This window comes from Mesocricetus auratus, unplaced genomic scaffold, assembly GCF_017639785.1.
Source record: "Mesocricetus auratus isolate SY011 unplaced genomic scaffold, BCM_Maur_2.0 Super-Scaffold_100013, whole genome shotgun sequence".
Taxonomy (NCBI): domain Eukaryota; kingdom Metazoa; phylum Chordata; class Mammalia; order Rodentia; family Cricetidae; genus Mesocricetus; species Mesocricetus auratus.
In genome coordinates this window covers 75,408,634-75,477,608 of record NW_024429196.1, presented here as the reverse complement: position 1 = coordinate 75,477,608, position 68,975 = coordinate 75,408,634, and the positions used below count along the sequence as shown (strand labels likewise).

Genomic DNA, 68,975 nt, shown 5'->3' with positions numbered 1-68,975 from the left:
TTCTCAATTAGCATTTTCAAAAGCCACAGATTTAATTAACATTTGTCTAACTTATGGATCTGATACCATTCTATTTACAGCTAAAGTCAATCTTTTTTGTTTGTTTGTTTTTTCGAGACAGGGTTTCTCTGTATTGTTTTGGAGGCTGTCCTGGAACTCACTCTGTAGACCAGGCTGGCCTCGAACTCACAGAGCTCTGCCTGCCTCTGCCTCCTGAGTGCTGGGATTAAAGGCATGCGCCACCATCACCCGGCTTTAAAGTCAATCTTTATAAAAAAAAAAGCAATCAGTGAAGGCTTCTTTTGGACCTTATATAATTTTAGTAAATTGTTCACTCCTCTTTCCTGATTCTTCAACTTGGTTCCAAGCACTGAAAGCTGTAGAATAGCATAGAGTCAAGGTATGATCGTCAAATGTAATCTGTCTTTCCAAATCTGAATAATGGCCCTCACCAAGAATTTGATGTTGGGAAATCTCATAACCTCTAGTCCTACCTCATTGTTCTATGACCCTAGCTTTCATATTCCACCATGGTCTCTGTTGGGGACTGCTAGAACCTTGAACAAAATGGAGTCTGTCAACCGTTTCTTGGCCTTCCGCCTACGTGACTGCGAGCACACATGCCCTTGAGACAAAGGAAAAGGCTAACCATTAAAGTTAAATTTACACAGGGCAGCCCACCCGCCTAGCCAGGGGAAATACCCTTACAGAGTAATTGTCTTTGTTAACAAAAGATTAAAGTGTTCCATTGAATACTCCCTACCGCTCCCTAATTCCTGCACCTGACTTACGCTGACAAGCATTTGTGGAATGTAACTAATGACTGATGGAAAATTACAGCTTTGTCTTTACCGTATTTGGTGTATATTTGAATTGAGACTTGATTGACATGCTTGTACCACCCCCTGAGGTCCTTCCTCTATAAATTCCAGCGCGCCCCAAAAAATAAAGGCTCTTGATCAGCGAACGTTGTCTTGAGCCTGATTTCATTAACCTCTTGAAGTTCACTTTCCAGATCGGATCTGCTCGTGAAGGCCCACTAAATTAGTAGCGACCCTCATCACCTCACCCCCGCAGGTCGGGGGTCCCTTCCCGGTGGTCGCAACTGGCGCCCAACGTGGGGCACGAGTTACAGACCACCGATCGGACGGCAGAGGCGCGACGAGTCCGGAGCCCACTCATAAGGCGTCAGGTAAGCCCCATCCGGGTGGCGCAGAGTAGGGTTAGTCTAATGACCTAGGTTAACACCGCCGTCCCATCCGTCCCTCGAAAATGGGGACTAGTATCAGCAAAGAAGCTAGATTTATTAAAGGAATTCAAGAAGAATTAAGAGATAGAAACATTGAGGTTAAGAAAAAAGATTTACTTAAGTTTTTGCTTTTTGTACATGAAGTTTGTCCCTGGTTTGTCATTACCTGCCCAAAAATAGTTTGCAGTACTTGGGAACGGGTCGGGGCTGAATTAACTAATTATTTCGAAACCAAAGGCTCTGAAAGTGATAAAAAGATTATGCAGCAGTATTGGGATCTCTTAAAAGGTATCATTGTTAACGCAAAGGAAAGCCCCCGAAATGAACAAATTCTTAAAGATGCCCAACAACATCTAGAGGTTGCTTCCCGAGGGTGCTCTCGTGCCAGCTCCAGAGCAAGTTCTGTCGCTGATCTTTCTAAAGATTGTTCCTCTTCCTCTGCTAACTCTGACTTTGATAAGCTTCCACCTTCTCCTCCTGATCAACCTACCTCATTTGCCCCTAAAGCTCGCTCTTCAGCCACCGGTGGCATCTACCCCTCCCTACGGGCTGTCGCCTCTGCTCCTACTGAGGAACCTCTCGATCCTGGGGATGCCCAGGAGCTAGAGGAAGAGGCTGCTGCCTACCTTCAGGCCTTCGGGCGCGAGGTCTCTCTGGCCAGGAGACCTCCTCCCTATGATCTTTCCTCGCTCCCTGATCCCCCTCGATCTGTTGCTCCCAAATACTCCTCCACTGTCGATTCTCTTGCTTCCTCTCTCGTTCAAGCTCTCAGCGACAAGTTTTCACAGCTCTTCTCTTCAGCATCACCTAAACTCCAGTTCCCTCTTTTTGGCCCTGAAGGGGAAGGAGCCGAACCGCCTCCCCCTACTAGACCTCTTCCTGCGGCACAGGGGCGACCACGCACTAGACAGGCAGTTCGAGCCGAAGAAGCGGCTCGCCAAAATCCCGACCCCGATGCCATTGAGCCAGACCCCACTCCTGATGAGGGAGGCACAGCGGGAGGATTAGACCTCCCTGACCGCCCTGTTCACGAACAGCTCTTAGAGTATAGGGTTATTAACAAAAAAGACCTACATGAGCTTTTCAAGGCAGTTAATACCTATGGCCTTATGGCCCCCTACACCTTGTCATGCCTTGAATCTGTGGGGGGGCGGCGGAGTTGTCATGCCTTTTGAATGGAGGGGTGTAGCGAAGACCGCACTGAAAAGGGAGGTATATTTATTATGGGAAGTTGATTTTTTTAAGCCGCTGCAAAGAATTAGCTGGAGGGGACAATGACTTATTCGCTCGTATCTCTGGTTCCGCTCCTTATGATAAACTTGCTGAGCAACGGAAGTTCCCCCGCAACCTCCTTGCCAATTCAGCCCTAGCTGCTATGGGAGCATGGAAGTCTCTACCCCGGGCAGGCACCTCCACGGCTCCTTTAGCCCAAATTGTTCAAGGCCCTGATGAATCCTATAGCAGTTTTATTTCCCGCCTCCTTGAAGCTGTAGAAAGAATTTTGGGTGTCCCCTCCACTGATACTGATAATACTTTAGTGAAACAGTTGGCTTTTGAAAATGCAAATGATACGTGCAAAAATATTCTTAGGGGAAATTTGAAAGGAAAAACTTTACATGATATGATCAGCCTATGTAGAGAGGCCGATCCCTTTGTTCACAAAATAACTAAGGCCCTTGTTGCTTTTCAAGGGCAGAACAAAGGAAAGACTTGCTTTCAGTGTGGTGCCCCTGGCCACTTTGCCCCCCGCTGTCCCCAGCGGCAGGCCCTAGCACCGCAGACAGGCAATTTGGCTCCCCGCCCTCCCCCTTGTCCTCGGTGCCGCCGCGGCCGCCATTGGGTCTCGGCTTGCCGCTCCACACATGACATTGAAGGCAACCCCTTGCCCCTTGTTCAGGGAAACGGGTTGCGGGACCAGCCCCGGGTCCCACAACTTACCAACTTTCAACCGGCCTCGGGGAACAGCCGGTCCCGCCACCAGTTTGGCCCTTACCAGCATTCACTACAAACCCCACCCCAGCCAGCACAGTTTGCAGCCCTGCAGCATGCACCAGCAAGCCAACCTTTGGTGCCTCGCAGTATGCTGCCCCCACAGCAACCTCCCTTGTCAGGGCCACCGCCGGCAGTGCAGGATTGGACCTCTGTGCCTCCTCCCCAAGGATATTAAAACCCGAGGATGGGGTACAAGTTATACCCACTGGAGTCTATGGACCCCCACCCTCCAATACTTTTTTTATGGTTATTGGCAGAGCCTCTGCAACCATCAAAGGCCTTATTGTCCAACCTTCTTTGGTGGATAATGATTACACAGGAGAAATCATGCTCCTTGCGGTGGCCCCCTATCACCCCGTACAAATTGTCCCTGGCCAACGCATTGCCCAGGCTCTCCCTCTACCCATGAATGCCCAATTCCCCGCCTTGTCACAAGATCGAGGTATCACCTCCCCTGGCTCCTCTGAGATTTTTTGGGTCCGCGCCATGTGCCGGGTCCGACCCCCGCTATCTATTAATATTGAGGGAAAAATCTTCTCTGGCCTATTAGATTCTGGGGCTGACACCACGTGCTTCTCCCCTACCCAGTGGCCCCCCGAATGGGCTACGGTTTCCTCTTTTGATACTGTTTCTGGGGTGGCGGGCTCTGTCAAAAAGGTCCTCATTAGTGCTAACAGGTTAGTCTGGCAGGATGAAGATGGAGACACAGGTCTTGTTCGCCCCTACATTATTCCTGACTTGCCTATTAATTTGTGGGGCCGGGATATTATGGAACAGATGGGAGTTTACATTATAAAATGTAAAAACCCAGCAGCAGTAAAACAAATGCTTGCACAGGGATACACCCCAACTAAAGGTCTTGGAAAGAATTTACAGGGCATATCACGACCTGTTAACCCTCCCATAAAATTAGATAGAGCAGGCCTTGGCTACAGCCCCCCTGCTCAAAATTTTCAGTAGCGGTCACTGCCTCCCCTGCGCCCCAGGCAGATAAAATCACCTGGATAAATGATGATCCTGTCTGGGTGGGGCAGTGGCCTCTAGCTAGAGAAAAACTAGAAGCGGCCCAGCAGCTTGTGCAGGAGCAATTCAATGCTGGCCATATAGAACTCTCCACATCCCCTTGGAATACCCCTATTTTCGTTATCAAAAAGAAAACAGGCAAGTGGAGACTTTTACATGATCTAAGAGAAATTAACAAAACCATGGTACCCATGGGAGCCACCCAACCTGGGCTCCCGTGCCCCTCTGCTATTCCCAAAGGAAGCTTTAAAATTGTTTTAGACCTAAAAGACTGCTTTTTTTCTATCCCTCTACACCCTGAGGACTGTAAGCGTTTTGCGTTCTCCGTGCCCTTAACAAATTGTATTGGCCCCAACCCTAGATACCAATGGAAGGTTTTACCTCAAGGCATGGCCAATAGCCCTACCCTTTGTCAAAAGTATGTTGCCTCCATTATAGATCCATTTAGAATTCTTTACCCTTCGATTTATCTCATTCATTATATGGATGACATTTTATTGGCCTGTAACGATAAGTTACTTGTCCAACAGGCTGCAAGAGATCTTATTAACACTTTACAACTTAGAGGATTTAATATTTCAGAAGATAAAATACAGGTCCACCCTCCGCAGCTTTTTCTTGGTTTTGAATTACTTCCTAATCAGGTTAAAACCCAAAAGGTCCAAATTCGCACACATCATCTTAAAACACTCAATGACTTTCAGCGCCTCTTAGGTGACATCACCTGGCTTAGGCCCTATTTACAGGTGTCTACCGGTGATTTAAAACCTCTATTTGACATCCTTAAAGGAGACTCCAACCCCAACAGCCCACGGCGGCTTACCGCCGAGGCAGCCAAAGCCCTGGCAATAGTTAATACTGCAATTCAAAATCAGTTTATCACTTACTATGATGCCGCCCAACCCCTCAACCTTATTGTTTGTCCCACTGCCATTGCGCCCACTGCGGTCTTATGGCAGCTAGCCCCTCTTTTTTGGATACATCTTCCCTCATCCCCTAACAAGGTGCTAGCCACGTATCCCCATTTAGTACTTCAGCTCCTTATACAAGGCTGTGAAGCCTCTGTTAAGCTTTTTGGTTGCCAACCCACTAAAGTTATTGTTCCTTACACCAAGCCAGAACTTCAATGGCTAATGGAAAACCATCAAGAATGGGTCGTTTTCGCTTCAGGGTTTTCAGGCACCATGGATAACCACTATCCCCCAAATAAATTGCTTCAGTTTTTGCGTTTGCACCCTGTTGTTTTTCCTAAGATTACCAAACTTCAGCCCATTCCTAATGCCTCCTTAGTTTTTACAGATGGCAGTTCTAACAGCATGGCTGCCTTTAAGGTGGACGGCATTATTCATCAAGTGCCCACACAGCACACCTCGGCACAGCTTGTCGAACTTGCTGCGATAGTTAAAGTTTTTGAGTTAGTTCCCCAGACTTTTAATTTGTATACAGATAGCTGCTACATTGCAGCGTCCCTTCCTCTTTTAGAAACAGTCCCTTATATTAAGCCCTCTACCCCTGCCTCTGCCCTTTTTGCCAAGATACAGGAACTCCTTTTACTTCGCACCAACCCATTTTTTGTTGCTCACATTAGAGCACACACTGATCTTCCTGGCCCTCTGGCTGAAGGAAATGATTCAGTTGATAAGGCTACACGACTTCTAGCTGTTCTTGATCAGTCTAACTCTTTACAGTTAGCACAACAAGCTCATAGATTACATCACCTTAATGCACAAACGCTTAGGCTACAATATTCCATCACTCGAGAACAGGCTCGAGAGATAGTTAAATCATGCAAAGCTTGCCTTTCCCTTTTGCCTGAGCCTCATACAGGAGTCAACCCCCGTGGTCTTGTGCCTGGTGAGCTTTGGCAAATGGATGTTACTCATTATTCTGCCTTTGGTAATCTTAAATATATTCATGTTACGGTGGATACCTTTAGTGGCTTTGTTTGTGCCTCTCTCCAAACAGGAGAGGCCACCAAAGACGTTATTGCCCATATTTTACATTGTTTTACTATTATTCCTGTCCCTATCGCCATTAAAACTGACAATGGCCCAGGGTACATTAGTTCTAAATTTAAGGATTTTTGTAAAAAATTTGGCATTACCCACAAAACAGGAATTCCCTTTAACCCTCAAGGACAGGGAGTTGTAGAGCGAGCTAATCAGACCTTAAAAAATATGCTCTTTAAGCTTTCTTCCGAAAGCGAAACCCTGTACGCTCGCAAAGGCAAGCATCGCCTACTTTTAAATCATGCACTTTTTGTGCTCAATTTTCTCTCTCTGGACAACAATGGCCGATCAGCTGCTGATCGGCTCTGGCACCCTTCCACCCGTGAAAACTTTCGACAGGTTCTCTGGAAGGATGTGCACACGGGCCAATGGCTCGGTCCTCACCCAGTCCTTATCTGGGGAAAAGGACATGCTTGCATTCATAATACCAGCAATGGAGAAACGCGCTGGCTTCCAGACAGGCTGGTCAAGCTTTATAACCCACCCAGGGAAAGCGCCCCTGAGGAATCTCTTGTTTCTCTTTCAGATGCTGTTGACAACAAAACTCCCAGTGAAGATGACACCGCATCGCCTGCCACTTCTCCCATTTCTCCTTTTGATTTTTAGTTTCCCTCCTTGCATCCCTGCCAATCCCTACCGAGTATACAACTATACTTGGATTATTACCAATGAGGCCGGGGACATAGCCAATGCTACCTCACAACTTGCCGGTTCTATCCCATGGCCTGATCTTTTTGTCGACCTGTGTGCACTCGCCATGGGCGCGGCTGGAAAAACTTGGGGCACACCTAATAACTTCATGCCCCAACCCAAACCCGTGAACACAAATAACCGCTATAGTAGTGTTCCTGGGTGTTATAACCCCATTGCACGTACCTATCTAACCATGGCACCCATTTACGTTTGCCCCGGCCCACATAGGGAGCGATCCCTAACAGGAAAGTGTGGGCAATCAGAAAGTTTTTATTGCGCACAATGGGGTTGTGAAACCACAGGTGACACCTATTGGAATCCCTCCTCTTCCTGGGACCTCATAACTGTAAGGCGATTTAATCCCCCTGCCAGACTGCTTACTTCTGGCCCACCACCACTTAATCCCCTTTGTTCACGCAGTTGGTGCAACCTCCTGCATATCCAGTTTACGGCTGCAGGAAAAAGGTTCCTCTGGGAAGGTTCCCGAGGAGCTTACTGGGGTCTACGCCTATATGTTTCTGGCACGGACCCAGGCCTCACCTTTTCCATTAGACTTTTGAAGGAAATCCCTTCCTTTCGCCCTATTGCTGTTGGCCCCAATCCTTTTTTATACCCCTCTGGTGGTGGCTCATTCCTACCCAAGGCTGCCGCCCTCGCCCTGGTCCTAATCTCCATTCTCCAGCTCCCGCTGCTGCCACCACTGTTTATCAACCCACCATGCCCGCCGGTCCAGTCTCCACCGCGGACCTCATCCTTCAGATGGTCAACGCCTCAGCCCAGGCACTCGCCAACACCACCTATGAGCGCTGCTGGATTTGCTATTCGCCCATCCCTCCATTCTACGAAGGAATTGCAGCCTTCGGCTCACCCATCTACACCAACGACACCAATCTGCTTCGCTGGGGCACGCAGCCACAACCACGTGGCATGACCTTAGGACAGGTCGTGGGATCTGGACTCTGCCTTTTGGGACCACGTATGCTTCCCCCACCCCGCTGTTAGAAGCATGTACTCAAACCATGCAAGTTGCTGCTCATGCTTCCTTTCTTATTGCCCCCAACCTCACCTTTTTTGCTTGCTCCACAGGGTTATCCCCGCATATTATTGTAGATGTTTTTCTTGCGCACAAGGACTACTGCGTCCTTGTTGTACTTGTGCCCAAATTGACTGTTCGCCCTGAATCTGATTTATTGCCCCAAAGTGATCCAACTGTAACTCTCTCTCGCCAAAAAAGAGAGCCGGTCACCGCCCTCACACTAGCCATATTGGTTGGTCTGGGTGCAACAGGTGCTGGCACAGGAATTTACTCCCTAATCCACACAAAGGACTCTATTAATGCTCTAACCCGCACTGTTATTAGAGACGTAGATGAGCTAAAAAGAGGTTTAGATTACTTAGAACAAACTGTTGGTTCCTTAGCTGAAGTGGTACAACAAAACCGCCGAGGTCTCGACCTCGCCTTTTTGCGGGAGGGAGGAGTTTGTGCCGCCCTTAAAGAGGAATGTTGCTTTTTCAAAGACAAATCAGGATTAGTTAGAGATAGTATCAGAAGAGTTGAACAGAGTCTGGAAGAAACAAAAAGAAATTTGGATCAAAGTGAATCTTGGTACAAAAATTGGTTTTCTACCTCTCCCTGGCTATCGACTTTGCTGCCTAGTTTGTTAGGACCTTTTATTGGCCTTATGTTACTTATTTCCTTTGGTCCTTGGGCATTTCGACGCCTTACTGGTTTTGTTAAAAATCAGGTTGATGAGGCTACCAAAAATTCAGTTCAGGTTCACTATCAGCAGCTCTCTCAACAAGACCCCAAAGAACCTGAGGCTGTAGACAAACCTACATTCCAGCCTTTGAGCTTTCAGGAGTTTGAGTACCTGGCCAACCGCCCGCGTTCACTCTGCTCCAGGCTGTGGAGATGCTTAAGACGGGGATAGCTTGGTGCCAGAATCTGGGAGCAAACATGGCTCTCTAAACATTGCCGGCAAAAACTTAATTCGTATCCTCTCTCGCCATGTCCAGAACTGGAAGCCCACCAGGTAACCTAAGACAGGCACTCCACCCAACTGCTCTCTTCTTTTACTATATAGAAAAGGGGGAGATGTTGGGGACTGCTAGAACCTTGAACAAAATGGAGTCTGTCAACCGTTTCTTGGCCTTCCGCCTACGTGACTGCGAGCACACATGCCCTTGAGACAAAGGAAAAGGCTAACCATTAAAGTTAAATTTACACAGGGCAGCCCACCCGCCTAGCCAGGGGAAATACCCTTACAGAGTAATTGTCTTTGTTAACAAAAGATTAAAGTGTTCCATTGAATACTCCCTACCGCTCCCTAATTCCTGCACCTGACTTACGCTGACAAGCATTTGTGGAATGTAACTAATGACTGATGGAAAATTACAGCTTTGTCTTTACCGTATTTGGTGTATATTTGAATTGAGACTTGATTGACATGCTTGTACCACCCCCCTGAGGTCCTTCCTCTATAAATTCCAGCGCGCCCCAAAAAATAAAGGCTCTTGATCAGCGAACGTTGTCTTGAGCCTGATTTCATTAACCTCTTGAAGTTCACTTTCCAGATCGGATCTGCTCGTGAAGGCCCACTAAATTAGTAGCGACCCTCATCACCTCACCCCCGCAGGTCGGGGGTCCCTTCCCGGGGGTCGCAGGTCTCCATTGTAACTGAGGATCAGCTTTCAAGATTGCTGTGACTACATCTTTCAAATCTTGTAGAATAATTCTGTTCCAAGTAGCCATGAATTTAACATATGCTTCACAAAAGGTAAATGTATACCATTTGAATAAATTACTTCCTTAAATCTCTTCAAATCTAACATTTCTATAGGATCACAGATAACTTCTGAATACCCTTGGGGGGGTACCTAACATCTGGTTGTCATTCTTGAATGGTAACTGGATATATATATAATATATATATATATTATATATAACTGGATATATATATATATTTATTTTTGTTTTTTTCGAGACAGGGTTTCTCTGTATTGTTTTGGAGGCTGTCCTGGAATTCACTCTATAGACCAGGCTGGCCTAGAACTCACAGAGATCTGCCTGCCTCTGCCTCCTGGTAACTGGATAAATTAATGCTGGTTTTCCAATAACATTGGGCTGCTCCTCTTCAGTTTCATAATGTAATGATTCAGTAGCTTCTGCTCCAAATTCCTTCTCTTTGTGTGAATATTTTTTTCTTTTTTTTTTTTTTTTAGTTTTTTGAGACAGAGTTCCTCTGTAGCTTTGGAGGCTGCCCTGAAAGTCACTCAATAGACGAGGCTGGTCTTAAACTTACAGAAATTTGCCTACCTCTGCCTCCTGAGTGCTGGGATTAAAGGTCTGAGTCACCATTGCCCAGCTATTTTTATAATTTCTATTAGTAAGTTTTTCCAAGGCTCATATCACATCAAATTTTTATTATTTCTATTAGTAAGTGTTATTGTAAAGCTTATATATTATCAGTAGCTACCTTTTCTAAGGCTTGCATCTTATGAATAGTAAGTTTTTCTAATGTTTGTATCTTACTGGTCAATTTCTCATATTTGGCAGTTTTCAAACCATTTTAAAGGATAAAATATGAATGACCAAACTGTTAATAATTATGAATAATATTAAGTCAATCCTATCTAAGTTGTTTATCCCTTCATTTATCGTTTCTATTTTCATCTAGTCCATAAGCAGTAAACACAGTCCTAATTCCCTGAATTGTGATATGTTTACTTTTTAACATGGGAAAGATTTTAAGATGGTCCTGTCCCCTGTCCCAGATTTTCTCTAAGTTTGCCAGATGTAAATGGACTGGACTGGATATTGTAGCTGTAATTCTCACTTGATAACTGCTTTTATTGTATATACTTTTACTATGTTAAAGTTTTTTTTTTTTTGGTTTTTCGAGACAGCTCTGTGGCTTTGGAGGCTGTCCTGGAACTCGCTCTGTAGACCAGGCTGGTCTCGAACCCACAGAGATCTGCCTGCCTCTGCCTCCCGAGTGCTGGGATTAAAGGCGTGCGCCACCAACGCCCGGCTTTTACTATGTTAAAGTTAAAACAGGGAAATGCTGTGGTATAAACCCTAGTGCACTGTGGAGATGTGTTGAACTCATTGGTTTAATAAAGAGATAGCTGGCCAATAGCTAGACAGGAAGGGCTTAGGCAGAAGAGCCAGACTGAGAAAACACTGAGAAGGAGACTCGGAGAGAAGGAAGGTGAACATGTTGTGCTAATGAAAGATACTGAGCTGCATGGTAGAGTCTAGATAAGAAATTTTGGTTAACTTAAGGTGTAAGACAGAGTTATTAATAAGCCCAAGCTATAGGCCAAGGATTTATAATAATTAAGTCTCCATGTCAGTTATTTGGGAGCTGGCTAATAGGATAGGAACTCCTGCCTACAAAAGCCATATCCCTACAGATAGGGATAAAGATACCCACACTTAATGCCTCGTGATGGTAGATCCTCATCTTTTTCTGAAGCAACCTTTGGTAGTGGTACTTTTATTGCTCTAGGCATTGTTCTTAGAGCTGACTTTATTTTTAAAAGCATGTCTAATTTATTTGGGGGAAGAGGTACACACAAGCTGTAATGCTTACATGTAGCTCAGAGGACAACTTTCAGGAGTAATTTTCTCCTCCCATGCAGGTCCTGGGGACTGAACTAAGGTTATCAGTTTGGGAGCAAGTACTTTTACGTTCTGAGACATCTTGCTACTTTTAAACTCATTAACTGACTTAATCCACAGTACATTGCGATGAAGTATACTTCAGTATGATTCTGATTTTACATCTGGGGAAGCAGTGTCCAACACTCTGCAAAGGGGGCTGGAGAGATGGCTCAGAGGTTAAGTGCACTGACTGCTCGTCCAGAGGTCTTGAGTTCAATTGCCAGCAACCACCTGGTGGCTCACAACCATCTAAATGCCAGAACACTGTATACATAATAATCAAATAAATCTAAAAAAAATTCTGCAAGGAGTAATCTCAAGCATCTGTAGTCCCAGCTACTCAAGAGCCTGAGACAGAAGGATGATTTGAGTTAGGAGTTCAAGGCCACTCAGGCAACATGCTAAGACCCTGTTTCCAAAGGTTATTCACCTGGCCGAGAATGGCAGTCATCCCTTTTCTTACACTGGATCAGGACTTTCTTTTAAGGTTTATTAATTTTCTGCATATAAGTGTTTTGCCTGAATTTAGGTCTGGAAACCACAGGAGTTCCTGGTACCCACACAGGCTGGAGGAGGCACTGAATCCCGTGTAACTGGATGTGAGCCTCCCTGTGGGTGCCAAGAATTTAAACTGGGTCCTCTGCAGAGCTGCAAGTGCACCTAATCACTGCTCCATCTCAATAGCAACTGGATCGGGGCATTTAATACAGGTTGGACAGCTGGGTGGTGGTGGCCCTTTCCTTTAATCCCAGCACTCAGGAGACAGCAGCAGATGGATCAGGTTCAAGGCCAGTCTGATCTAAAGATCGAGTTCCAGGACAGCCAGAGGTACACAGATGAACTCTGTCTCAAAAAGCAAAAACAAACATACAAAAAAAAAAAAAAACCAATGTGGGCACAGGAGGTTGTAAAACATCTCTTACTCTAACAACCCACAAAAGATAACAAACAATGTTAATAATGTTAACGAAGTGTTTTAAGATTAATAACACATTCCAGATCCCAAGCCCTGCACTCCAGTAGTACAGCTTTGAGAGCTGTTGGGGACAGTTTTAAATTCCTACACAGGCGATGATTCTTAAAGGAAAAAAGACAAACCTGGATTTTAAACAAAAGTAAAAGAACTCTAAAATAGGGCAGGGCATGGTGGTGTGTTCCTATAATCCAGCGAGACTAAGGAGATAGGGAGCTTTGAGCTATAATTGGAGACAGGGAGCTCTGAGCTATAATCCAGCACTCTGAGACTAAGGAGACAGGAAGCTTGGAGTTCGACAATAGCTGAGAATCCAGTGAGTTTAGGGAGTCAGGGTTCCTGAACCCACCCCAACTCTAATAAAGAAAACATTTAACTGAGGTGGTTCACTATAGTTCAGAGGTTCAGTCCATTATTATCATGGTAGGGAGCATGGTTGAATGCAGGCAGGCATGGTGCTGGAGGAGGAGCTGAGAGTCATATGTCTTGCAGGCAACAGGAAGATGACTGACTGTCACACTGAGGGAAGCTTGAGCAAAAGAAATCTCAAAAGCCAGGCCTTAGTGGCGCACGCCTTTAATCCCAGCACTCAGGAGGCAGAGGCAGGCAGATCTCTGTGAGTTCAAGACCAGCCTGATCTACAGAGCGAGTTCCAGAACAGCCTCCAAAACAATACAGAGAAACCCTGTCTCGGAAAAAAAAAAAAAAAGAAACCTCAAAGCCTACCTCCACAGTAACTCACTTACCCCCACAATGTCAAGCCTCCTACTAGTGCCACACCCTTTGGAGGCCATTTCCTTTCAGACCACCCGTATCTTCACAGCAATAGATGCCCTAAGACAACCATGACATCCAGGGCTACACAACCAGAGTCTGAAGCTTCTGAGTCATAAGCAAATTAAATCTTCCCTCCCCTTAATTGTTTCTAACAGGTGTTTGGTTATGTGATGAGAAGAATGGCTTGACATTTTCTTTCTCAGTGAACTCATCAGAAACAATACCACAAGTATAGATTAAGGAAAGACTGTCATGAGATGATATTAGCAACTTATTTAGGAATCCTATTTGTGCTTTAGGACTCACTTAGAGCTAGGACACAGGTGTCACGTCCTCTTGGTAATCCTGTCACTGGTCACCTGGGATGTTAGAGCTAGAGAGACGGGACAGCACTGAGATTTAGTCAGCTGCTCAACTGGCATGTGATAGGAACAGACGTCTCATTCCACACATCCAGGGCAAGACAGGAACTAGTTCTTAAAACAAGAAAAACCATAGCCGGGCGTTGGTGGCGCACGCCTTTAATCCTAGCACTCGGGAGGCAGAGGCAGGCGGAACTCTGTGAGTTCGAGGCCAGCCTGGTCTACAGAGTGAGTTCCAGGACAGCCTCCAAAACAATACAGAGAAACCCTGTCTCGAAAAACCAAAAAAAAAAAAAAAAGAAAAGAAAAGAAAAGAAAAGAAAAACCATTTGCTGAGGGAGGACCTTTGCTACATTCGGGGTTCCAACATGGGGCCGAATTTCCACATCTGGCCTGAGATAGCTGGGGAAAAATTGATATGACTCCTTTAAGAGATCCTGCCTTACAGCCAATATTTGATCAGCTGGCAGACTAAGTAGAAACAACTTGCTAAGTAAAAACACAGTCCACAGTGTGGGCACCAGCATCCCAGATCTGGAATAGTTGAATGCAGCTCCTGGTTAAACACTTAAGTTAAACGCGGCTCCCAACCAAGGACACAGTCTTTTATTTTTATTTATTTTAGTTTTTACGAGCCATGGTTTCTCTGTATTGTTTTGGAGGCTGTCGGACCAGCCCGGCCTCAAACTCACAGAGATCTGCCTGCCTCTGCCTCCCGAGTGCTGGGTTATTTTTATTTTGTAAGATTTATGTATTTATTATGTATAAAATGTTCTGCCTGCAGGTCAGAAGAGGGCACAAGATCTCATTACAGATGACTGTGAACCACCATGTGGTTGCTGGGAATTGAACTCAGGACCTCTGGAAGAGCAGCCAGTGCTCTTCACCTTTGAGCCTTAAGGTTGGCTGTCAGAGACCTGAGGAGGGGTTGGAGTCAGCTTCCAGACCCTGGCAGCAGGAGCTTAGCAGTTTAAGGTTTGGCTCACATAGCCAGAAAAAGCTACAGATACACAGTAAAGACAGGTTTAGATGGAAAAACCTCGAAACAGCTTGTTTAAAAATGTATGTAGGCTTAACAAAGAAAAGAAAATGGGTATAGACAGTCATAGAAGAATAAATAGTTTAAAAAACAAAGACTTTAAAAAAAAGACTTTAAAAACATAAAGGGAAAAAAGCTACATAAAGATGGGAAACGCACAGGGAGTCCAGATCCTGAAGTTTTTGATTGCTGATGGGTGAGTGACAGGTGCTGAGAGAGATGGGATGGTAAAAGGGACTGCTGAACACATCAGCCTAGATACTTTAGGGATGCCTTAACTTTAAAATGGAAGTCAGAAAAATGTATTGCATTGGGGAAGAGGTTATGCTTTTGTTTCCACAGAACACAAAAGGCTGTGGATTCCTTCAAGGTTAACAGAGATCAGGTTTGATTGGGGAACATCTCCCAAAAAATCTTGGCTTCAGACATAAAGAAATAAACCCAAGAAAAACTACAACACCGTGAGACAGACACATCTGCTCCTGGTGGCACCAATCTACTCCATAAAAGGATGGTGAGTATTGAGGAACCTCCATATGGAGATGGCTTTCACGGTGGCAAAGCTCGCCATTTGGGCAAGAAGCTGCCCTGGCCCCAATGTTGACAGTATACTGTAGAATCTGGACACGCAGGACACAAAGAAAAAAAGACTGCCGAAACTTGCCAAAACAAGGTGGGACCAAAGGTATATGCCCCCATGTCTGGCTACTTGTAGGATTTATTGTCCATCCTTTAACACATATATACTTCATGGCTTCCAAGCACACCACTGGCCTGTTAGTCACAAAGCAGTCATGTCAGTTATCAGACATGGTTTTACAATACTTGCACCCAAGTAACCTTTATTTTACTTAATTGTTGGGGGATAATCGTTTTGTACATTGAAGATGTGCCTTTGCCAAGGGGTCTTCTGATTGGTTTAATGAAGAGCTGAATGGCTAATAGCTAGGCAGGTGGAATTTTCGGGGAGAAAGAGGAAGAGGAGAAGAAATCCAGGGTCCCCCACTTGGATTATACCATTGAACAAGTCAGACATTTGGTACAGGGGAGAGGTAACCAAGCCGCATGGCAAAAGGTACATTAATAAAAGCAGGTTAATTAAGCTGTAAGAGCTAGTTGGAAAAAACCTAAGCTAAAGGCTGAGCTTTCATAATGAGTGTTAAATCTCCATGCTGTTACTTGTGAGCCATTGGCCCAAAGAAAAGTCTGACTACACTTAATGGCTCCAATCATAGGAGCAATGATGATTACAACTTTATCACAATGTATCATTATAATTGCACTTTGGTATTAGTCTGCTATTTGTTTTTGAAGATTTTATTTTTTACCTAAATTACGTGTGTGTGTGTGTGTGTGTGTGTGTGTGTGTGTGTGTGTGTGTGTGTTTCTACACTTGAATGCAGGTGCCCTCCTTCAGAGGCCAAAATGTCAGATTCCCCTTGGAGCTGGAGTTACAGATGGCTGTGAGGTGTTCAATGTGGTGGGACTTGAACTCAAGTCCTCTGCAAAAGTAGTATGTGTTCTTAACTACTGAGCCACCTCCCAGCCCCTTATTTACTTAATTTAAAAAACATATATGTTACCATAGTATTTATCTCAGGAAGCAACATTGTATACCAGGGGCAGGGGTAGGGGGATGGGAAGGTGGTGTGGTGTTACAGATTTAAGGCATCCACTAAGGTCTTGGAATGGCAGAGGATGGCTACATGGACTGTTCTAGAATTCAAAACCTGCCAATCTGTGTAGGCAGAGTTTACCTGTCCCAGGAGCTGCTTCTACATAACCACACTGAGACTTAATATTATTTTTAAATGCTTGGTCAATAGCTCAGGCTTATTAGTAACTAGCTCTTACATTTTTAAGTTAACCCATCTTCCTCATTTACGCTCTGCCACCTGGTAGTATCTTTATTAGCATGGCACGTTCATCTCCTGCTCCCTCTGTGTCTGACTAGTGACTTCTCACTCAGCCTTTCTCCTCAGTATTCTCTTTCCTGCCTAACTTTATCCCGTTCAGCTATTGGCTTGCTTATTAAACAAATCAGTGAAATATAGTCACACAGTCTAAAGGAATATTCCACAGCAAATCTGTTTCAGTCCATGACATTGGAGTCTTTTTTGTTGTTGTTGTTGTTTGAGACAGGGTTTCTCTGTGTAGCTTTGGAGGCTGTCCTGGAACTCCGCTCTGTAGACCAAGCTGGCCTCGATCTCACAGAGATTCTCCTGCCTCTGCCTCCTGAGTGCTGGGATTAAAGGCATGCGCCACCAACGTCCGGCGACATTGGAGCCTTTATGAGAACAAAATGATCAGAGTGCTAGGTCACTCCTCTCCGAGATCTGCAGCACTGAACCCAGGGCTTCCCGCATGAAAGGCAAGTCCTCAGCAATTGGACTTTGTCCCCTTCCCTTAGCTTTTTTTGAGGCAGGCTTATACCATGTGGCTCAGCTTGGCTCAGTCTGACCTTGAACTCTCCGTCCTCTCCCCTTCCTTCCTACTATCGGCGGTTCTGTCACTTTTTTTGAAAGGCCACTTTATCTTAGCCACACTAAAGACGTAATGGTTATATGGCAGTAATCATCAACCTGAATCTTCTAATCATCTGATAGTGACACCAATATCTGTCCATGGTAGCACCTAAGTGTAATCAACACAGTTGGGAAGCAGAAGCCAGAGGTTTGGTGCAAGTTGGAGGCCAGTCTGGCCTACAAAGTGAATTCCCGGCCAAAGCGGCTACTTAATGAGACACTGTTTCAAAAAAACAGAAATAGGTTAGGAGAGATAGCTCAGTGGATGCAAGTACTTGCCACCAGGCCCGATACTCCTAAGAGTGGTGGAAGGAAAAAACTGATTCTCAGAAGTTGTCCCCTGACCAACCTACACACACACACACACACACACACACACACACACACACGCAGGCATGCATGCCTGAACCTATAAAATGAGATAAATAAAATATAATAATTTTAAAATTTTTATTTATTTCTTGGTAGTTAAAGGTCCAGATTCAGTCCTAGTTGATGATAACAACATAAATTCCATATATAACTACCAGAAAGTTTCAAAGTTCCGCTGGCCAAGGCATGAGACAGACAGCACTGGAAACTTAAAAATAAAAGTTTGTTCCATGTGCCTCTACTTTTCTTCCATACAAAAATGGGTGGAGATGACATTTTAACAATTAATTTCTAACTTTTAAACATTTCAACTTCTCCTTTGTGTGTCCTTATAGTCCTCTCTTGCTCATTCTGCCTCAGCATGTGTCCTAATCATTTCACCCTGTCACACTGGTCTTAATCGTATATCTACGTGACCACCTTTCCCACGGGACTCAAGAAGGACCTGGGTCTGGGTCCTGCAGTTCCGAGCACAGAACACTGCAAGTGAAGACGCCCGTATTCTCGGTGTCTTTCACCTCAAGCTGACCTCGAGCCCGTCGGCTGTGGCTGGCTGATAATCTAGCAACCTTGCGTGGCCATTTTGCAGCCTCCTGCATGTTTCTCCATTGCAAAATGGGAATAATGCGTACCTGTCTCCAAGTGCTGTAGGGAGGAGCCAGGCGATGAGTGTGAAAGTATCGCAGCACAGATTAGCTATTTCACTCATCATTTAAGGGACAATTAAGCTACTAGGCCCGCTCTCACAGCGCCACGCGTGTTTCTCCGGCAGGTGGTGGCCTTCGGGGTGCACGCTTAGGGTAGGATCTCGCCTCTGGGCTGGTCTCCCGACGGTACGCGGGGCGGTGCCCTTGTTAAACATGGCGCCCGCGGCTTCGGAGGCGAGTGCGGCGGCGCGGACTCAGGGTGCCCTCTGACCTGTTGGCAGCGGGCGGGGAGGGGTGCCGGGTGCCGCCATATTGGCTGTTGTCCTGTGAGGGGAGCGGCGGCGGCGGTGACGGCGGCGGCGGCGGCGGCGGCGCGAGGGGAGCCAGCGAGCCGGGGAGCGGCGCGGGAGGCAGCATGACGCGGAGGCGGAGCAGGCCGAGCGGCGGCGCGGGCCGGCGGGAACGGGCGCGGGCCGCGGGGCTGCAGAAGCCCCAGGCGCCCGAGCCGCAGCCGCCGCCGAGCCTGGAAGCGGGAGCGGGTGCAGGGCCCCCGGAGGCGCCCGCGGAGCCGGATCGCGACAGCCCCAGGGAGGAGGACGAGCCCACACTGGCTCCAGGCCCCCAGGTAGGAACGAGCAAGACGACCCCGGCTGCTCGGCTGCTTTCACCTCCCCGGAGCGGGAGCGGGCGCGGGGCGGGCGCGGGCATGGGCATGCTGTCGGGCTGAGGCCAGATCCCACGTCCGTAGCAGAGGCTTCCGACCCCCTTGCCGGGGATGGAGGCTGGACCCCGGCTCCGCAGCTCAGCCAACCCCCTTACCGGTGCCACCCCCACTCCGGAGCTAAACCTTCCGGCCATTCGGCTCTCCGGGACTGGCTCGGGTCCTGAGACAACAGCTTAGTCCTCTGCCCTCCACTTCCCTTTGGACCCACCCGATCCCCCCCCTCCATCCCCTAAAAGCTCACCTCAGGGAGCTGGAACCTCAAGGCTGCGCCTCTGCGCGCTCCCCCTCCCCGCCCCCGCCCCCAGCACCGTCTGCAGCCACTGCCCTCAACAGCTGTACCTCCGCATCTGCCTTCTGGGACCTCCCTCCCTCCCTTCCCCACCCAGCAGAACAGTTGGAGCAGACAGGCAGGCTGCCCCAAAGACTGTTAGAACAACTCCGCTAAGGAGGGAGTCCTGGCTCCTCCCGCCTCCTGTCCCATAAGGCGGCTCCTGCTCCCCGCCCCGACCCCCGCCAGCCCTGCAGTTGGTGAACCCTGTGGGAGTAAGAGTATCCGGGAGGGTTCTCGAAAGCTTCCAGCTTGCCACCTGGAAGGTCACTTTCTTTTGAGCAAAAGAGAGAACAGGAGAAGCCCGGGGTGGCGTGGGCCACAGTTGCTCAGGGAGGGTTGTGGCACCCGGGGCTGGGTGGCTTGCCCTAAGCTTGCTCTGACAAAAGAGTTTTGAGTTGGTTTTTTTGGCTGAGCCTGCCGAGGAAGGCAGGCCCCTGCAGGAGTCTTGGAGGGTCGGATGCAGCGCCCGGATGAGGATGAGGCGTGGCGGAAGATGCGTTTGGCTCTGCAGACACTGCATCGGGCAGCAGGGGACTCTGGGAGGCTGGTGCAGCCTGAAGGCATGGCTCTTGACAGCCTTCTAGTAGAAACTCTGGAATTGTGCATGTGAGTGGGGATGCCATTTGGGGTACCATTCCTGGAAAGCTTTCCCTGACCTCCCCAGTTACACCACGCGCCCTCTCTGCCCACAACCCTCTTTGCTTCCCTCTGGTGGCACCACTCCTCCTGTGAGGAAACTTGTTGGTGTGTGTGCCCCAAGCCGTGAACTGTAAACACAGGGAACTCAGAGGATGCCATTCTCGTGATCCCCCGTACCTATCCCAGGCTTTGCCTTTGCGGAGTAGAACTAACTAGATGAATGAGACAGGGAAGAGTCAGCCCAGAACCTGTACTTGTCGTGACCCAGTTTTGATGCTGGTCTCCTCTGTGTCTTGTGTCACGGTGAGAAGATTTTTAATTAATGAAAATGCCACAACTTCTTGAATGTCAGAATCCTTGCCATCATCGTGCCTTGTAGCCTAGGCTGTGGGAAATTTCAAATGAGACTCAGAGGGTAGACTCCTCCTGCTGGGTCTAGCTGTTAGCCAAAGGTCTCTTCCCTTTCTAACATATTTGACCACCGCCTCACCAGGAGTGTTGTTATCTGGGAGAGTGAGTCATGGAAGTGTCTCTTGTCCTCTTCCTCTCCCATCAGAGTCCTTTAGGGTACCACTCACGTAGAGAGGCTGGAAAGTTGGGATGGTATCTTAGCATTCAGTGTTACTGAAGTACAGATTTTCCCCAAAATTATAACCTTCATAAACTCTTCTGATCAGCTTTTTATAGATTCTCATCTAATCTACTTCTTGACCTAAGAATTCATTCCTTTATCCATGCCAGGTGATTGACAGGACTTCTAACCTTTCCACCTCTCCTGTGTTTCTCCTCAGCATCTAGCACTAATATGATGCTTAACCACTGATGATAGAGTTCTTTATCTGCTTTTCTATACAAGTTCTAGAATGCAATCACTATCAGATCCCTGTTCCTAGTGATTAACAGATATCAGTAAACAAACAAGAGGTATAACTACAATTTCCATGTTTTTCAGATGAAGAAACAGAAACCCACAGCAACTATTTACATAAATGATTCCCACTTAGAGATACAAGGCAAAGATCCGATTAAATAAAAATTCACTCTTAGACACTCAAGGGAATGGAAACATCAGCTGCCCCTGCTGTGATTTTACCCCACCTTGTGCTGGGAGGTAGAGATGGGATTCAGGAAACAGCCTCTTGTGCCCTAGTCAGAGGTGCCTGGTGAGGATAGAGACTGGTCCCGCTTCCTTATTCACTGCCAGGCCTTTCCTAAGGACCTTGGTTCTGTCTGGATGAGGAGTTGGCAGGGAAGGTGAAGCTCAGGGTCACTGTCACTGCTGAACCAAGTGACAAATGAGACCACTTCCAGTCAATGGTCCAAACTTACATACTGTTTTGTTTTTAATCTCAAAGTGAGCTGCTGTTCTGAAGGAAATGTGTGGCAAGGTGTGGTGATTTGTGCCTGTAATTCTAGGACTTGGGAGGCTGAGATAGGGATAGCGTTGAATCAAAGCTGGTCTAAGCTACACAGCAAGTTGCAGGCCAGCCTGGGCTACATAGCATGTCTCTCCATGCAGTCATCCCTAGTCCCTGAGCAGCGCGTGCTTCCCTTAGGTGGCCTGAGCTCCAGCCTCTTGGCTCTTCCCATGCCTCTTTATGCATTTTCATGACCTGTACATTTCAGGATTACTTGGGACCCCACGACACCTGGTCTGTTCACCCAGCTTCCCCACCCTCCTCTACCTGAAGATGGAGCTTAAACAGGTGCTGTCTTGTTAGCAAAGGATGGCAGCAAGGAGGAGGCGGCCCAGCCCGGAAAACTTCACAGCAGGCCCAGGAGGCAGCGAAAACTGCTTTACTGACTTGAGTTGAACACCTCCCTTTTCCTCCTGCTTTGTGTCTCAGAGCTGCCGTCTTTCCCTTTGGAGCCTCGTGTGCAGAGTCTTCTGGGTGGCAGGAGCTGTGTTGAGTGGCCAAAGCCAGCCTTGTACTATTTCTGTCAGCTGCTTTTAGTCTCATCCATTCAGCTGATAACCTGTGTGCAGTTAGCACCCAGGAGGCTTGCTAAGGACACCAGCAATGAGCTCATCCTATGCTCTCCCTCTTGTCTCTCTCCAGCATCCCCTGGGACAGTCCAGTTTAGCATAAAGGGTCTCCAGAGGCCTGGTTCTTCCACTGCTCAGAGTAAATCTGTTCCCTCGAGGAACTGGCCAAGGTGATCAGTCAGTACCTTTATTGAAACCATTTCGTTATGTTTAATTCACTCAGCAAGCTTCAAAATGATCTCTGTAACCAGGGCCTTTGTTTGAGGTACACAGAAGGCCAAAGAAGTTCTTTTCCTCCAAGACCATCCCCTGCTGGCTCACACCTGCACCACTTTCATGCCAGTGGGGGGAGATGATATAAGCGTGCATCCCTGCCACCTAGTTCTTTGTAAGCCAGAAAAGACTCAGTGCAAAAATGCCAGTGATCTCTGATACAGACTTGCCCACTCAGTTAAAAAAAATTAATTTCCTTAAACTGTTCTCAGACTTACTAGCTTAATGTCTGATAATAGATAGATGACTAAGGTCATAACACATTCACCCTTTGTATTTAGGTTTTTTTAGAGCAGGGACCATTTTAATTAAATCACATCAGGCTATGTATTATGCATGATCTTTATTGCTCAGTTCATGACTATTGAGTACTTCACAACACCAAACTCGCTGGTACGCTTTTAGTCCAGTTCTGGAACACACATTGTCATACCCAGTAGTCCTCTTGCCTAGCAGTCACTTATTCTGCCAACACTAAGTGGCCCCACAATGCCAGGCTCTGGACTAGTTACAGATCAGAAGTGAATGAAATCTGGTTCCGGTCTTCAAGGAGTTAATACTGTTCAGGATGTATGCATAGTAACTGTAATAGTACCAGAAGAAGGCACAGTGTTGGCTGTCTTTGAAAAAAGGTATAAATCCTACATCCTCTTAAGTGGCCTTTACAAGAGTTGTCAGCCCTCTTGGTTTGTTTACCCCTTTATAAAGTGACAGTAGGGGCTGGAGAAATGGCTCAGAGTATAAGAGTACTGACTGCTCTTCCAGCGGTCGTAAGTTCAATTCCCAGCAACCACATGGTGGCTCACAACCATCTACAATTAAATCTGGTGCCCTCTTCTGGTATGTAGGCAGAACACTGTAATAAATAAATAAATCTTTTAAAATTACTTATTATGTATATAGTGTTCTGCCTGATTGTATGCCTGCAGGCCAGAGGGCACCAGATTTCATTACAAATGGTTGTGAGCCACCTTGTGGTTGCTGGGAATTGAACTCACGACCTCTGGAAGAGCAGTGACTGCTCTTAACCTCTGAGCTATCTCTCTAGTCCCCAAATAAATAAATCTTTAAAAAAAAGGGGGGGGGACAGTAAATCCAAGCTTATCAGGTTAATGTTAGGGGACTGGCTTTTCCTACCTGTCAAGAACTTAGCACAGTTGTAACTATTACTGTGAGTATTTGCTGCTTGGGATGCCCAAAACATGGTAACCCAGGGAAAGCCAAGACAAGCTCTTCAGAACACAGTCTTCATGGTTGACTATTTCCAGAAAGTAAGGTGGAGAAAGCCAGTAGCTTCTACAGCAGTGGTTCGCAAACTTCCTAATGCTGCAACCCTTTGGTACAGTTCCTCATGTTGAAGTGACCCCCCCAACCTTAAAATTATTTTTGTTGCTACTTTATAACTGTAATTTTGTTAGGTATAAATCAATATTGTGACTATCTTGTATCTGATATGCGGGATATCTGATATTCGAACCCTATGAAAGTGGTCATGACCCATGGGTTGAGAACCACCGGGAGCTGAGCCCTGCCTGGACTCATTTGGAGAGCAGGGCTAAATCAGGCTGATGTTCCACTGCAAGTGGTGTGGGCATTGAGGAGTCAGTGGCTGATGTGAAGTAGGAGAGCAGACTTGATATGGTGACGGTCTGTGATGCCGTGTGAGGAAGTGATTCTCTGTGGGAGAGGCCACTATGACTGCTCTCTTTAGTCCATGTTGCCCTCACCCTAGCCTAACTAATCACCAGATCCTTTGTTCTTTGTTCAGTCCCATCCCAGACCTACCCAACTAGGGCAGGAACCCACCCAGGATCCACTTTTGGATTGTTCTAGGAGATTCTGAGTGTGGCTGAGTCTGGGAGCTGCTAAATTGAGGAAGCCTAGCATTGTGGGGGGTTTTGTTTTGTTTTTTAAGGGGCTGAAGGCTTGAGGATATAGCCCAATGGTAGAAAACTTGCCTAAGGATTGAGGACTTGGGTTTGATCCCTAACATCATTAAAAACAAAACAAAACTAAAACAGGCTAGAGAATTGACTCTGGGGTTAAGAACACTTGCTGCTCTTCCAGAGATCTGGGTTCCATTCCCAGTACCCACATGGCAACTCATAATGGTAACACCAGTTTCAAGGAATCCAACACCTTCTTTTGGCTTCCATAGGCACCAGGCATGAATATGGTGCACATGCAGGCAAAACATTGGTGCACACTCGCAAGCACACTCACACTTGCACAAACCAGCCAGCCCTGCCCTCCTCCACATCCCCAGCTGTGGTTCATTCCTAAGACTCAGCTGCTAGTCTTGTGCGTGTTAGCCCACTGTGCCTCTGCTCAGTGACTGCAGTACGTGATTCTGGAACAGTGCAAATGGCCTTGGAAATCCCGTGGTATTGTAGAGATAACAGGTTTAAACAGTTAAGATAATGTGAGGTAGGGCCATGCATGGTGGTGCATGCCTGTAATTCCGGCACTTGAGGCAGAGGCAGGTGGGTCTCTGAGCCCTGTTTTTTGTTTTGTTTGTTTAAGATGAGAGACCACCTCTATTTTAGAGAACCGTGAAAGAGCATAGGGTCCAGAGTGAAGCCCTGTTCATTCTGACTGCACTTGGAGGGTTGCATACCCAAGTTGAGTCTTTAGAAAAAAGGGGATGGCCGTGCATTATGTAGTTGGGGAAGGGAGTATGCAATGGTTCTTCGTGGGCAGGTAAGAACTAAGGAAAGGCAGGTTGTGTACTGGAAGGGTCTGAGTTGCGCCTTTCTGTCATCCTCACACGTCACGTTAGGTAGCCATGAGCTAGTTCAAGGGAGGGACGTGCTGCAGTTTCATAAACCAACTGACTCCTTTGTCTTCTGGCTGAAGCTCTTGGCTCCCTTTAGATCCCACCCCTCTCAGGATGAAAGAAGTAGCTATTTCTATTCTGGAAAAGGATGTGGGGAAACTAAGGCAGGAAAAGAGGGTCAGAGGAGCTGCAGAAACTGAAGATCTTTATTAGGAAATGAGGGCCATGGGGGTTCAGAGATGCCTTGAAGGTCACTGTTTAGTTCTCTGTCCTGTGCTTCGAGTAATAAATTTGGTTTGGGCAAGTCTCACTTAGTAAGTTTCCCTATCATTTCTTCCAGGGCAGAAGAGGAAAGAAACTAACGGGTATTGAGCACCTACTGTGTGCCAGACCCAGGCCAGGTACTTTACATAATTTATTTCCTTCTGTCCTCACAACTCTGTGAAGTATGGTGTTATTCCCATTTCATAAATCGAGAAACCTGAGACTCAGAATTTTGAGTAATGCTCTGAAATACTGGAAATGGCCAAACAATTTGAACTTAGAACTATGTCTCCAAAGTTCATGCTCTTTTCCCTATGAGAAACCTGTCCTGGAGTTAAGTAAAACAACAGTTGGCCAAGGTTTCAGTTAAGTGAATAACTTGGGCCTTCCCTTGTTCTGAAACTGAATGGATAGGCTTGCTGGGGTCATTAGCTCAGCAGCCTCCCTGTGTTGTCCTTACTCGGCTTGCACATCAAAGCAGGCTCTCTACCAATTGGCCTTATAAAGTGAGCTTTTTTTCTGCCTCCCGGAAGGGCCACACTGAGTAAGAGTCGCAGCAGAAGTCCCAGACCACTGAGGTGGGGTTTGGTCAGCTTCCAGAGCATTAGCTGCAGCTGTGATTGCTAGAATTCCAGGAGTCTTAGCTCTGCCTGCCTTCTTATCAGAGCCATGCCTTCAGCATAACATTTCAGAAAGGCACTAGTTTTGCTGTTTTACATTCTATTCTTGATGTTAAGTAGCCAACACAATGAGCCAAAAGGGCAGTAACATTCCATTTATTTAATGCCTGCTATGTGACAGGCAACAAGCCATACATGGTTTCTGAACATATGTCAGTGATCACCAGCTACTCCATCTCCAGAGAGCTACAATCTGCCAGGAATATGGCACAGTATGACAGGTGCTATACTAGGATTATCCTAACTTAGCTTAGTGCAGAGTTTCCTTGACCTTTGACTAGGGTCAAAGGAATTTATCAAGGGGTTTCCCAGCGTGTAGCATAGTGTCTGACATAAGAAATTTTAGCTGCTATTGTCAGCTACTTTGCCTTGGTGTCAGGCAAGCTCTTGGAGTTTGGTATCTTGAGAGAGAGAGTACTCTCATGGGCTGTTTCCGAGTACAATTTAGAACCTGTTGCAGGGCAGCTGACTAGATACAGGATGTGTCTTGGGAAATCTGGTGCAAACATACATGAACTCTTGGGACTGGAAGGAATTCCTAGGAGAATGAGACTTGGCTAAATGTTGAAAATCAGTCCAGCTTCAGAAAAGATCTTGGCACTTGTCTGGTCTGGTGATCAGGGTTATTCTCTGACACTTGATAAACTGTGGACAGAAAGGCCAATGTGAAAAATTAAGTCATGCCCCCAAAGCTGTACAGATAACACCACAAGCCATATACTTGTTGATAAGGATTATTGCTTAGCACATAGTAGGTCCTAGATTAAAAAAAAACACAATAGTATTTGATTTACCACATTAACATAAATTGCAACTCTTGCTAAAAGTAGTTATTTGGGGGCAGTAGGGAAAGCATTCACTGCTAAACCTGAGGACCTGTGTTCCATCCCTGGGGTCTACATGGTAGAAGGAGAGGAAGACTCAGGGAAGTTGTCCTCTGACATCCACACACATGATATAGCGTGTGTGCCCCTGTGCGTGTCTACTCATGTACATAATAAATAAATGTGCTGTTTTTTTAAAAAATGATGACTGCCGGGCATTGGTGGCGCACGCCTTTAATCCCAGCAGAGGCAGGCGGATCTCTGTAAGTTCGAGACCAGCCTGGTCTACCAAGTGAGTTCCAGGACAGCCTCCAAAGCCACAGAGAAACCCTGTCTCGAAAAACCAAAATAAATAAATAAATAAATAAATAAATAAATAATGATGACTATATTTAACTTATACATTGAATAGAAGAATGTTCCTGTTTTCATTTTTGCAGATTTTTTTATATAATAAAGCTGGGGGAGAAGGCTTGCTATGTAAGTGTAAGAATCAGAGTTTGGACCCTCAGCACTCAAATAAAAAGCTACTGTGGTTATGTATACTTGTAATCCAACACACAGCTGGAGGTGGGAATATGTGAAGACAAAAGATTTGCTGAATTCCTGCCCACCAGCCAGCCTAGCCTAAAATGATGAGCTCTAGGTTCAGTAAGAGACACAAGCTCAAGGAAATAAAGCAGAGTAGTTGTGGTAACACACATGTATGTACAACCCCCCCCACACACACACAGAGTAAAGTCACAGTCTTAGGTTGGGAACGTAGTTCAGATGGTAGAGTGCCAGCTCAGCATACGCAAAGCCGAGTCGGGTGTTGAAGTGGTCATATTCATTTTACATTAAAATCCACTGTCTGAGCCTAGCATAGTTGTGCTTACCTTTAATCGAAGAGTCAGACAGAGCTCCGATTTTGAGGCCAGCCATACACGGTGAGACCCTGTCTCCAAATAAAAGTAAAAAAATAAAATCTGAGCCAGGTGGTGATGGCACACACATTTAATCCCAGCACTTAGGAGGCAGAGGCTGGTAGATCTCTGTGAGTTCCAGGACAGCCTGGACTATACAGAGAAATCCTGTCTTGAAAAGTCAAAAAAAAAAAAAAAAAAAAGAAAGAAAAAAAATTCTGTTGTGCGTTTCAGATAGATCCTTTGCCGGTGCATAATTCTGTGAAATCATGCTTTAGTCACTTGGAAAATGAGGTTCATTTATCATGCCAACAAAATAACATCTGTTAATTACCTCACTGATTCCTCAGACAAGTATTGAACACTCTAAAGGTCACGGTAAGTGATATAAGCTTTCCCAAATTCTAAGTTTTTGTTTGTTTTTTTGTTTTTAGACAGATTCTCCTCTGTAACCAGGCTGGCCACAAACTCATGGTAATCCTCCTGCTTCAGCTTCTGGAAGTGTTAAGATTAGATGTGTGAGCCACCATGACTAACTTTCAAATTTGAATTTTTGCTTGAAAGCTTGAATTTTTATTATTGGCCATAAATATTTGGCTGTTTTTCTTGAAATAATGGGCTTGTTTTGTTTATATGTTTATTTTTTGAGACAATGTCTGTTAATGCTCATGTCTGAATAACAAAGACATTCTTTCAAGGTAAAAGTGGTATTACATGAAGAAGAAAATTTCCTCTTTGGTCTGTTTATCCAGGAAACACTGGTTGCCTTAATTTAGTGCTTCTTGGAACAAGTAGAAATAGTTGGGCTGGCCAAAGAGCAGAGACACCAGGTTCAGTGACTACAGATCCCAGCTTCTCAAGCCTGGCGCTCTTCTGCTCTGGTAATGTGCACAGTATAGCAGGGGTGCCTGTGAGCATTCCCACTGCAGAGAGAAACAGTTATCCTGAAGTCTTTTTTTGTTTAATTAAGATTTACTTATTTATTATGTATACAGTGTTCTGCCGCAGGCCCGAAGAGGGCACCAGATCACATTATAGGTGGTTGTGAGCCACCATGTGGTTGCTGGAATTGAACTCAGGTCCTCTGGAAGAGCAGCCAGTGCTCTCAATCTCTGAGCCATCTCTCCAGCCCCTCCTGAAGTCTTTTTGACAAGATACAAAATCAATAGAACCACTAGAAGTTTTCCTTCTTTATGTTTTGCTTAAAATTAAACCTATACCTCAGAGGCTCTGAAATTTAATCTAAGGTGAGTGGGAGCAATTAGTTGCTGCCCCGGGATTCTGGGTTTAAGAATTAGTTCTATGAGCCTTTGTGAAGAAAAAGGACAGGATGTCTTCATTCATCTAATGACCATGTTTTTGTTCAGAGATAACAATACAGCTTTGAGAACAGCAAGTTGAAAGCCTAGGTTCACTGATTCAAGGCATAAGGGGCCATGTTTGCCAGAATTTGAAAAAAGTAGCAGGAGATCTCAGTGAGAAGAAAGCCTGAGCCAAGAGCTTTTCTCAGCTGTAGCCTTAATTAGAAGCCCCGTAGCATTTCTAGGTGTTGGGTTCTTATCACTCTTAGCAATTAAAGCACAGTTGAGGCACCAGCAAGAGGGCTCAGCCAAGAAGATTTGTACTGCCAAGGCTAATGACCTTAGTTAGCAGGGTTCCCGCACCCACATAGTAGAAAGAAAGTTTGCTCCTAAAAGTTGTTCTCCGGCCTTCAGCCATGGACATGCACATGCATGCAAACATACACACATGCACTGAGTTAATTTAAAATTAGTAGTTAAGAGTACATGCTGTTCTTGCCGAGGATTTGAGTTTGATTCCCAGCACCCATATTGGGGTGACTCACAACTGCCTATAACTTATCTCCAATACCTCTGGTTTCTGAAAGCACTTGTAAACACATACATACATAATTAAAAATAATAAAAATTAAAGCAGAGATGAAATGTCAAGAGACAGTTAGGTATAGTGACATACACCTGTAACCTCGCACTCAGGAGGCTGAGGCAAGAAGACTGTAGATCTGGCTGTCCTGGAACTCATTTTGTAGAGCAGGCTGGCCTCAAACTCCCAGAGATCTGCTTGCCTCTGCCTCCTGAGTGCTGGGATTAAAGGTGAGCGCTGCCGCCGCCACCACCACTGCTGCCCAGCCTCTTTTCTTGTTTTAAGAAGAGGTCTCAGCCAGTCTAAAAGAGAAACAGAGCTCACACAAAGGTGGTTCAGCACTTGGAGTGACACATCTTTAATCCCAGCACTAAGAAGGTGCTGGGCAGATATGGCTGGGCAGAGAGAGGAATATAAGGCAGGAAACAAGAGAGATGCAGTCTGAGGAACAGTGCAGTCATAAGCAGTCTGAGGACAGGATCGCCCCTTTGGTCTGAGCATTGGTAGAGGTAAGAACTCTCTAGTGACTGGCCACTTTGCCTCTCTGATCTTCAGCTTTACCTCCAATATCTGACTCTTGAGCTTTTAATTAATAAGACCTATTAGAACTCATGTCACAGGCCCCTCCAAATTGCATGGCTCTGAAAAGCAAGACTTAAGTGTACTAAACTTAAGAGAGCGCTTTAGATAGCTAGTCCCTAGTGTAGACTTGGTAGGAACAAAACAGTCAAAGGGCCTGGTTTGTAAATTGAGTGCCTACTGTTTTGATCCCTTTAGCTGAATGGATTTTTTTCTTTTTCTTTTCTTTTTTTTAAAGATTTATTTATCATGTATACAATGATGATGTATTCCTGCAGGCCAGAAGAGGACACCAGATTGAATTGTAGATGGTTGTGAGCCACCATGTAGTTGCTAGGAATTGAACTCAGGACCTCTGGAAGAGCAGTTGGTGCTCTTAACCTCTGAGCCATCTCTCCAGCCCTGAATGGATTTTTTTTTCTACTGTCACTTGGATCTTTGGGCAACTCTGTGCAATGCAGATAGTGTTCCTGCTTCAGTTAAAACTTAATTAACTTTCTATGTCTGCTTCTTCCTTTACCAGGAAAGGCAGCCTGCCCTATAGAGTGATTTTCAGTAATGGCTAGTTCATTTGTTTTGTGGCTTAAGTTAGCTCTAGGGTTGCATTATTTCCTTAGTTAGGAGCATACTGTAATCCTTGAAGACTACAGGCTCCCATTTTTCCACGTTTGAAATTGGAACCATACAGGTAGAAAGGCAGGAAAGAGAGGTGAAGACCTGCTCCACAGGAAGCAGTAATCTTAAGGATGGTCTCAAGCTGCTGCCAACTATAATGCTATGAGGATACTTCACAGATCTGATGAGTTGGCCTTGAGCCAGCCTCTGCTGCCCTGAGTTCTGCATCCAAAAGAAAAGACAAAAGAAGCTGGGGGTGGCAGCACAAGTCTTAACCCCAGCACTTGGAAAGGAGGAGGATCTCTGTGAGTCTGAGGGCAGCCTGGTCTACATATCGAGACCCTGTCTCAAAAAAACAAAACAAAACCAAAATAGGAAAGTAATGAAATAAATAGCGTGATGTACGAGGTGGGCATAGGTAAGAAGACCTCTGGGATGGTCTAGAGGGCTGTGGATTTAGGTTGGGACCTTTAAGGCCTGCTCCATTATTTGTCGGGAAATGGGGATAAGGGGATCTTCCTTAGCAAAGGGAGAGGTAGGGAAGTGCAGAGTATTTGGGGGACTTAAACATTTGATGTCATGGGGTTAAAGGCAGAAGTTAAGATGTTTAACAGAAACCAGGCATGGAAGTTTATGACTGTAATCCCAGCACTTAGAAAGCTGAAGCAGGAGGATTGCTACAAGGGCAGCCTTGGCTACAGTATGAGACCTTGTCAGCCTCCAATGCCCCCCCAAAAAACTAACCCTAACAAGTCATCTTGTGTTCATTGCACATGACAAGTTCTTACTGGTATAAAATCAGTGACTATATATTGTTTCCTTAGTTCCCGTCATGGGATCAGTGCCAGCTGTTTAGCACTGGCGGAGTTCTTCACTTTCATTCTCCCACTTTAGATGAGCAGAGAGGGTAGGTAGGACCTGCCAGGACCATACAGCTTTACGTGATGGTAGCTCGCGTTAACACCAAAGCCAGTGTTTCCACTCACCAAAGCACCACCCACAGCTACTTAGACTGCATAGATTATATAAAAGATTTAAATACACAGGTCCTGGTTTTGATCTCTAGCACTGAGAAAGAAAAGATTGATGTAAAGGTTTTTTTACTCTTTTCAGAATATCTTTCATGGGCAGACATGCTGGCACATGTTCATGCCCATAATCCCAGCACTTAGGAGTAGACACAGGAAGAGGAGGAATTCAAAACCATCCTTTGCTGCATAATGAGTTCAAAGCCAGCCTGAGTTTCATGAGATCCTGTCTCAAAAATCAAAACAAAGAAAAAAGCCCAGCAACTACAAACCCATGTAATGAGTGTAGGCCCCTCATGCCCATGTGAAGCAAAAGCTGTCACGAAGACCCTCATCCTGGTGTTGCCTGTGATGCTCTCCCTACACCCTAGGAACAAAGCCCTGTGTACTGGTGGCCTCCCCTTCTACCTGCAATCACTACAACTCACCTTACAGCTTTGAGAAATGTCCTAGGTACTGTTCTCAGAAAGTCCCCCTTTGGGGCCTGTGAGGTGGTTTGACAAGCTCAGGAGCTTTCTGCCAAGGTTGACAACTTGAGTTCAATCCCCAGGACTCACATGGTGGAAGGAGAGAGCAACTCCAGCAACTTGTTCTCTGACCTCTACATGGGTGCCCAAATGTGCACACACATACACAACAAAAAAATACATTTAAAAAAAAAGTCCTCCTTTACCTTAATTTCTCAAACCATTTTCCTCCATCTACCTTCCATGCTTGTAAGATGACAGATGAGTTCCGTCTGCACTTAACATGAGCAGCTGCCTTGCGTATTGAGACGGCCCCTTGGCAAAGTGTTTTTTTTTTTTTTTTTTTTGGTTTTTCGAGACAGGGTTTCTCTGTATTGTTTTGGAGGCTGTCCTGGAACTCACTCTGTAGACCAGGCTGGCCTCGAACTCACAGAGATCCGCCTGCCTCTGCCTCCCGAGTGCTGGGATTAAAGGCGTGCGCCACCAACGCCCGGCTGGCAAAGTGTTTTGGCTGGGTCTTTTACACATTCCACTTGTAAAATGTCTTCATCTCTGGTACTCTTTTCCATAGTCCTTGTACTTCCCTAAGTGTTTCATTATGTTCCTGGGTCACTTCTGGTTCCTTCCTTTTTTGGAGAAACCAGGGACTCAGAGTAGTATGATAGCAGCATGGCAGACTTGAGGACACTCTGATCCCAACTCATTGTGAGAAGGTGATGTCACATGAAACAACAATGGCACCCCTTACAATCACATACCTAGTGGAGGGTAGATTTGAAAGGTACACAGAGTTGTGGGACAAACCACCGTCCAACAGTACCATTTACTGTTCCTCCTGAATCTACTGCTTGAGGGATATTGCTGCTACTCTGAGCAGACCTATCTGGTTTCAGCTGGGCTCACTCACAGATGTGATTCGCTGACTGATTCGTTAGGAACACTCCCCTTTTCTCCAGGTCCCACATATGGGGCAGGAGTCTGGCCATTTCCTCGTGGTGTGGCAGAGGCACAAGATCATGTCAGGCCATCGGTGCAAGAATACGAGAAGTGCATGCACACTGTTCAGTTTGGTGCTGCCGGTGTGTCTGCTAACATCCTGTCGGCCCAGAGGAAGTGACGAGGCTATGCAGTGTCAGTGAAGGGAGACTAGAGTTGGAAAATAGAGAAAAAACATTAATTGGGACTATAAATATAATTAGGTTTGTGAAAGGGAACTTTCAAACACTGGATCAGATTTGTTGTAGGAGGAAGAAACAGGCCAATAATGACCTGGGCTTGCGCTATAGCATGCAGCATTCTGCACAACTCTGCAAGGTGGACAGGAAGCAGAGCTCAGAGAAGTTAAATAACTTGCTCAAGGTCGTCAACTGATTAGTGCTGAGGCTGTGATGAGAGTGCGTGTCTAGCCCCCAGAGTCTAGCTTTTTTTTTACCGTCCTTACTCAAAAGAGCACCAAGGTCTGTCTTCCTGTTTGCTGTTTCTGCACACCCTCTTCTAAAACCCCCCTGCAGTGCTCCAGAAAATGTGCATCCATTCTCCTTCCGGGTGAGGACTGGTCTGTAACCCACACAGAACTGTGGCCCTTCCTAGGCATTCCGGAGAGGGAGAAAGAAGCCTCTTTATTCTTTGATACTGAGGACATGAGCATGAGTTTTGGAGTCAGATTTACTGGGATTCAACCATTCACTAGCTCTGTAACCTTGGGCAACTCATTTAACTTCTTGAAATCTGTTTCTTCATCTTAAAAAAAAAATGGGAATAAGAACACCTTGTTTGCAGAGCTGTTACAAGGACTAAAGCTAAATTATGTTTATAAAGTGCCCATCCCAGTGCCTGGCACGTAATAAGTGGTGTTATGAATACTGTTAGAACCGTTTCTAAGGACAGCCTTTTCCCCTCCTGGGAACCCCTGTGTCTGTGTGTTGGACAGGTGCCCCCCACCTCCAGCCAGTCTGTGCAGACTTGTTGCCTGCTGTGTCACCGCGAGCGCAAAGGCTGGGAAGAAGGCCCTTCACAAAATGGACTGGTGTTGCAGGGTGAGAAGCTGCCCCCTGACTTCATGCCAAAGCTCGTCAAGAACCTCCTAGGCGAGATGCCTCTATGGGTCTGCCAGAGTTGCCGAAAGAGCATGGAGGAGGATGAAAGGCAGACAGGTCGAGAACATGCAGTGGCGGTAGGTAACAGCTGACAGGTGACCCTGAATGCAGGGTTGCTTCCTCCCTAAGGAACCCAGGCTGTTTTCCCCTGGCCTCAGTAAGCACTGCCCAGGCTGCTCTGAGGAACCATCCAGCTGCGCTTAGTGTGACAAATTGGGTTTAGATCTGAGGGGAGAAGACATGGGCCTGCTAGTGGACGTAGGTAGAGCTTGATCCGATCCTGTTTCCTGATGCCTTCAGCTCTATGGCTGTTGGAAAGGCCACCACTATGACACAGATCAGTCAGGAGACAACAGTCATAGCTAGGAGCCATGGAAGCCTGCCACCTGTGAGTCAGTCAGCCCGGCTCCTCACCTTTCCTTCCCCTGTAGACTTTCATTTGCCCAGAGTCAATTTAGTTTCCAGACTTCTAGCTTGGGACTGGAAATGTAGCTTGGTGACAGAATGTTTGTCTTGTGTGTGCAAAGCTCTGGAATTATTCCTTGTTGTTGGAAAGAAAAAAGGAAGGAGGAAGGAAGGAAGGAAGGAAGGAAGGAAGAGGGCCAGGGAGATGACTTGGGTAAAAGCACCAAAGCACGTGCCACATAAGCTAAGGACCTGGGTTCAAGTCCTCAGAATCCAGAACCCATATAAAGTCACACACGACAGTGCATATTTGCAACCCCCCTGCTCCTGCTACAGTGGGAGGTGGAGACAGGACAGGACCTAGAGCTGGTGGGCCAGCAGGCCTTTCTCACACAATGGCAGACCAACAAGGCAGAAGGCAAGGACCTGCTCCCCAGGTTGCTCTCTGACCTCCTCTTGTACACTGTGGCACATGTGTGCCTGCGCTTATGCATACGTGTATACACACCATGCACATACACAGGTATATTCATAAACAGAAGAAAGGGCTGGTGTGGTAGCAATCACCTTCAGTCCCAGTGCTTGGAAGGCAGAGGTAGGTAGATCCCTGTAAGTCTGAAGCCAGTCTTTCTACATAGTGAATTCCAGGACATAGAGAGTTAGACCTTGTCTCAAAAACCCACAGAAATAAACGAAAGGCTGGGCTAGAGAGATGGCTCAGTGGTTAAGAGCACTGCCTGCCCTTCCAGAGCACTGGGGTTTGAGTCTCAGCTCCCACACGGTGGCTCACAACCTGCTGTAATTCCAGTCCTGGGGTTAATGCCTTCTTCTGGCCCCTGTGTGCACATGGTGCACAGACATGGATTCAGGCAAACACTCACACACATAAAATAAGTCTCAGGATGCTTACAAAGTGAGCGGAGAGAAGGAGGAGGGGATGGGAGCAGGCGTGCTCAAGCGCGCTTCTGACCCCAAGGCCTTCATCTTGTTGGCAGTCCTTCACCCTCAGAGCGCCCAAGTCTGTGCACAGGCTCTGACCTAGGAGCAGCTCTTTCCCACTGTCCACACAGCTGTGGCACTGGGAACACCATAGTCTTCCAAGTGCTGGCTCGCTCGCCCTCGATTGAACTTGAGCATGACCTGTGGTAATTGGCTTCAGTCGTATCCTAAGGGCCTGAAGGAGCAGAAGGTCAGCTCCACTGTTTGACCATGAGCCTTTTTCTTTCTCCCTTCCAGATTTCCTTGTCACATACATCCTGCAAATCACAGTCTTGTGGGGGTGACTCTCATTCATCCTCGTCCTCCTCTTCATCATCCTCATCTCCCTCCTCCTCTTCCTGCCATGGGAACTCAGGGGACTGGGACCCCAGCTCGTTCCTGTCAGCTCATAAGCTCTCAGGCCTCTGGAATTCCCCACACTCCAGCGGGGCTGTGCCAGGCGGCTCGCTTGGGAGTCCTCCTGCCATCCCTGGTGAGTCTTTAAGCTTTGGAAAGTTCTGGGTCCCCTTCTATGTAGCTAGCTGTTAGCCTGTCTCCTTGGGTCCAGTCAGTAAGAAATTTGGTTATTAACAAGGAAATGTGGACCTGTTCTGAGGGCAACAGGGACAACTTAGTCCTTGACTGTATCTGGGCGACCTGCAAGCCCCTGAAGTTAAGAAATACTTCCACAGAGGAAAAATTGCCCTCGCACTGTCTGAGGAACAAGTGGCCTAGGAAAGCCTTAGGGAAGTGAGAATTGGGTCGTGCCCACCTGCCCTCTATACCGTTGACAACCTGGCCACCTCTGCTTCCTTGACCGCCCTAGACTCTGTCTACCTCGGGGATAGCTGTACAGCACTGAATTTCACCAAAGGAGAGTCAGAAGGCAGGCTACAGGAGTCTTCCTTAAACTCACTTCCAGTGCTCAGAGACCCAGAGGGAAAGCCTTTGGATTGCTTCTGCCATAATTCTAAATGGATGACGGGGTTCTTTGAAATGGTACTGTTGTAAAAGGGTGTGAACTGAATGCGTAACTCCAGTTATCTTGTCCTTGCTGAAGAGTCATCAGAGGGTTTTCCACCTCAGTCAGAGGTCTGTAGCCTCCCAGGAGCCAGGCATACCTTGGCTGCTCTGGTCCATGTGATCCGAGGCAGATCCCAAGGCTGCTATGGCTTCCTTTCTCAGGCCTCAGGAATGCCTACGTGTAATACATGTAAGTAGAGCCAAGAGAAACCCAGAGAAACAGCAGAGACGTCCTCTGTTCACACCACAGCTGAGCCACAGCCTCCCTGGGCTTGGGCTTCTTAACGCTGTCCAGCAGACCTGCTATCCATACCCTCCCCAGGGGCCTTGTGCTGAAAGGCTGCGCTCTCTGGTCACAGCAAGCAGGATGATGCAGCAGTGAGCCTGTGTGTGGGCTTTCCTTCCCAGGTCTGACCCCTCTTTCTCCCCTCCACCTACAGGTGAGGCTTTCCCTGTCTCGGAGCAGCACCAGCACTCAGACCTCACTGCTCCCCCTAACAGCCCCACCGGCCACCCCCCACATCCAGCATCTTTGATTCCTTCTCACCCTGGCTCCTTCAGCTCACCATCTCATCCTCACCTGCTGCCCACCGCTCCGGCAGCACCTTTCCCTGCCCAGGCTTCAGAGTGCCCTGTGGCTGTTGCCACTGCCACCCACCCCCCAGGGCCTTGTCAGAGCCCCCATCTGCCCTCCACCAGCATGCCACTCCTGAAGATGCCTCCACCATTCTCTGGGTGCAGCCACCCCTGCAGCGGGCACTGCGGTGGGCACTGCGGTGGGCCTCTCCTCCCACCATCGAGCTCTCAGCCACTCCCTAGCACTCACAGGTAAGTGAGTGGCATGGAAGGCAACACTCCCTTCTCCCGGAGCCGAAGAGTTACGGGAAAGCTGCCAAGAACACTTTTAGGATAGAATCAAGTGTAGATTGGGCTGGAAGAAGTAGCTCAATGACAGCTCAATGTGCACACAATCTTAGCACGCATAAGGTCCTGTGCTCAACCCTTCGCACCAAAATAAACACATTCTAAGTTAAGGGGTTTCGCTATAGGATTTTTTTGAGGAGGAGGTTGGTATTTGGAGATATGATTATCTGTGAAACATTTGTGACTGTCCTGGACCTCACTCTGTAGACCAGGCTGGCCTTGAACTTACACAGATCCGTCTGACTCTGCCTCCTTGTTGCAGGGATTAAAGGTGTGTGCTACCACCACCCAGCTCCTTATTTTTTTAAGCTTAGATGTAAAGAGGAAAAGGGTCTTCACACCTAAAGAAAAACTTGTAGAACTGTGATCTGTTTTCTTGAAGATATGTCTGTATGTAAATGACATAAATATTTAATGTAGCAATTTTCTTCATTTTGAGACAGGTTCTTGCTGTGTGCAGCCCAGGCTAGCCTCTAACTTGTGGTTCTCCTGCCTTATCCTTCTACTTCAGGGATTACAGAGCAACACTTCTTAAATACAATGATCATTTTCATAATTAAAACTTAAGTATCCATGTTTATTTATTTTGGGTTTTGGGTTTTGGGTTTTCAAGACAGGATCTCTCTATAGTCCTGGCTATCCAGGAATTGCTCTGTAGACCAGGCTGGCCTCAAACTCAAAGATCTACCTGTCTCTGCCTCCCAAGTGCTGGGATTAAAGGTGTGCACCACCATAGCCTGCTTTTCATTTCCAAATTTTTAACCAAGAAAAATACTGTTGACAAGCATCCTAAGCGTGTGTTTGAATACATGCGGGCCCTTTAGAACCCTAGAAGAAGCTCTGTGACTCTGTCGCAGCTATTTGGATGTGAATGTTTCAGAGGCAGATGTTTTCAGGGTTGACACTGCCTGTTACATAGGCCTCTGTTTCCCAACCTGAGATCTCACGGCCCTGCTGCCACCACTCTTGACCTGTCTGTCACCTCGCATGCCTCTCACATGCTGCTGCTGCTGCTGTCAGCACAGACTTGGATCTTGCAGTTTTCACTTGTAGTACTGTGTTCCTGTGTTTTGTTCTTAATGCTCAGGTCTGGGGCTGGAGAATCCTAGCTGTGGTTCATTTTTGCTGCTCTCCAGTTACAGAACATTTAGGTAATTCCATCATTTTAACATTATAACCAACATCTAAAGATGTACTGGCCTAAAGCTTTTTCTTCCTTTAGACTTTTTCATCACTGTTTCTTGGGAGGGTTCTTAACACACATTGGCAAACTGCTTTCTCCCATGCAAAGTGGTGCACGCCTATCACCCTAGCAATTGGGAAGCAGAGGCAGGAGGATCGCTAGTTCAAGGCCAGCCTCATGTGTATAGGAAGACCTCTAGTGACGTGTGAGGGAGGCAGAGGGAGGAGAGAGCACAAATGAGTGAGTGAGTGCGGGGTTCCCTCTGTGGTAGATGCAGAAGTCTCTGACCGAGTTTAATCCCTGCAGGAAGAGAGAATAGGTGGGGACCGCTTTTTATAGGGTTCTCCAAGTCCATGTAACCACCAGTGATGAGTAGTGACTCGTCTAGATCTTTAGAAACACTGAATGTTTGAATTTTACTAAAAGGAATTTTTCTTAATGTAATTGAAGAATTGTGAATTTGGAGTAAACTCTAGGCACCATTGGTAACTTCTGCTGACTTTCTAACCCTACCGTACATTTACTGACCTTTACAACAGCAGACATGGGCTACACTGGCCTGCCCTACACTGTCACCTTATTCTTTTTTTTGTTTTGTTTTGTTTTTTGGTTTTTCGAGACAGGGTTTCGCTGTATTGTTTTGGAGGCTGTCCTGGAACTCGCTCTGTAGACCAGCCTGGCCTGGAACTCACAGAGATCTGCCTGCCTCTGCCTCCCCAGTGCTGGGATTAAAGGCATGCGCCACCAACGCCCGGCTGTCACCTTATTCTTACTTCCTCTGAAACATGGGCCAGCTTCTGCAGTTCTCCAGCTGCTGCTGACTCATCATAGGGCTCTGGTTCTCCCAGCTCTCATTCTGGGACCACTCAGCCTGTCTCATCTTTACTCTAGGAAAATAGCATGTATATTCTGAGTTGCCCCAGCTTATTGCCAGAGTTCAGGCAGAATGTAAGTGGAGAAAGCTTGAACTCTGTACACAGGGAAACCTGGATGTGCTTTTTACTACCTGTTGTACTGTGCTCCAAGCCTCAGTCTCTACAACTGTTAAATGCTGAGAGTGGTACTGATTTTGCAGGATTTAAAGGATAACATACTGGATGTGTTTCTAGGGCCAGGCAGTAGCTCTTGTAGTCTATAGCCCCCAGGAGACACATCTGCTTTTTCTTATCGCAGAGCTCTTGATTAAGGAAGCTCTACCTGCTGATAAAGATGTCAGATGCAAATGTGTTGTAAGGACCCTGAGAAAGTAGAAGCAAAACTGTTTTCCTTGATCATTTGGGCTGTACCAGAGGAGCTGTCCGCCCATGAGTCAGTTCAGATTCCTGTTCGCCAAGCACTTGCTGTTTGAGGTTGCGTGCTGTGTAATGGGACTCGCTCAGAATCTAAGTGGACAGATGATGAGCCAGCTAGAGAGGTACCCACAGCGCCCTCAAGGCTTCCACAGTGGATCTTGCATCTGTGATGGCCCCAAGGCAGTGGAGACGCTTAGCAGACCCTGCTCTTCGCCAGAGGCCTGGTGTGGCAGGTGAAGGGCGCTGGAGCGGTAGCTGGGGTCAGGACACTGTTCTAGGTTCCTGCTGTCTTCTCTGCCTGCACCGCTTCCTCTCACCTCTGGGCCCTTCTCCCTTGCAGCAGGGACCCTGGGTGCAAGGGGCACAGATTTGCACACAGTGGCCTGGCCTGTGAGGCAGATGAGGGTCTGGGCGAGGAAGAGGACAGCAGCTCTGAGCGCAGCTCTTGCACCTCGTGCCCCACCCACCCACGCGATGGGAAGCTCTGTGACTGCTGCTACTGTGAGTTCTTCGGCCACAATGCGGTGAGTGAGCCTGCCTGGGCAGACAGGGCTGGGCAGCCGGGGCAGAGCAGACCCCTTGCTCGTGCAGTGATTGCACCCCCACACTGGCACTGAGAGTCCTCGCACCTACATCTCTTTGCTTCACCTCGAGGCATATTTGTGAGGTCGGGATTTCTTAACGTTTTGTTGGCTGTGTTTTTCCTCGTGGTTTCTCTGAAGATTGACTTTTCTTCTTTAGGCAAAAGGGAAGGAAGTGGCAGAGAGAAAGCAATGATTCTGATGAGTGTGTACGTGTGTAACCCCAGAGAAGTGAGCGCTTATGCATGATGAAGGCAGAGTGGAAGCGAAAGTTCCCCAAGTGTGGCAGCTAGCCGAGGCTCAGACCAGGGTACATGCTGTCTCTTGACAGCAGAGCCATTCAGAAGTCTCGGAACGAGAGAAGGAGAAGGCTGCTGGCTAGGGCAGAGCAGCTGAGGGTAGGAGATGTGGAAATAACTCAAAATTACTAGTCACCTTTGAGCTAGGCATTGTTATCTTCATTTTAGAGGTGACAAATTGAGGTTCACAAAGACTCAGTGACTCACCCAACGTCATACAGCTTCCAAGTGATGAAGCCCGGACTCAAACCTGCTTCCCTGGCACCCCAGTCCTTGATCCCCAAGCTCTGCCCTCATCTTCTTACACTGTTTCTGCTCATAGCCTACTGAGGATGAAGTCGTTTGGCCTTGGTGCCTGACGCTAGAGAATAATTGTCGGGCTTCTCACCACATACCTGATGCCAGCGGGTGGGAGCGCAATGGGCCTCCCAAGCCTAGGGTATAATATCAGCACCTCCCCTCCCCCAGCCACCCGCTGCCCCGACGAGTCGGAATTATACTGAGATCCGGGAGAAGCTCCGCTCGAGGCTGACCAGGCGGAAAGAGGAGCTGCCCATGAAGGGGGGCACCCTGGGCGGGATCCCTGGGGAGCCTGCGGTGGACCACCGAGATGTGGATGAGCTGCTGGAATTCATCAACAACACGGAGCCCAAAGCCCCCAACAGCGCCAGGGCAGCCAAGCGGGCCCGGCACAAGCTGAAAAAGAAGGTGGGTGTGGGGGGGCTCACCTCTACTGCCTCCCCTCCCAGAGGAGTCCCTCACCCTAACTTCTGGGGCATGATTGGCACTGGCTGCCAAAAACCCTTGGTGTAGCTCAACTGCTTTGGGAAGGTGTGGATGAGTCTGGGAGGCATCAGGGTCAGGGAAGCTCTGGGGAAGTAACTGGAGAGGGGATGGCTCTGCCACAAGCTGCTTGCTTGAGTCCTCCAAGCCAAGGTCATTTATTCATTCAGCAAGTGCTTCCACAAATACTGGGAACCAAAATGTTAAGTTCTCACCCCAGAGAAGCTTAGTCCAGTGAGGAGACTGACACGAAACTGGACAAGCACATTAGAGTGTGACGAGTACTGGAGTGAGGGACATGCTCTCTCTCGCCCAGAAGGAGGGTGACTCATCCGAGTCCTGGGGAGTAAGGACAGGTTGGTCAGGAGCGCCTTTCTCCTGGCAGCCCGCAGAGCACACCTTGCAGCAGTGTGGTAAAGCCACAGTGAGCGTAGCAAGGAAGTGGGCCAGGTAGTGGGAGTAGCAGGCAGCCTGGAGGCCCCGCTGCAGGTCAGCTTGCTCTGGTCACCATCAGTTAGTCCACTGGTCACGCCTGCATTTTGATTGTGGTGTGGTGGCACAGAAGGCACATGGGAAGACGAGGACAAGAAAACTGAGTTTGATACCCCAGGCAGTAAGACCAAGGGGGACAGTGGGGCTGGAGAGAGATTGGAGGGCAGAATGACAAGCTTGGGTATTCTGATGACAGCACGACACAGGTGTCTCCCAGGTGGTAGCCAGTATGCTGATGGTGCTGGTGACAGAGCCAGCATGGCAGGTGCAGAAGACCAGATGCAGTGGGCACGTTGATTGAGAGGGTCCTGTGTGGCACTCAGGTGCAGGTGGAGTGGGCGACTAGCAGTTGCCAGCGCAGAGATGTAACTGAAGCCATGGGAATGAGCCAGACCTCAGCACTGAGGACTAAACCCGGGAGCTACTCCTGGACAGTCCGCCGCTAGCTGAGCCTTGGAGTCGACGGCTTGTCCTGCGGCTTCATTACTTCTTTGCCTGCCTACCCCCAGCTGCGTCTGCACAGTGGCACCCGCGGGAGCCACCATCTGAAGAGATCTGGCTTGACAGCCAGCTAGTTCCAGTTCTTGGGTGGTCACAACCCTAGAGCAGAAGTGATTCTCCACCCTTCCAGCCCAAGGACAACCAGAATCCTTCTGCAGCCTGAAATGGCAAACCAAAAGTTTGCGCTATTACCTTCAGACAACAGTCAACCTTCCTTTACCCCCACCCAGAGTTGCCCTCCTGAGGTTTTTCAGTAGGTTTCTGTGGTCTCTGGCCTCTCTAAGCAGTCCCCAGAGGGCATGCTCAGTAGTCCCCAGGTCTAGTGTGCTTCATACCGTGCACCCTTCCTGAAAGGCTGTCATTCTGGAACTCAGTTCCTGTTTCCTCCTTTGTAGACACCCTCAGGGAAGTCTTCTCTGCACCTTGCATGGCTCTCTGGGCTGCCATTCATCACACCCCTCTGATCTCAAGCTCCCTGCATAGTCACTGTCGACTAGACCCTTTGAGGTCCCATTGGTTTTAAGTAGTTTAGCTGCCATCAGAAATCCAGCTTCCCTGGTGGGCATGTGGTGATGACTGCTTACTGTCTACCACCTTGGGAGGTGGGTGAAAGCAGGCCTTTCCTGACCCTTCACCCCACTATCAGACAATACTTCCTTTTTCTTGCCTTTCGGCGCTACTCCCTGATCCTTTGAAGCTGCATCCCTTACTGTGTCATCTGCAACCTCACAGCCATTCTTTGTCCACTTAATGTCGTCTGACCCTTTCTCTTCTCAGGCCAACCTAGTACTCACTCACTTGAGTAAGTGTTGGTAAGGAATGAGCTGACCATCATCCAGCCGCTCTCCTAGGGGTTCGCTTCAGTTCCTTGCCTGCTGTCCTTCCTGCACGTCTGCTCAGAAAAACTGAAGTCCGTGCTGTCCCATGGCTCCCCTTCCACGCCCAGAGGATAGCATGGGACTGGGTTTGTGTGATCCGCAGCTGGTGCTCTCACACTTGCTTGAGACCTCGTGTTGCCTGGCTAGCCTGTAGTTCCCTAATCCTTTTATTCTTTGTCATTCCCATTCCTGTGTCCATTTTGTCAGTACTCTCATTCTCCAGCCTCCTCTCACTGCTCTCCTGTTTTTTTTTTTTTTGTTTGTTTGTTTTTGTTTTGTTTTGTTTTGGTTTTTTTTTTTTTTGGTTTTTTGAGACAGGGTTTTTCTGTGGCTTTGGAAGCTATCCTGGAACTCACTCTTGTAGACCAGGCTGGCCTCGAACTCACAGAGATCCGCCTGCCTCTGCCCCCCGAGTGCTGGGATTATAGGCGTGCGCCGCCAATGCCCGGCCTCTCCCATTTTTTTTAGCAAATAAGTTCACTTCTGTTTTCATCAAGGAAAAAGTCATTGGCTATACCTCCTCATCTAAGGGAAAGGTCACCCTTCCCCCATCCCAGGCCACACAGTCCTTCTTTGTTTCCCCAGCTTAGGCTGCCTGCGGATTTTCGAAGCCTTTGATTGGTAAACATTGTCTCAGACCCAAACCCAGACTCCAGCAAAGCGTTCTGAAGTCTCTCTCTGGTCTGGCTCCCATCGCACGTCCTTGTGCCCACTGTTGAGTCTGAGGCAGACAGTTCCTGGAAGCTGGAGCCAGCCTTTCCCGCTCTCCCTGTTCGCTGGAGTCTTAGAAGCTCTGCATCCATGTTGACTGTTGGCACTTCCCACTGTCCTAACCAAACACTGCCACCCTCAGTCACCTCCTTATTGCCAGATCCAGGTTATGTCATGGTTGTGTGATAAGTGGCCTTTGGCATTTTGTTTGTGCACCCCTTAAATCTTGTCTTTGGCTCCTTGACTTTCAGCAAGTAGGGCCCAGGAAGTGGCAGTGGGGTCACCATCTTCTCCATATTTCCTACCTGCCTCTCTGACCTTTCTCCTTTGTGAGTTCTTGTCCCTCACCTAGACTGTAGAACACATCTCTGGGAAAGAGAAGCCCTCTAGGTGGTATTTTTACCTTGTACTTGACATTGGCATCTCTGCTAACTGTTGGTCCTTTGGGACTATCCTGTAGGTACCTCGAGCTCGGAATATCACGAAAGAAGCCTGCCTTTTCTTCTACATTATGTGTTTAGTAAAGGACCACTTCACCCTGTTGCTTGACCTTGAGTCCTGGGCACTGTCGTGGGGAAGTGCAATGTGACTGAAAACAGTGAGCCTTGGAACTGGACTTCGGTTTGAAGCTCAGCTTCATCACACTTGCTGTATGACCTTGGGCAATCACTTAATCTCTAAGCCTCGGTTTTTGCATCTATAAAATGAGAATAACAGGACCCTAAGTCATAGATTGTCCTGAGCATGAAATGAGATGATGCATGGGAAGTTGGCAGAGCGCCAGGCACATGGGTGCTTGGTTCATGGGGACCACTGTAGCAGCTGTAGTGGGTGCTGACGCTTTCTGAACACGTGTCATTTTACCTTCCTGCTGACCACAGGGATACCTATCCATGACAACCCCACGCCCTACTCACCAGTCCACTGCTCCACCCACAGCATCTGATTTTAAAGCCTTCAGTTGGTGCTCACTGACTGCCTAGAATGCAGCTGCTGTCGATCCTGCCAGCTCCACCTTTCAGCCACTTACTTTTTAACCTGCCTGCCTCCTGACTCTAGACACATCTCCCCTGGCAAAAACAAAAGAAAAACAAAACTCAAGGCACTAACTGTGCCTCGGCGTTGTTTTTGCTTCCTCTTGATGTGCTATTCCATTTTCCCTGATTGTACACTTGTTCCTTCCACCTAGAATGTGCTTACCTCATTTTTCCCAGGATAATCCCACTCACCCTTCAGGACCTGTCCAGGAGCGCTCTCAGATGACCTAGGCTGGGTTAAAAGCACCTTGTGCTTTGGTGCCCCTGTACGATTTGACCCTGTCACCCTGAATTAAGCAGTCCATTTATATGTCTCTCTTCCTTGGCTAACATGGAAACAGAGACCATGTATCTTATATCCAGCTGTGCTCCCAAAGCTTAGCCCACTGCCTCACAAATGGAACTGAGCCATCTTTGGCGCCTGTCCTGATTTTGTCACTTAGTAGCCACCGAACCTTGAGCCAATTTCATATTCTTGCCAAAGTTGAAGTTTATCATCTTTAAACGAGGCATTATGGTGCAGCATGGGCAGTGGTAAGGGTTAATGACTTGCTGCCCGGAGCCATGTTTCTGCATGGAACCGTGCTGCATTCTGTCCTTTGTCCTTTCTGTGCCAGTGTTTGTAACAGGGAGGTGCTATCTACACCAGTGCTTTCCAGACTTTCTCAACATAGAGCTAACATTTCTGAGTGAGTAACAACCAGAAGCCAGGCCTGTTGGGGAGTCAGGGAGAGACCATCCCTATGGTCTCCTATACCTGCAGACAATCCTCCAGGCCACACTGCTGCTCTCCTGAGTAGGCAGAGTCCTGGCACATGAAGGAGACTTGCCACTAACCGTTATAGCCATCCTCAGAGCAACTTTTTTTCCTAAATTCTAAACTTGGATGTTAGGGTTCACAGAGAGTAAGTGATTTGTCCAAGGAACTCTAAGGAAAGCTGAGTTTAGGTATGTAGTCAGTGTTCAAAAAGACAAGAGAACACATGTCTGCCCCCTCGGGCAGAGGATCACAATGTTTACGTTGATTCTGTGGTGATGGCAAGTCTTTTCTCCCCAGATTCATTCTCTTCTGTTTCCCCTCAATCTGCAAGTCAGCTGGGATGCATGAGGTGGGGCTCCGCCACACCCTTCCCCTATGACTCCCAGCCCCCTGTGAAGGCCTTGTTAGCCTCTGGTACCTTGGGTTTGAGCAGACAGATGTGGATAACTCCACCCCTAGACTGGTTTCCATTCTCCTGAATCAAGTCTGGGGCCTCCCAGTCTTCACCTGTGCTCAGGGCTGCTTTAGATCTTGTGAGGACCCTGTCACTGATGATGCTATAGGACACACTTGCGATGTGCAGGGATATATGGAGCTGGCTGATGAATGAGAGACCAGAGACCTTTTTAAAGGCTCTTATGTGTCAGCCATTCAGGCAACTCAGTTCCTATATCTTACTTCCTTTAAGACTGCATAATAATATTTTCCCTGTTACCTACAGAACTGAAGAGACTGCCTCTCCATAGCCATGCATCTCCACTTTGTTCTTTATTCCAGAATTATTGTCTCTACTTTGCAGATTAGTCTACTGGGGCCTAACTGGGGAGTGAGTGAATTGCTCAAGCTCCTGCTAACTCATGCCTAGGAAGCAGATCTAGCCTTCTTGGGCTCTGCACTGACAAAGGCTCATGATGGATAAACTGTCAAAACCCTACCCTCGGGAGCTTATTTGTGCTTCCACCCCCAAGACTTGATAATATCTGGTGTCACTGCCCCCTCACTCCTGCAGGGCTGAAGACATGGGGAGCTCTCTAGTCTCTGCCTTCAGCAAGTGAGTGGCAAAGCTAAGTCCTAGGGTGATGTGTCAGGTGTCACATTGTACCTGTTGCTGGCAGACCTATGCTGAAACTGCCTCTTTTATTGGCAGGAAAAAGAGAAGGCTCGGATGGCAGCAGAAGCCCTGAAGCAGGTGAATCGTGTTTCTGGAAGCCAGGAGCCAAGGCCTGCCAGGGAGAGGCTCCTCGAGTGGCCTGACCAGGAGCTGGACCGGGTCAATAGTTTCTTGAGCAGCCGCTTGCAGGAGATCAAGAGCACTGTCAAAGACTCCCTCTGTGCCAGTTTCAGCGTGTGTGAGCTCAACATGGAGAGCGGTGGCTTTAAGGAGGGGACTGTCGAGCCTCAGCCCCAGACTCTAACCCCTTCAGACCTCAACGGCTCTTCTGAGCAGCAGCCTGATATCAACCTTGACCTGTCCCCTTTGACTTTGGGCTCCCTTCAGAGTCACTCGTTACAAGCTCCAGGTGAGCCCGTCGCAGCATGGGCAGAAAGAAGAGACCCTTGTCCACCATGGACAGAGATGAGGGGCCCCCCTCCTGATGTCCCTGAGAATGGGCTTGTGAGAAGACTCAACACTGTGCCCAACCTGTCTCGGGTGATCTGGGTCAAGACACCTAAGCCAGGCAACCCTAGCTCTGAGCAAAGCTCTAAGGAAGTCCCCAGTTGCAAAGAGGAGCTGTCTGAGTCTGTGGCCACAGGTGGGAAACCAAGAAAGGGCAAGAGGCAGGGAAGTCAAGCAAAGAAGAGTGAGGCGGGTCCAGCCCCCTGGCCTCCAGCCAACCTAGAGGCTCCTAGTGCCAAGAGCCAGACATCTAGCTCCAAGCAGCCAGGCAAGGGCCCAGAGCCTGCCAAAGTGGGTAACTGTGCAGAACCTGGAGAGGGCAGCCGGGGGAGCAGGCCAGGACCAAGTTGGGCTGACAGCCCCAAAACTGAGAAGAAGGGTAGTTCCTGGCAGAATTGGCCAAGTGAGGCCAAGGCATGGACTCAGGAGCAGGAATCTGTGCAGACCCCAGGCCCAGCAAGGCCACAGAGCTTGTCCCAGGGCAAGGGCCGCAGCCGCCGGAGCCGCAAACAGGAGAAGTCAGCCTCCTCCTTGGGTGAGTGCACCAGGAACCAAGTGGCTGAACCCCCACCCCAACCAAGCCATGGGGTGGAGGGCAGTCCCTGTGTACGGGCAGCACTGCCCCAGCATGACCCCAGAGGCCTGGCCATGGGCACTGAGCCCTCCTGGCTGTGTCTTCCTAGACGATGTGTTCCTGCCCAAGGACATGGATGGGGTGGAGATGGATGAGACAGACCGAGAGGTGGAGTACTTCAAGAGGTAGGTGTGTGCTGCTGCCTTTCTGAGGGCGGGTGCTGTCCATACCCCAACCCCATGTCATGTCTCAGACCTAAGAAAGTCCATAAGAGGGCCTCACCACCCTTCCAGGCCCTTCCATGTAGCCTGAACCCAGGGAGCTGCTTGTCATGACAGCATGAGAAGGTGCAGGGCATGAGGAGAAGGAGCCATGTAAGGCAGAAAAACTAGACTTTTCCAGCTTTATCCATTTTTATTTCTTACTCATCTTTAGACAGGGTTTCAGTGTAATACTGGCTGCCTTAGAACTCACTATGTAAATTAGGCTGGCCTCAAACTCAGAGATCCCCTTCTCTGACTCCCCAGTGCTGGGGTTTTCCTTGTACTTCCAGTGGGTCAGCCTATAGGAACAGTGTAGACAGGGAGAGATTCAGAACTACACAGCCCACTGATTGGTGCTTAAAGGCTCATGTGATAGGGCCATTGGGGGAAGCCTTCAGACCAGCAGGGAGGTTAGAGGAGACCTTTCTGGGAGAGGAATAAGACTAAGCCAAGCTCACCAGGTAAAGTGTTACTGTGGGGCAGGGTAAAAAAGTCTGAGGGTGAAAACCAGCTCAGTACAGCGAAGGGTAAGATAGAGATGGACAGTTTGTGTCTCAGCGCAAGTGTCTTCATGCAGTGTCCCCGCCTCATGAGCAGCTCTCAAGCTAATGAAATTCTCCTGCCTGTCAAACCCAAACACCTGGAAGCCACAGTACCTACTTAGAGCCAATTTGTTTCTTAAAAAGTCTTACTATATAGCACAGGCCTCAAATTCATGGCAGTCCTGAATGCTGGGATTACACTGTATACCACCACTCTGGGCTTCCAGCTGGTTTCTTAGTGAAGGAGACATGTTTTGTCTAGAGGCCGGGTCCAATGAGGACAGGAGAGAACCTTTTACTATTTTACCTGTATTTTCCTAAACCCAATAGGTTCTGTTTGGATTCTGCAAAGCAAACTCGTCAGAAAGTTGCTGTGAACTGGACCAACTTCAGCCTCAAGAAAACCACTCCTAGCACAGCTCAATGAGGTAGAGACTTCAACTGGTACGTGTACCCCTTCTTCCTGTGCCCCTCTTAACCATTCTGTAATCTGGGTCTGGGGACTAGGGCTTTCTTCACCTCATGGCAACCATTTATCAAGGCTCAGTTGCTGCTACTGTGCTGTCCTTTTCTGTGTGTCCCACTCACCCAAGGCCTCTGCCCTCCACACCTCCCTGGTTAGTCCCACCCCATCTTGCTGCTGCTTCTCCTGAAGGTCTGCTTCTTAGGATGACGTCACTAGGGCTCAAGCTCCCCCCACCCCACCCCCAAGCCTCCAAGCAGCAGTAGACTTCATGGAGCTGCACCACATTTGGGCATTGGGCTTAAGACCCATTTGCTCCCACAGTGCAGACTATCTGAAGGGTGTCTACCTTAGGCAGTATAAGAGACCAACCCCCAGGAAACAGTGAGGGGCAGGGGAGCTAGAGCAAGACCTTCTAGGCAATACGTCAAGCTCCCTAGGGAATTAGTAGCTAAGCTGCCTTTTGGGAAGAATCTGGTCCACAAGCAGCTCTGGTCTCCCTTCCAGCCACCTGCACAAATCCATTATCTGAACTATTGACATACTGGATAATGTTTTGGGGCTGGGTGCCCAAGACAAGGAGCTTTACTGTGGAAGAGATATGTACACAGTATTGGGGCTCAAGACTATTCAGTTCCATGTCTTTTTTGGTTTTTTCAGATGGGGTTTCTTTGTGTAGCTTTGGAGCCTGTCCTGGAACTCGTTTTGTAAACCAACCAAGCTAGCTTTGAACTTACAGAGCTCTGTCTGCCTCTGCTTCCCGAGTGCTGGGATTAAAGGCATTCGCCAACACCGCCTGTTTTTTTTTTTTAATGATTTATTTTTATGTGCATTGGTACTTTGCCTTTGTGTATGTTTATGAGAAGGTGTCAAATTCTAGTTAGAGATAGTTATAAACTGCCATATGGGTGCTGGGATTTGAACACAGTTCCATTGGAATAGCCAGAGCTCTTAACTTCAGATCATCTGTCCAGCCCAACAGTTCATGTATTAATCTTGTACTGTGTACCTGGATCAAGTCTGTCTGGCTAATAGCTACAAAGCTGCCCTTAATACAGTAGGAGGCTTGGACCGGTTGCCTCTTCTCTGTACGCATACTCTTGGTCCCATCTGTCTCTATGCTCCTCTTCCCTTTAAAAAGTTAAGTGGTCAGCCTCCTGAACCCTGAACGAGTCCCCAGGCAGTAGAAGCCAGGACAGTCTTCAGAGTTGAGGCCCCTGTGCTGTGTACATGCTGCTTCCAACTTAAGACTGTTTTCTGCAGTTGCCTCAGGCTTGTGCTTTGGGGAGTCTGGTCCTCTGCCTGCCACACCAGATAACCACACCCCAAGGGCATCTTCTAAGGTTAAGGCACCCACTTTCTTACCTTTCTTTCCACCACCACAAGGGCAAGGAATAGCAAAGACCCCAGGCATTTATCTGTTACCCCATGGAAGAAAAAAGGGTCACACTTCTGTACATAAGCCCAATTTCCCTGGTTCCTTGGGAAACCTAATCAGCCATCTTCTACCTGGGCTGATCTCTTCCAAGATAGGAAGGCCACCACCCTCCTCCCCACCCTCATGAGTGCATGTCCTAGAGTCTCTCCATCATCTTCAGGCAGGCTCAGGACCCAGCCCAGTCTGTTTCCTTGGAGTCTGAGTAGGAGTGTGAATACAGGACTGAGAACCAGCAACCAAGCTCTCAGCCCTGACCTGCATAGATGTGCTGCAGGAAGAGCCTCAGGTCTCTCAGGGATTGTCCCATGTGTTGACAGAACTCAGGACTGGGGCTCCCCAACCCTCAACAGTTTTAAACTTCATTTTCCACTGGAAATTGTCAAACTTCCATTCGGGGCCCAGAGCCAGACAGGGGCCTGGGGCAGGGTGGGGAGGGAGGGGATGAGCTGGTGCTCACTGTGATTCTGCCGTTTTCCCCCCTTCAGCCCTGTCCAGGTCGACTTCTCCAGGTCATCGCAAGGCCCCAACTCGAGCTGCAGATGTACTTTCTCCTCCATGTGCCCTCTACCTGTCTTGACCCTCCCTGCTCCCACCACCCTGACCAACCAAAAGCTGAACGGATGCCATGCTGTGCTGGGGCCTTTCAGGACCTCAGCAGAGCCGCTTCCTGGTGCTACGCAGCCTCCACACTCAGAGCCCAGGGAATGGGCTGGCCTGTGAGCCAAGGGCTGATGGTACTGCTGGCCCAACACTGCTCTCTTTGTGTTTGGTTTTGTTTTTGTTTTTTTTAATTCTTTACTTTTGATACTGTGAATATCTTTCATGCAGAAAGATAAAGCAACATTTGGACACAGAGTGTGATGGTGATTTGCTGGTCTGAGGAGTGGGTGGGATCTGTCTTGGTCACCACTATGGAGCAGTACTCTGTATAAACAATTTGTCGTACTTTCACTTAATCCTTAGAGCCCTGCAAGCGATCCTAAATGTGACCGGTAGCCCACTTTAAAGAAGAGGACATAAGGCTAAGACAGTGTAGTGACTACTGAACAGACAGTCTGCTAAGTGACTTAAGCACAAGGCTGTGGCTCCACTGCCCAGGCCTCCTTGCCTCCTTCCTTCCTTCCTTCCTTCCTTCCTTCCTTCCTTCCTTCCTTCCTTCCTTCCTTCCATCAGGAGGACCCAGGTACACGAGCCTGGAACACTAGATGGGCAGAGTAGTTCAACAGTAGTAGCCCCTGAACACGGGCGATGCTGAGAACACAGCACCTGCTCAGCCCAGGACGCAGTTCTAGTTTAGTGCTGAAGGCCTGGCAGATCCCCGGAGAGCCACTGACCTTTGATTCTTTTTACTAATTTTATTATGTGTATGAGTGTTATGTCCACATGCATGTTTGTGTGCCACATGCATGCAGTACCTATGGAGACCAGAGGAAGTCACTGACTGACTCCCCTGGGACTGGAGTTACAGATGCTTATAAGCTGCCATGTTGGTGCTGGGAATTGAACTGGGTCCTCTGAAGAGTAGACAGTGCTTTTAACTGCTGAGCCATCTCTGCAGCCCCCAATCAAGTTCCTGATCATTAGTCCACATTGAAAGGCCGAAGAAGCTAGCGTCTGATATTCAGCAGCGGTAACAGCAACAAAGTAGATACATTCACCAGTAAGGTGAAAACAGGCAGGCAGAAAGCTTTTCTGGATCCCCTTATGTCCCAGGAAAGTGCTTCCTATTCTGGAGGAGGGTCTTTACCTGCAGAGAATCTCCCTGGAAATGCCCTTCCAGACCCACCTGAGGTATGGATGTCTGCCAGTTGATTCCAGTACGAACCCTGACACTTGTATGATACCGGTGTAGGAAAGGCCCTGAGTTCTTTCTATGCCTTCCACCTACAGCCAAGTGAGAACCGCCTACACCTTACCCAACACAGTTGGAGCAGTTAAGGGCAAAGTGAGTTTTTATGAATTAGATCTGACTGCCTACTGGGAATGTATGTACCCATAGACCTGAGAATAAAACAGATAGTGAACATCTACAAAGTCAAGGAATCCATGCCATCCTCCCAATTTGTATTTTAATACAACAGGGTTGCTAAAAATACCTGGCATATGCTATATCTAAAGCGCCCTAGAGTAGTTATTTTCTTTTTTTTTTATTTTTTTAAAGATTTATTTATTTATTTATTATACATTGTTCTGTCTGCATGTATTCCTGCAGGCCAAGAGAGGGCACCAGATCTCATTATGGGTGGTTGTAAGCCACCATGTGGCTGCTGGGAATTGAACTCAGAACCTCTGGAAGAGCAGCCAGTGCTCTTAAACTCTGAGCCATCTCTCCAGCCCCAGTAGTTATTTTCTATTAAATGCAATTTTTTTTTTGAGACAGGATCTATATAGTCCCAGCTGTCCTGGAACTTGCTATCTAGACAGAGCTGACCTCCAACTCCCAGAGAGTGAGTTTGCCTCTGCCTCTAGAAAGCTGTAATTAAGGTATATAGTGCCACACTGGGCCTAAATGCCTTGTTTTTTGGTTCTGTTGTTTGTTTGTTCTTGCTTTTGTTTGTTGAAGATTTATGTGTAATGAGTGTTTTGCTTACACCATGAGTCTGGTGCCCAAGGTCAGAAAAGGGCATTGGATTCCATGGAACTGGAGTTACAGATGCTTGTGAGACACCATGTGGATGCTGAAAATCAACACTGGACCCTCTGCAAGAACAAATGCTCTTCATGGTAGCATCTGGACATTTGCCCGTAGGGTCCTGACAGGGTACCATCTACTGTGTTCCCTTATAAAAGGCAGGCCTTACCTGGATGGTGGTGCACACCTGTAATCCCAGCACTGGGGAAGCAGAGGCAGGTGGGTCTCAGTGAGTTCAAGGTCAGCCTCGCCTATATAGTGGGATCCAGGACAGCCAGGACTGTTACACAGAGAACAAACACCTTTCTGTTGTCCCGTCCCCATGTGCGCCCCTTTGTATGGCTCTACTCTCTCTCCCACCAGTTTCTAAATTGTAACATTTAACCCTGAGCCATCTCTCCCTAAATGTCATTCTTACCTGAGCTTCCGTGGGCAGCACAGTGTCTAGAGGTGTACTCTGCAGGTCCCACCGCAGTACTGGGCATCAGTTTCCTTCTAAAGAAAGGGAGCAGGGTTCCTGCCTCTTGGCCTGTTCAACCCCCAGGGAAGGGAAAGCAGATGAAGCCTTTCTCTGTATTTGTTAGCTGTGTTTCTCAGACTTGGAACAGCTATCTAAAATTCCAGTTTTGCCATAAGTGACCGTCTGGGCAGGTACTACAGGTCTTTGGTGTTGAGCACTCGCCCCTAACATATGCAGTCACCAGTGAGGCTTGGTGGCCTTGGTTCTAACTTTGGCTCACATTCCCCTCTTCCACAATTACTCATCCTTTATGAGTTTCAGTTTTTTGTTTGTTTGCCTTAAGATAAATTCTCAAAGCTGGCCTCAAATTCAGCTGCCTGCTCTGCCCTGTTAAATAAAGCTGGGATTAAAGGCGTGTGACACAGGCAGGGTGTTGGCTCACGCCTTTAATCCCAGCACTTGGGAGGAGGCAGAGGCAGGCAGATCTCTGAGTTCCAGGACAACCTCCGAAGCCACAGAAACCCTGTCTCGAAAAAACAAAGAAAGGTGTGTGACACCTTGCTTGTTTTCTTTTTAATCCCTGCTCATCGTTTGCATGCTACAAGAGGAGCCATTCGCTATGAGTATCATGAAAATCGATTTGCATTGCCTTGTGATGGTTCTATGCTAGATATTGTGGCACATAATCTCAGCACTCCTGAGACTGAGGCAGGAGGATCGCCACAAGTTTGAGGTCAGCCTTGGCTAGAAAAACAAATCCTTAATTTCTCATAATCTCAAAGCAAGTAAATAGGCTCTGTCTTCACACCCGTGCCCTGTGCCTCTACTCCCTCTCTGAAACTACTGCATGGTGTTCAATGTTCCTGGTGACAACCTGAGCCCAGTCCCTTTCCCTCTACCTCACTCCAGCCCCAGATGTCTGCCCTGAGGGAGAAATTTGTGTACTCGCTCTACACTATCAGCGCCGCCCCTGCTCTGCGAGTGTAGATTCCTTCACTTCCGCCCCTCTCTAGACTCCCAGGCGGTCTCTCTGAGACTGACGTCATTTACACACCCAGGGCCCCCACTAAAGACCGCTGACTGCCGGGTGGTGGTGGCGCACGCCTTTAACTCCTGCGGATCTCTGAGTTCCAGGACAGCGTGGCTACGTAGAGAAACCCTGCCTCAAAAAGAGCCCACCGCGACCATTGTTTTACTTCTGACCCCTCGGGACAGAGGCGTTACCTCACGCCGGTGATCAGTCTTGCCTGGGTAGCCCCGGGAACCCTCCTAGCAGGGCTGGGGCCCCGGGCCACCAGAGGGCGCAGCATCCTCCCGGGAACACGCGCGGAAGGACGCCTTGCTCTGCACTCAAGAGCGGCTGCATCCTTTCTCTGCACGGCTTGGGTCTTCTGCGCATGCTTCCAGTCCTTCCGTTACCCACAAGGCTTCGCCAGACACTTCCTTGTAGGCTCCAGCGCCCGCCCACAAAAGCGCCGGAGGAAGTTTGTCCCGATACGCGATCCGGTGCTCACGCCGTTGCTAGGCGACGGCGACAGTTTTTTCCCTTCTGATTGGAGTTCCGATGAGGCGTGGTTTTTTTGCCCGGGCATTGCGCATGTGTGCGACCAACGATGGAGGAGTCGGAACCCGAGCGGAAGGTGGGAGTGAGGCTCTGGGTCCACGCGAGGGGGAGCGGGAGGGGGAGGGGCCGTGGGCTGACTCGGGTCTCTGCAGCGGGCTCGCGCGGACGAGGCGGCCGCGGGCGGGAGCCGCTCCGAGGACGAGGATGAAGACGACGAGGACTACGTGCCCTATGTGCCTTTGCGGCAGCGCCGGCAGCTCCTGGTGAGGGCCCGCATTCCGGGGGCAGCGGGGGCGTGTCCCCGGCGGGAGGGGGCGACCTGGGGAGCCGAGGTTCCGAGGCTGACGAGTTCCGGACAGACGTGCGTGAGCTCCAGTGCACACGACCCCCTTCCCCGAAAAAGCCAGGGTCCTGGCGCCGACCCTCCCGGTGCCGTCTCCCCACCCCACCCCATCTACCGAGGCTTGGGCTTGACTCTGAGGGACGCTGCTGGCACTTCAGCTCCAGAAGCTGCTGCAGCGAAGACGCAAGGGAGCCGCGGAGGAGGAGCAGCAGGACAGCGGCAGTGAGCCCCGAGGAGATGAGGACGACATCCCGCTGGGCCCCCAGTCCAACGTCAGCCTCCTGGATCAGCACCAACACCTCAAAGAGAAGGCGGAAGGTAGGCTGAGCAGGATGGAGGGCGGCTGAGCCTGGGACTCAGCGCCCCGGACTCTCGGGCATCTCGGCTTCTTTTGTCAGCGCGCAAGGAGTCTGCGAAGGAAAAGCAGCTGAAGGAGGAGGAAAAGATTCTGGAGAGCGTGGCGGAAGGCCGAGGTATGACTGTAGCGGGTGCACAGAGGAGCTGGACCGAGCCGTCTCCTCCCGGCCCCAAGCACATTGTGTCCCGAAGGGTCTGAAGCAGGAACCCCAATGAGCTGTTCTGTCTCCTCAGCCTTGATGTCAGTGAAGGAAATGGCCAAAGGCATCACATACGACGATCCGATCAAAACCAGGTGTGTCTCTCCAGTCAGCGTGTGTGGCTGAAGCCGGGCGGCCGTACGGAGGCCCAGCCACACCAGCCGCCTGCGCTAACCTGTGCACTGCCCGCCTGCAGTTGGACTCCCCCGCGTTACGTCCTGAGCATGTCTGAAGAGCGGCATGAGCGAGTTCGCAAGAAGTACCACATCCTGGTAGAGGGAGATGGCATCCCACCGCCCATCAAGAGTTTCAAGGAGATGAAGTTTCCTGCCGGTATGTGAGGGGAAGGGAGATGCCGTGCTTTTACAGCGACGTTGTGTCCCAGCCCCAGCCGAACTCAGCAGTGGCAATGGAAGGTTTGAGATGGGATTTCCCTGAGTGGTTGGTGGTGGTGGTTAGTTGTGGGGGAGAAGTTCTCCCGAGATAGGGTCTCACTCTGCAGCCCAGGCTGACCTCATCCTTCATCGTGCTGAATGCTAGTGCTAACATTGCAGGCGTGGCCTGCGTGCCCTGTGTGGAGGTAGGTTTGAAACCAGGTGTCACTGGAGTCCTGGTTGTCCCAGAACTTAGCTGTGCCTCCCAGCTTCAGGGCTACAGGTGTACCCCACCTGGCTAGAGAAAGGGTTCCTTTTTTCTTTTCTTCCTTTTTTTTTTTTTTTTTTTTTTGGTTTTTCGAGACAGTGTTTCTCTGTATTGTTTTGGAGCCTGTCCCAGAACTTGCTCTGTAGACCAAACTGGCCTCAAACTCACCAGATCCACCTGCCTCTGCCTAAGAGTGCTGGGATTAAAGGCGTCACCACCAACACCCGGTAATGAAAGGGTTTCTTTAAATTTGTTTTCAGATGCTTCGTCTGTACACAGTCTTCTGCTTGGACAGAGCTGTAGTGAGAACACTGTTAGGCTCAGATAGATGGGAACCCACCACCACCACCACCCCCCAGCCTAACACCCATTATTTTTACAGCCATCCTTCGAGGTCTAAAAAAGAAGGGCATCCTCCACCCCACACCCATTCAGATCCAGGGCATCCCTACCATGTGAGTCTGGGCTGTGGGCATGGAGCCCTTGAGGGCTGCAACAGAGAAGCAGTGCCCATTTATCCAACTGTTTCTGCTGGCCCAGTCCTGAAGCTGTCCTCTCCCAACAGTCTGTCCGGCAGGGACATGATTGGCATTGCCTTCACCGGGTCAGGCAAGACACTGGTGTTCACCCTGCCTGCCATCATGTTCTGCCTGGAACAAGAGAAGCGATTGCCTTTCTCCAAGCGTGAAGGGCCTTATGGGCTCATCATCTGCCCCTCGGTAAGATAGGCTAGCCTGGGCTAGCCTGGGGTCGGTAAGGACTGGGGCTGACCTCTGGTACCAGCCTTGTCTCTATGCCTTTAGCGAGAGCTGGCACGGCAGACCCATGGCATCCTGGAGTATTACTGCCGCCTGCTGCAAGAGGACAGCTCCCCCTTGCTGCGCTGCGCTCTCTGCATCGGGGGAATGTCAGTAAAAGAGCAGATGGAGACCATCCGACAGTATGTACGGACACCCTGTCTCACGGGCATCCCTAGTTCCCAGAGCAGCAAAGAACCCTTTAGCTAGTGCTCGGTCTCCCAGAGCTCTGTGAGTCCAGCCCTTGAGGGAAAGTGGGTGTGGGTGTGGTGGAAGGGTGTGGCTGGAAATTGTGGGAGTGTAAAAATGGGATGTCCCGTTCTCTGAGATGTAAGAAGTCAAAGAAGGCTTTGCAGGGAAGGTGCCATTCTGATTTTTGCAGAGGGGCAGTTCAGGCAGAAAGCTCAGAGATTGGAACCTGGTGTGTATAGAAAAATCAGAGCTACTCACTGTGATTAACCAAGGAGACTAAGGTACCGATGTGGGGGCAGACCCCAGTACCACGCCTGACCTTTCCAGGTAGTTCAATCCCCAGCAGACATCTCCAGTTCGCTGAACACGGCCCTGAGATCACAGTCATACCATACCAGAACCCAGCCCTGGTCTGAGGTGTCTGCAGGCTCAGGGAAGATGTAGGTACAGAAAAGGTAAAGCAGCTTATCAGGAAAGTGAGTCCAACACGGCCGGCAAAGGGATGCAGGAGCCAGGTGTCTCTAGAGGCTCAGGACAGCCCTGAGGGAAGGTGTGTCAGGATCAGTGCCACCAGAAAGGTGCAGCCCTACCAAGTAAGCAGCCTGGCTGCACAGAGGACAGCGTGGGGGACGTGCTGAGAGGCAGGGAAGGAAACAGCAGAAGCAGAAGACAAGGTACAGCCCCGGTAGGTGATAGGGAGAGCCAGGTAGCCCGAACCTCAGGGTTCTCCTTGTTCTCAGCGGTGTGCACATGATGGTAGCCACACCTGGACGCCTCATGGATTTGCTGCAGAAGAAAATGGTCAGTCTGGACATCTGTCGCTACCTGGCCCTGGATGAGGCTGACCGTATGATCGACATGGGCTTTGAGGGCGACATCCGTACCATCTTCTCTTACTTCAAGGTGCCCACCCCTGCCTCACTCGGGCATTCCTGCACAGACGTGTACACGCTCTGTACTCCATGTTGACCTGCAAAGGGTCTGTGCACTGTCAGGCTTCTGCCTCTCAGGGCCTGTGTCTCAGCTCTTCAACTCCCTCACACCCCACCCCTCATGCCCTCCATCTTGCCCTGCATGCCCTTAGCTCAGCAGCTCTCAGCCTTCCTAACGATACCCCTTAGCACAGTTCCTCAGGCCGTGGTGGCCCCCAACCATAAAATTACTTCACAGCTGTAATTTTTCTACTGCTGTGCATTATAATGTCTGATAAGTAGGATATTTGGTATGTGACCCCCAGAGGGATTAGAACCCACAGGTTGAGAACCGCTGCCTTAGCCCCCTTCCCCACCCTTCCTCAGGGCCAGCGACAGACTCTGCTCTTCAGTGCCACCATGCCGAAGAAGATTCAGAATTTTGCTAAGAGCGCCCTGGTAAAGCCCGTCACCATCAACGTGGGACGTGCTGGAGCGGCCAGCCTGGATGTCATCCAGGTAGGCAGGCGCTGCTGTCGGGCAGGGTACCAGACAGGATGAAGCCAGCCATGCTCCCCCATGCTAACTGAAGAGCCCACCTTGTGACCTGCAGCCAAGGCCATTCTTAGACTGTCCAGCCCTCTATGGCCAGAGGCTTCTGGTCACCCAGCGCAGGCTGGGAGCCCGGCTGCAGTGAGTGTCAGGGCCATGACTGGTGAGCCTAGTCTTGGGTCACCTGACCTGGCCCTGTGGTGGCAGGAGGTGGAGTACGTGAAGGAGGAGGCCAAGATGGTGTACCTGCTCGAGTGTCTGCAGAAGACGCCGCCGCCCGTGAGTGCAGCCGGCCAGGCGGCCCGGGGTCCCAGGGTGAGACACGAAGGCGGGGACTGAGGATGGTGCCTTCTGACTAGAGTTGGCCTTTTTGGGCAGGTGCTCATCTTTGCAGAGAAGAAAGCAGATGTGGACGCCATTCACGAATACCTCCTGCTCAAGGGTGTTGAGGCTGTGGCCATTCATGGGGGCAAAGGTCAGAATGGTCACTACTTTGGCATAGACCTGCTGCCGTGACAGCTTCCTGCCTTCCCATTCCCTGCCTCTGCTTGGCCAGCCTGTGCTACTCCCAGCATTCCTACTGTAGTTCTGACACATACCTTACCCACCCTAGACCAGGAAGAGCGAACCAAGGCCATTGAGGCGTTCCGGGAAGGCAAGAAGGATGTCTTAGTGGCCACAGACGTGGCCTCCAAAGGCCTGGACTTCCCTGCCATCCAGCATGTCATCAATTATGACATGCCTGAAGAAATCGAGAACTATGGTGGGGACTCTGGGAGAGCGGTGGGCTGGACGGGGAGGGCCAAGCGTCCAAGGAGGAGGCTACAGACTGTTTCTTCCCTTACAGTGCACCGAATTGGCCGTACCGGGCGTTCAGGAAACACGGGCATTGCTACCACCTTCATCAACAAGGCCTGTGGTGAGTCTGTCGTAGCTACCTTGGCCCTACCTTGGGTCCTCCACGTGTAGCTCCCCAGGTTTTAGCTCCAGGGTGGAGCCTGATGGTACCCCACTGTCCCTCTTCTTTAGATGAGTCAGTGCTCATGGACCTCAAAGCCTTGTTGCTGGAGGCCAAGCAGAAGGTGCCACCTGTTCTACAAGTGCTGCACTGTGGGGATGAGTCCATGCTGGACATCGGGGGTAAGTGCTGAGCGGGAGCTCCTGTCTCCAGTCTACGGCTGGGGGCTGCTAAGGCAAGCAGACCGAAATACCAGGAAACGAGTCCAAAATGGTAGGGCCAGCTTGGGGTCAAGATCTGGGGCCTGAAACTTGGCCCTGTGACCTTGCTGACCCCTCTCTCCACCCCCAGGAGAACGCGGCTGTGCCTTCTGTGGAGGCCTTGGCCATCGGATCACTGACTGCCCCAAACTTGAAGCTATGCAGACCAAGCAGGTCAGCAACATTGGCCGCAAGGACTACCTGGCCCACAGCTCCATGGACTTCTGAGCCGTCTGTCTTCCCTCTTCTCCCCAAGAGGCATCAGTCACAGGACTCCAGCCATGCGTACACCAGCCCTCAAGACAAGAAGCCAGCCCCCTTGGCCCAGCTGGCCTGGGCAGTCCCCGTGCCCCCAGAATTACTATTTTTGTTCTTCCCCCAGCGCCATTAAAGCACAATCCCCTCTGTCTCCGACAAGCTCTTCCTCTTCCTCACCCACCTGCCCCCTGCTTCCTGGATAAGCCTCACCCTCTGCTCCAGTGCCACCCTGAGGCAAGACATCAGCGTCTCCCAGAGTTGCCAGCCTGCTGTAGAAGGGACTGGCCAGCTGGTGTCCTATCTGGGGTTCAAGGGTATCTGGTCAGGAATGCCCAGTAACTCGGGCCATAGTTGTGGATCACGGGGAAAATGGTTGTGTCCCTGGTCTCCCTGCCACCTGCCACTGCTACTGGTCTCACTCTTCCTGTGACTGCTCCAGGGCCCCCGAAGCCGCTGGCTTCCCCTCCCTGCCTGTGCAGGCTCCCAGCCAGAAATCCTCTGCTCCATCTGCTGAGGAAGTGGTAGGTGCCACCGAACTGTCATTCTGGCCACAGAACCCTCTGCCTGTTCTGCCCCACTCTTTACTGGGCTGGAAGGACAGAAATGAGCCAGATGTGTCACACTGGGGAGCCACAGGTAAGATGCACACATGCGTGTGTCTGTTGCAAGAGTAACCCACCAAGCACTTCACCTCGCAGCAAGAGGGGGCAAAGAAACGGCGCAGCAGAGGCCGGGCACTCGGTTCCTGTGCACCAGGAGCGTGGTATGGGAAGCATATACTGACTCAGCAAAGACAGCAGTTGCTCAACCTGTGTTTGTCACTCAGTGTGAGGCCTGTGGCAAGTTACCTAACATCTGAGCCTTAATTTCCTCATTGTCGAAATGCTGATGAGAATGCAAAGGATAGGATCAGACTAGAGCTCAGAGCTGCCTGGACCACAGAGGACAAGGGGCCAGGAGCAAAAGGGCCCCTGGAGTGTGTCTCCTGTCTACTTTGTGACAGCTAAAGAGCATTCCTCATCCTGGTTATAGCATTCTTCCCCAAGGTGACGTTACATAAGTGACGAGGTACTTCCATAATTAATATTCATGCACAGCCCCAATTGAGGGCTCCAGCATGTGGGGGGGAGACACTGGGCAGGAAGCAAAGCTTTAAGGATCATGTGACCTCCCTGGGGAGCACACTGGGGGCTTGCCACCCACACGCAAGTGACAAGCAGTGAACCTGACGAGCCCTGTGACTACTGCTTGCTATGTGCGCTGCTTCACTCTCCAACCTTGGAGAGGTCAGGGAAGGCCTCCAGGAGGAAGCGGCCGCCTGTGGCAGGAAGAGCAGCGGTAAGGATTGCCCAGAAGGGACTGATGTGGAGAGATACCGCTGAGGAAGTAAAGGCGTGAACACACGGCCGGAGTGGCCCAGTCTAGACTGGAAGGGAATAACGGGAGGTGGGGGGCTTGTGGACACAGCCAGGGTGGGCCCATGTTGACTGAAGAGGAGAGTGTGAACTTTGGAAATACTTGATTGGGCTGGGAAGATAACTCAGTGGTAGAGCAATTGTCTTAGCATACCCAAGGCCCTGCGTTAATCCAATACTGCTAGAGAGGCAGGTAGACCTCAGAACGGCCACCGTTCTAGAGAGGGAAGGGTCTAAGGATGGGGCCAGGGCTGTGCAGTTCCCATCCATGGGGTGCACAGCTGCCTGGGGATGGGGGAGGGTTCAGAACTCGTGACTCAGGGCATCCACTCTGTGGTCAGACACTCACATCCAGCTGATCCAGGTACATGCGCAAGAGGCAATGGCCCCCCAGGCCCCAGGCTCCCCATGCCATAGGCATGTGTGGCCTTGGAAAGGCAAGAACCCTAAGGTTCTGCTATCCCTCCAGTGAAGACCAGGGTCCCCTCCCCCTAGCCCTGCAGCTGTCTCTGGACGGAGGGAGGGGGAAGTGGCCAGAAGGGGAAGTCAGAGGAGTTCCTGTCCAGCCTGTCACCAGTCTCCTCGGGTCTTCAGAACAGCCGTGGTCATGGAGTCTGTGGAGACCCCTGTCAAGGATGGCATCCTCTACCAGCAGCACGTGAAGTTTGGCAAGGTGGGGACCTCAGGCTGCCAGTCATAGGCAGAGAAGGAAACCTCTGCTTGGCCAGACAGCCTTTCTAGACCTGAGCATACTGGGAAGGGGGTCTGGGTTGGCTGAAACCTGGGAGTTTGGGAGTGGAGCTTCTTGGCCTTAGGTTAGACCTCAAGCATCCTTTGTAAGACTGCCTCACACAATGATAGAGATGCCAGGACAATGGAGAGTCTTAAACCTACATGTGTGGTGGCCCCGAAGCTGGGGAAGGTCAAGGCCTGAGTGGCAGGAGTAGCACCCTGCAGACGGAAACTAGGTCCCCAGACACTTGTGAGGAGAGGGGTTGAGGATTCCCTTTCCTCCTTGAGCACCAGACTGTACACCCTCAGTTCAGCTGCAGCTGCTCCCTGGGTAGAAAACTGTTTCCTTTGCTAGATATCATTTGCATGTTTCCTTCCTTACCAGCATGAAGCTAAGGCCTCCTTCCCACCGCACCCATGGCCTAAGTGCCCTTTCTGGTTGGGGGTTGGCAATAGATAGCATAGCAGCAGTGTCGGTTGGCCTGCCGTAAACACTTGATATGTTACAGACAACCCAGTGGGAAGGCCTTGAGAGACTGCTTAAGGGTTTGTTTGGTTTGGGGGGTTCTTTTTGTTTGTTTGCTATTGCTATGGAGGTCATTTAGAAAAGGGCAGGATGGGATTTGAACTCAGGGCTGACCAACCCCAAATACAGACTTCTTCCTGCTTACCTTTGCCCTAGCAAGGCCTCCTCCTTCCTTTAACCTAAAGTCTTAGCGAGGCAGAAGTCAGGTGACCAGTTGCTCAGCAGTTTGTACAGGGCCAAGTAGCAGGGGGAGCCTTCTTCCCAAGAGTCTCCTTCTTCACAGAAATGCTGGCGGAGGGTGTGGGCGCTGCTGTATGCAGGAGGCCCATCAGGTGTAGCTCGACTGGAAAGCTGGGGTGTCCGTGATGGTGGCCTGGGGCCAGCAGGCGACAGACCCGCAGGGCCTGGCCGACGAGGCGAACATCGGGTCATACGCTTGGCTGACTGTGTGTCTGTCCTGCCTGCGGATGGTGAGAATTGTCCCAGGGACACTGGTGCCTTCCTGATCACCACCACCGAACGAAGCCATCTGCTGGCCGCACAGCACCGCCAGTCATGGATGGGCCCCATCTGCCAACTGGCCTTCCCGGTGAGTGTAAAGTGAACTGGCCTGCGGGGACCACCTCACCCTTACTCCTGTCCCTGCCTAGCCAGAGTCTGCCACTTGCTAAGCGCTGCCAAAACCTGGCAAATCTGGGCAACAGCTCATAAATCCATGAATGGCAGATCCCGTGCATGCTATAGAGAAAATCAAACGATAGATCAGGAGACCTCCAAAAAGGAGAGTAGGCTTGAGCCCTGAATCCCAGGTGAGGACCCACCAGGCAGAGACTTGAGAGAGGTGTCTGAGGCACACTGGCAGGTGTTGTGACGCTGGTGACAAGGGCAAAGACCCTGAGGCAGGAAAACATGGTATGTATGCTAAGGAACAAAAAGTAGGCCGGGGGGCTGGAGAGATGGCTCAGAGGTTAAGAGCACTGACTGCTCTTCCAGAGGTCCTGAGTTCAATTCCCAGCAACCACATGGTGGCTCACAACCATCTATAATGAGATCTGGTGCCCTGTCTGACCTCTAGGCATATGTGCAAGGAGAATGCTGTATACATAATAAATAAATCTTTAAAAAAAAAAAAAAAAAAGGAAAGAAAGTAGGCCGGCCAGCAGCCGAGGCACACAAGAGTCAATATCTTTAGGAAGTTCAGTGAGAGCCTGCGGAAACCACCGTGGGCCATGTGTGGGTTGGAGGTTTTATACTGAATCGGAGGGGATGGCTTTGGAGTATTAAAATAAAGCCAGAGGCTGATGGTTGTGAAGACTGGGGATTCATGATAGAAAAAAACAGTCAACTCTGGTAGTTCCTTAGAAAGTTAATCATGGAGCAGCTGGAGAGACGGCTCAGTGATTGAGAGCACTGGCTCCTCTTACAGAGGCCTCGGGTTCAATTCCCAGCATCCACATGGCAGTCACAACTGTTAAGTCCCAGGGGATAAGACATCTTCCTCTGGCCTCCATGGTTACTGTACACTTATAGTACACAGACAGGTGTGTAGGCAAAACACCCATACACATAGCAATAAATAATAGACACTTTTAAAAACCAGTCATGGCATGCCTTTAATACCAGCACTCGGGAGGCAGAGGCAGAGGCAGGCGGATCTCTGTGAGTTCGAGGCCAGCCTGGTCTACAGAGCGAGTGCCAGGACAGCCTCCAAATCAATACAGAGAAACCCTGTCTCGAAAAACCAAAAAAAAAAAAAAAAAACAGTCATGGGGGCGTTGGTGGCGCACACCTTTAATTCCAGCACTCAGGAGGCAGAGGCAGGTGGACCTTTGCGAGTTCAAGGACAGCCTGGCCTACAGAGTGAATTCCAAGACAGCCAGGAATACACAGAGAAACCCTGTCCAAAAAACTAAAACAACGACAAAAAACAAACAAACACAAAAACAAGCCTTGAACAGCTATGGCACGAGAAGTCAAAGACAAGGGTGGCATACCATTTTTAAGTTCATCTGTATCCAGAACAAACAAGTCCACACAGAGAGAATGCAGGTGCATGGTTGCCAGGGAGCGTGGGAGGCGAGTGGGTAGGGACAGCTGATCTGATGGGTACTAGACTGTCACGTGTGATGATGAGTTCTGGAATTAGGTGCTGCTATGGCTACACAACCCTGTGAATATAGGGGAACACTGAATTGGGTACTTTAAAATAGTAATATTGATTTGTATCACTTGTTTTTAAATCAATGCACAGAATGGCAGGAGGTGGGTTTTGCTGGCCTTGCTCATGTGTAAAGAGTCACAGAGGACTGTCAGAACTGAAAGAATTGCAGGCCTGACTGTGGGGGGGAGTTGGGAAGGTCAGGGGTGACCTGCAGGGGGCGATAGGAAGACGATTGGAGAAGCCTCAAGTTTTACATGCTGCTGCTGCTGCTATTGCCTCTTTGCTGCAGGCCATCAAAGCCACATGGACGCCAACCCCACCCCTGGCTGTAGAAACATCCCCGTGGCTGCCCCCAGCTTTAGAGCACTAGGAATAGCCTTGCACTGCAGGGATAGCCTTGCTCCAAGACCAGCACTCTCAGGGGAGCCCCGGGGAAGGGGGGGACTGCTGCCCATAGTACAGATGGGAAATGACATAGGAGAGCCCAGAGTCCTGCAGAGTGCCAGGCAGAGTGGGGCTGGTGTGTGGAAGCTGTTGCCTGCTGGCCCTGCTGGGGAGGAGGAGCAGGGTGGGTTCTAACTGGTGACTGTAATCTGTTCCTCAGGGCAACGGAGAGTGTTCTTCCAGATCAGGGCAGGCTGAGACTCCAAAAAGGGGCTTTGTGGCCATGGAGGAAAACTCGATCTACTCCTCCTGGCAGGAAGGTGACGAGGGGGAGACCCTAGGGCAGCCCCACACCAGCCCACCCCAGCACTGTCCCTGAGAACTGATGAAATGTCATTGCTTCCCGAGGATAGCGGGTGAGTTCCCAGTGGTGGTGCAGAGGACAGAGGCCACCAGCCGCTGCCACCTGAAAGGGCCTTACCTCCTGGTGCTGGGCCAAGATGACATTCAACTTCGGGAGACTTCCAGCCCCCAGGCCTGCTACAGCTGGCCCTACCATTTCCTGCGCAAGTTCGGCTCTGACAAGGTGAGGTGCTGGCCAACTTGACGGGTCCCTACAGGGAACAGTGGTCCTGGTCGTCGGCCACTGACCCCTGCCTGCCTGTGTCACTTGTGTGCAGGGCGTGTTCTCTTTTGAGGCTGGTCGCCGCTGTGACTCAGGTGAGGGCCTTTTTGCCTTCAGCAGTCCACGTGCCCCAGACATATGCGGAGCCGTGGCTGCTGCCATTGCCCGCCAGCGGGACCGACTTCCAGAGCTGGCCGTGTCCCCACCCTGCCCCCTGCCTCGGGCCCTCTCCCTACCCTCCCTAGAGCCCCCTGGAGAGCTTCAAGAGGTGGCCCCAGGATTTGAGCTGGCCACTTCCAGAAAGCTGCCTAGGACTGATCCTGGGCCTCAAAGCCTGCCACTGCTGCTCGGTCCCACACAAGAAGGGACAGCATCCGCTCTCTATGCATCTGTGTCCAAGCAGGCCAGCAAGCCCACAGCCAGTGGGGAGTACCTCTATGAGAACCTATGCATGCTGGAGGCCAGTCCTGGGCTGTCCAATGGGGGTCCTGAGTCCCAAGAGGGCCCTCCTGGTGGCCACAGCCCCCTGGCCAGTCCCATCTATCACAACAACGAGGACCTGAGTTGGCCTGGCTCGCCCCATGACAGCAGCCTGGAGGCCCAGTACCGGAGGCTGCTAGAGCTGGAGCTAGATGAGGCTGCAGGCCCCGGCCGCTCCAGTGCACAAGCAGGCATCAAGGCCAAGTTGGTGACCCTGCTGAGCCGTGAACGGAAGAAGGGCCCTGCTCCCTGTGACCAGCCCTGAAGGCTTGTGCGGCGGCGGCGGCAGCAGGACAGAGGTGATGTCCCAGGAAACGGAGGGAGCAACTTCCAACGTGTCCCCTGCCCACTCTGACGAGCAGGGACAAGCCAGGCAGCCTGGGAGGAACCACACACTACCCTACACGCTCCCAGCGGACAGTGTACAGATTGACCAATAATAAAGCTTGCCTACCAACTTCCCCTGGGTTCTGCCTATGGCCCACAGTCCCTACTGGCCCACAGTTTCCTTGTGTTCATTGTAGCAAACTCCCGGCCTATATGCTGGGCTCCGGAGACAGTGTCCTGAGCCTGACTTCAGCCACCACTGAGCTAAAATCTCCTTGAGCACAGGGACAGGAGACAGGTAGTTTGGGGTCTGTGTGGTTCTATGCAGAAATGACAGCCAAAGAGTGGGGGAGTCATGAGATCTGTTGACAGAAGTATCCTTAAACTGAGTCATAAGGGTAAGCATGACCCAACCAGGCAGGCTTAGGAGTGTCATTTATGAACCAGAGTCAGCGGCTGTAAACTAGGTGCCATCCTTGGAAAAGACAGCAATTAGACTTGACAGGGAATGATAGAAAGGCCAGCTCTGGGGGACAGAGGGAAGCAGGGCGGCTAAGCTGTGGAGGAGGTTTCGGGCACAGGTCGGGGTGGCGTGGCAGGACAGGAGATAGGGTTGTAGATTGTACATATCCAAAACATGCGTGCCTAGTAGAACCCAAGCAGTTTGCAAATATGTCTGGAGAATCTCTGGCCTGCTTCATCAACCATAAAGAACTCAGTGGAACAGGGCATCACTAGTAGGAGGTAGACCATGGGTTCAGTCTTCAACACACACCCAAGTAAAACAAAAAGACTACGTTATCCAGGAGGCAGAGGCAGGAGGACCTCTGTGAGCTTGAGGCCAGCCTCATCTCCATAGTGAGTTCCAAGACAATCAAAGCTACAAAGTGAGAGCACACCTCAAAACAAAGCAAAAACAGGGCTGGGGAGATGGCTCAGTGGTTAAGAGCACTGACTGCTCTTCCAATGGACCCACGTTCAATTCCAGGCACCTACAGGGCAGTTCAAAATGCCTATAACTCTAAGATCTGACACTCACACAAACATACAAGCAA

General features: G+C 49.4%; 3 protein-coding genes and 1 long non-coding RNA gene across 11 annotated transcripts; 3 read left to right on the top strand and 1 right to left on the bottom strand.

Moving 5' to 3' along the window:
• Window positions 1-18,824: 18,824 nt before the first annotated feature.
• Fam193b (family with sequence similarity 193 member B) lies at window positions 18,825-51,999 on the top strand. 7 transcript variants are annotated; one of them, XM_040756041.1, is made up of 12 exons: window positions 18,870-18,952; window positions 19,796-19,988; window positions 25,398-25,458; window positions 34,234-34,476; window positions 36,041-36,275; window positions 37,246-37,633; window positions 40,545-40,728; window positions 41,553-41,792; window positions 47,394-48,399; window positions 48,548-48,623; window positions 49,574-49,687; window positions 51,630-51,999. In XM_040756041.1, the coding sequence occupies exons 4-11, from the start codon at window positions 34,363-34,365 to the stop codon at window positions 49,668-49,670; spliced, it is 2,340 nt and encodes a 779-aa protein (XP_040611975.1). In that variant the 5' UTR covers window positions 18,870-18,952; window positions 19,796-19,988; window positions 25,398-25,458; window positions 34,234-34,362; the 3' UTR covers window positions 49,671-49,687; window positions 51,630-51,999. The 7 variants fall into 7 exon arrangements, with proteins under 7 accessions (XP_012974762.1, XP_012974764.1, XP_040611975.1 ...); XM_040756040.1 differs by lacking the exon at window positions 18,870-18,952 and having other exon boundaries at window positions 19,276-19,988; XM_013119308.2 differs by lacking the exons at window positions 19,796-19,988; window positions 25,398-25,458 and having other exon boundaries at window positions 18,825-18,952.
• On the bottom strand, window positions 42,002-55,643 carry LOC121143672. Its single transcript, XR_005880980.1, has 2 exons — window positions 55,461-55,643; window positions 42,002-43,019 (listed from the first exon to the last, which is right to left on the bottom strand). It is a non-coding gene; the product is annotated as an uncharacterized LOC121143672 (long non-coding RNA).
• A 90-nt stretch (window positions 55,644-55,733) lies between these two features.
• Ddx41 (DEAD-box helicase 41) lies at window positions 55,734-61,426 on the top strand. The gene is made up of 17 exons (XM_005078371.4): window positions 55,734-55,876; window positions 55,953-56,063; window positions 56,302-56,461; window positions 56,542-56,616; window positions 56,735-56,795; window positions 56,897-57,033; window positions 57,725-57,797; window positions 57,908-58,061; window positions 58,146-58,282; window positions 59,072-59,234; window positions 59,630-59,761; window positions 60,002-60,073; window positions 60,173-60,269; window positions 60,408-60,557; window positions 60,642-60,713; window positions 60,824-60,934; window positions 61,104-61,426. The coding sequence occupies exons 1-17, from the start codon at window positions 55,850-55,852 to the stop codon at window positions 61,238-61,240; spliced, it is 1,869 nt and encodes a 622-aa protein (XP_005078428.1). The 5' UTR covers window positions 55,734-55,849; the 3' UTR covers window positions 61,241-61,426.
• A 143-nt stretch (window positions 61,427-61,569) lies between these two features.
• Dok3 (docking protein 3) lies at window positions 61,570-68,054 on the top strand. Of its 2 annotated transcripts, XM_021231992.2 has the most exons (6): window positions 61,570-62,608; window positions 63,280-63,358; window positions 64,227-64,532; window positions 66,709-66,808; window positions 66,902-67,074; window positions 67,169-68,054. In XM_021231992.2, exons 2-6 carry the CDS (start codon window positions 63,293-63,295, stop codon window positions 67,856-67,858), a joined length of 1,335 nt encoding a protein of 444 aa, XP_021087651.1. In that variant the 5' UTR covers window positions 61,570-62,608; window positions 63,280-63,292; the 3' UTR covers window positions 67,859-68,054. The 2 variants fall into 2 exon arrangements, with proteins under 2 accessions (XP_021087651.1, XP_040611979.1); XM_040756045.1 differs by having other exon boundaries at window positions 61,570-63,358.
• The last annotated feature ends 921 nt before the right edge of the window (window positions 68,055-68,975 follow it).

Bases quoted from the DNA above. Each gene is read 5' to 3' on its own strand.
- Dok3 (XM_021231992.2), top strand. From the start codon at position 63,293: ATGGAGTCTGTGGAGACCCCTGTCAAGGATGGCATCCTCTACCAGCAG. The intron at 63,359-64,226 runs GTGGGGACCTCA...CCTTCTTCACAG, and splicing joins AGCACGTGAAGTTTGGCAAG to AAATGCTGGCGGAGGGTGTG. The intron at 67,075-67,168 runs GTGAGGTGCTGG...ACTTGTGTGCAG, and splicing joins GCAAGTTCGGCTCTGACAAG to GGCGTGTTCTCTTTTGAGGC.
- Fam193b (XM_013119308.2), top strand. From the start codon at position 34,363: ATGCCAAAGCTCGTCAAGAACCTCCTAGGCGAGATGCCTCTATGGGTC. The intron at 34,477-36,040 runs GTAGGTAACAGC...TCTCCCTTCCAG, and splicing joins GTCGAGAACATGCAGTGGCG to ATTTCCTTGTCACATACATC. The intron at 40,729-41,552 runs GTGAGTGAGCCT...CCCCTCCCCCAG, and splicing joins AGTTCTTCGGCCACAATGCG to CCACCCGCTGCCCCGACGAG.
- Ddx41 (XM_005078371.4), top strand. From the start codon at position 55,850: ATGGAGGAGTCGGAACCCGAGCGGAAG. The intron at 56,796-56,896 runs GTGTGTCTCTCC...GCCCGCCTGCAG, and splicing joins GACGATCCGATCAAAACCAG to TTGGACTCCCCCGCGTTACG. The intron at 60,935-61,103 runs GTAAGTGCTGAG...CTCCACCCCCAG, and splicing joins GTCCATGCTGGACATCGGGG to GAGAACGCGGCTGTGCCTTC.